The sequence below is a fragment of the Ictalurus punctatus genome, chromosome 15 (genome assembly GCF_001660625.3).
Source record: "Ictalurus punctatus breed USDA103 chromosome 15, Coco_2.0, whole genome shotgun sequence".
NCBI lineage: Eukaryota > Metazoa > Chordata > Actinopteri > Siluriformes > Ictaluridae > Ictalurus > Ictalurus punctatus.
In genome coordinates, this window is record NC_030430.2 from 12,609,816 (window position 1) to 12,681,904 (window position 72,089).

The 72,089-nt window shown below is 40.8% G+C and overlaps 2 protein-coding genes across 2 annotated transcripts; both read left to right on the top strand.

Annotated features, from left to right (window-relative positions):
* The first annotated feature begins 6,523 nt into the window (after nucleotides 1-6,523).
* Nucleotides 6,524-7,946, top strand: LOC128635128 (uncharacterized). Its single transcript, XM_053686304.1, has 2 exons — nucleotides 6,524-7,643; nucleotides 7,740-7,946. The coding sequence occupies exons 1-2, from the start codon at nucleotides 6,556-6,558 to the stop codon at nucleotides 7,918-7,920; spliced, it is 1,269 nt and encodes a 422-aa protein (XP_053542279.1). The 5' UTR covers nucleotides 6,524-6,555; the 3' UTR covers nucleotides 7,921-7,946.
* A 14,489-nt stretch (nucleotides 7,947-22,435) lies between these two features.
* On the top strand, nucleotides 22,436-59,694 carry oprl1 (opiate receptor-like 1). The gene is made up of 4 exons (XM_017486496.3): nucleotides 22,436-22,663; nucleotides 22,950-23,159; nucleotides 52,991-53,343; nucleotides 58,051-59,694. Exons 2-4 carry the CDS (start codon nucleotides 22,960-22,962, stop codon nucleotides 58,578-58,580), a joined length of 1,083 nt encoding a protein of 360 aa, XP_017341985.1. The 5' UTR covers nucleotides 22,436-22,663; nucleotides 22,950-22,959; the 3' UTR covers nucleotides 58,581-59,694.
* Nucleotides 59,695-72,089: the final 12,395 nt, after the last annotated feature.

The following is a 72,089-nucleotide window of genomic DNA, read 5'->3' on the forward strand; positions in this document are numbered from 1 at the left end:
AGCAGCATAATGTGCCATTTCACACTGCAAAAAATGTTCAGGAATGGTTTGAGAAACTTGACAAAGAGTTTAAGGTGTTCACTTGGCCTCCAAATTCCCCAGATCTCAATCCAACTGAGCATCTGTGAGATGTGCTGGACAAGCAAGTCCTATCCATGGATGCCCCACATTGCAACTTACAGGACTTAAAAGATCTGCTACTAATATCTTTGTGCCAGATACCACAGCACACCTTCTGAATCTTGCGGGGTCAATGCTGTTTCGGTGGCGCCTACACAATATTAGGCAGGTGGGTTTTAATGTTATGGCTGATTTGTGTATGTATATGCTTAAAAGCTAACCCCTATGAAATGGGCAGAACATGCACAGAAAGTCCACACAGTCAGTCACCCAAATCAGTTATAGTAACTTTATAAATTAAAGCCAAATAATACAGTTACACTAAATTATAAACAAGTGTCAGATATTTAATTAATAAGATTAACACATGCATTTCACCTTTACATGCTTGGGAGGAGGGAAAGGTTCATATGCATAACACATCAAAGCATTTTCCCTTATCAAATTACAACTGTCAAGCCACTTCTAAATGGTTTATTTGATAGGTAAATCCCTGAGCATGTCACTTAACCTGAGGCAGCTCAGCCTTACAGTTACCCTGTATTAATGCTGGCAATGCTATATTAGACTAACTTTATTACTTTTTGTCTGTATAACAGTCCTGCCGATTTTGGATAAGCTGTGGAAATGTACTGTTTGTACTGTAGGTAGTTTGCCCTGTGGTACCCATAAATGTGTGGAATGAGTGAGGGTGAGTATGTTTAATGGATCATAATTTTGATCTTTCACAGTTTTCTGTCAAGCCCTAAATGTGTTTAATGGCTCATATTTATCTGTGCGCCTCCATTTTACTGCTCAGTGGTGGGTCCAGCAGATGGATAGGTTCTGACCTCTCTACTAGAAGAATGGGGTAGTGCATGGGTTCATGAAAGAGTGCTTTCTGCCTTCTGTAAACTGGCCAGACAAGGTCTTCATTGTCAGTTTGGATTTGTCCAGCTGTTGTTTTTCTTCTGTCAGTCACTCTTTCATCATTCATCAAGATGTCTGCAGTTCACTACTATGTGATACGCATTTGTAATAATGCTAAACATAATTATCATATTGTAGTGTTCTCATATAGATTACTTTGTATTTTTGTATTAAGTCAATGTACTGTTTTAGTTTATTGCACCGGACATATTTAATTTCAGGTAGTTTAATGTAAGAATAAATAAAGTAAGTAAATGCATAAATACATAAATTAATAAATAAATAAACATCACTGAGTCCTCATTTATAGCAGCATTAATTAAAATATGCTACTAAGATGACTTATACTTTCATCATTTCCTGCATAAACATAACTTGTTTAAACAGACTCATTTAAAAAAAAAAGCTGCAGCTAGAGTACTAGCTTGAATTAGACCTGTTTTAGTATTAGTAGTCTTTGCCCATTCTGTTTAAATTTAATATCTCTGAATAACCAAATAGACTTTTAGGTTGATAAAGGAATTCCTTATGGAACAACTTGATGGAAAAACACAGGAGGAGTAGTGTAAGTATACAATATCTTTTAACTTTTATCTCTTCGTTTTCTGTTCCAGACATTTATTTTCTAGAAATGGGCTATGTGCCAAAGCACTGCACTGGATAGTATATTTAAAAAGTACACTACAATAAGTACATTTACATTAAATTTACAGCATTTGGCAGATGCCCTTATCCCAAAGCGACTGACATTTATCTCATTTCATACAACTGAGTGGTTGAGGGTTAAGGGCCATGCTCACAAGCCCAGTAGTGGCAGCTTGGCAGTGCTGGGATTTAAGCAACCTTCTGATCAGTAGTCCAATATCTTAAACACTGCCCTAAATACTAATAATGGTACATCATAGGTGGTATGACATACAATTGACATTGATTAATATATTTAAAGGACTCAGAACCTACCTGTAGCTACAGAATGATGAAACACACATCAAACCAAATCTTAATTTGACATATGGTCAAAGGCCAACATTTGTTACAAGGCCCCTGGGTGGCTGCAAAACCATTTATGTCACATATTAGGTAGCACCAGCTCCATATATGAATGAGGTTGTATAAGTTATACATACAAATGAAAAAGCTCGTAAATTAGAGATGGAAAATGCATACCTTTTTTAAAGTGTTTATAAGTTGGAACTGATTCCAACCACTGTCTTGTTATTTTTTTCTTTCAGTATTTTTCCCCATTTTCTCCCAATTTGGTTACTTGCATTTTTAAGTCATACTTTCTTGAGAGAACTCAAAGAATTCTATTCCTACCCATTAGCTAGCTCTTCCTTATCACAAGACAGCTACAAACAGGGAGGGTCTTGATGTGTTGTCATCTCCTGATGTGCTAAAACTAACAAAAATTAATTGTTTGTAAGTGCAAAATTATGTGCTATTACCCCGCATGGAAAAGAAAAAAGCAATCACTTGGATTTATTAGCATTAGACAAAGTGGTACAAAAATAATTGATGAATATAGTACAAGTAATTGTACTTGCCTAAATACAGCTACATCTGTATAGTTTTGATAATTGAGTAATGTTGATCAAACTGTTATGTTTATCTTTTTTTACACTGGTAGGCTGATCCATCAGTACTAGCCACAAATAAACCAATGAGATTAAAAGTAGAAGGTTATTGCTTCACAGAGATTCTAATCATTTCCCACTTTTTATATTTCCTTTGAGGCTGTTTCTAAATTCATTTTACTTGCAATATAAAAATGTGCCAAGAAGGAAATAAGTTTGTGTACCTTTCAAAAAATGTAAACCTTTGTTGCTGTATTGCTGTATAAAGAAGACAGCTCTGGGTGTCTTGTACAAAGGGCTTCAATTATAATTACAATTACCTTTCTTCTAGCTCTTTCAGTCTTTCCAGGGAGTCCAGGTCCCTTGTGTGCTACTCTCAAACAAAGACCTAGAAATTTACATTATATGTATTGGACAGAAAGCAGTCCATGGCACTGTCCATAATTCCATGAAAGGTCCAGTTGTCAAAGAAGAACTGCTGTGAAGAAACCAGAACCTGCTATGCTATCAAATTTTGCTGTCAAAATCTTCCTTCATGCTCAGTTTTATCTTTGAATATTAAGGGTCTGAGCATACATGAGGTTCAGAGGTTGCAGAGGTTCCTAATGTATTAACTCACTCTCTATGTTCTTCATATACACTAGCAGAAGACAAATCTATCAATATTTTGTAAGTTTTGATATGAGTGAAAAAAAGTCTCACACTTTTTTGACTATTTTTTTTTATCTTTATCTCTTATTTCTTTTTCCTACTCTACAGTATGTTTCAAAACTTTGCTCATCTCCCTTTTGATTTTCATTACTGAAGCATTTATATACTTAAAAGCTAAGCAATTATATACAATCACATGAAAAAATAAGTACACCCTGTGGAAAAAATGGGGAGTGAAAAAAAGTACACCCCATTAAAAAGTGATCTCCAAAGTATTTGAAATACTGTACATAATTCTACAATAAGTAAAATAATCTACAAATGGCACAGATTTGAAATGACTGCCAATTTGTCCAGGACTGGCTGTCCCAGCAAATTCAGCCCAAGAGCAGACTGACTGAAGCAAAAAGAACTCTCAAAGAACCCCAAAATTTCATCACAGGATCTGCTAGTAAGTCTTGCAACTGTTGGTGTCAAAGTGCATGCTTCTACAATCAGAAAGAGATTGCACAAATTTGACCTGCATGGGAGGCATGCCAGGAAAAAGCCTTTGCAAGACAACATTTGCCAATGAGCATACAGACAAAGACCAGGCCTTTTAGAATAATGTCTTCTGGACAAATGAATCAAAGATAGAGTTGTTTGGCCATAGTAACAGCAGACAGGTTTGGCATTGGCGAAAGACAACTTTTCACTGGGGAAATGTTATGGTTTGGGGTTGCTTCCCTGCCTCAACTGGACAGCTTGCATTCATTGCTTCAACTATGAATTCTGCATCATATCAAAGAGTGCTTGTAGATAATGTGAGGCCATCTGTCCAAAAGTTGAAATTGAACTGAAAGTGGACCTTTCAACAGGATAATTATCCTAAGCACACTAGCAAATCCACCAAGGAATGGCTCAAAAAGAAGTGGAGGGTTTTGGAATGGCCTGGTCAAAGCCCGGACTTAAATCCCATTGAAATGTTGTGGGGGGATTTGAAACGGACAGTACATGCAAGAAAATCCAGAAACATCTTGCAACTGAAACAATATTGCATGGAAAATTGCATGGGAAGAATTCCAGTAGGGCAAAAATTCCAGCAGGTCTAGTGGACAATTATGCAAAAGCCCTACAAGAAGTTATTTCTGCTAAAGTGGGCAATACTAGCTTCTGAGGCCAAGGTGTACTCAATTTTTCCACAGAAGAATATGACATCTGTTGATATTTATGTTGAATAAATGGTTGAAATGGCTAATTTTCCTTGTGGCTTTGTTCAAGTATATCAACTTAATGTCACGATTTCTCCTTTAAGCAGCGCGCTGTGGAGCACGTGAGCGTGCGTGCACAAGCTGGTGCGCGAGCACCTGCCTTTCCCTTGTTGACAATCGTGACATTTCGACACGTGCATTTGTTTATGTTTCTGTTATGTCTCCTCCCCGTTCTGTCATTGGTTGTTGTTTCATGTGTGTCTGAATTGCCCTCAGCCGTCAGCTATTACGACGCTGATTATGTTTGTGTATATATACCGCGCGCCTCCCAGCACACAGCGCGGAATATTAGATTCGATTCGATTCAATATAATATAATATAATATAATATGATATGATATGATATGATATGATATTGTAGATTAGTTTAGCTTCCTTACGATAGATAACCATAGTCACAGTCATAGTTCATGTCATGTTTCATGTTTAGATTTGCAAATATGTCAAACAATTTCCATGGGCTGTACTTATTTTTTCACATGACACGTGTGTGTGTATGTGTATGTATGTATATGTATATATATATATATTGTCGCGACCGGCAGAGTGCCGGCGCACATAAGAAGGAAATCGCTCCTTCTCCAACTGCCGCACCGGCACGACGTGGGCAGCTTCCTGCCGAACATTCCGCCAGCCGGAAGGACCGCCGCGGCAGGGCGGCGATTGGCGGATCCAACGGGGAAGTCCCACCACTCAGGCGACGGCGGAGGAGGATAAAAGGGCACGCTTCCGGCCGGGAAGGGGAAGAGAATATCGTGGCGTCAAAACGGACTCCGTGCGTGTTTGCAGCGATTCGCAACCTCCGATCACGACGGTAACCTCACGCCCCACGCTAATTTCTCTCTCTCTCTCTCTCTCTCTCCCTCTCTCCAGGAGGCGTAAGCGCGGACGAGACCGCCGGATAGTGAGAGTCGCACACACGGAGGACGCTGGCCCGGGAAAACCCCTGCCCCGCCTCGGGAATCCCGCCTCCACCACGAGTCGACTCCGCCGGCCGTCACGCCTTCACAAACCCCCGCACTCTTCCATTTATAACACGTTCACCTCACCCTAGCCACAATAAAGCACCGTCTGCAACCATCCTTTGGTCTCCTGTGGGTCTGTACGCCGCCCTTCCCCGGGCTAATTCCTCACAACTGGTGGAGGATGCAGGCGTAGTACAGACCCGCCTACCACACACAAAAAAAAAAAAAAAAAAAAAAAAAAATTTATAAATAAACCCGCGAGAGAGAGAGAAAAAAAAAAAAGGGAAAACCCCCCCCAAAATGGACCGCACCCTGCAATACCTGCTGGAGGCCAGCCTCCAGCAGCACGCTGTGACACAGCAGCTCGCCGAGAGCCTTCAGGTCGCCATACAGACACTGATCGCCATGAGGACTGAGGCCCCCGCCGCCTCCGTGCCTCTCCCCGACGCAAGCAGTGAGATCCGCCGCCTACTACCCCCCCTCGGCCCCGAAGAGGACCTCGAGGCGTACTTCGAAGCCTTCGAGAGTATCGCCCGCCGGGAGCGGTGGGACCGTGAAGATTGGCCACGCGCCCTTGGCCCACTACTCACGGGAGAGGCCCGAACAGCCTACTATGCCCTCGAGCCGGAGGAGGCCGCAGACTACCTGGCGATGAAGGAGGGAGTCCTGGCATGGTGTGGCCAAACCCCTGGCCAGGCAGCTACTGAATTCCATCGCTGGGTTTATCGACCAGGTGCCCGACCACGGTGCCAGATGAGCGCCCTCATCCGGATCACCAAACGATGGCTCCGGCCGGATCGGCATACCGCCTCGGAGGTGGCAGAGAAAGTGGCGGTCGACCGTTTCCTGAGGGCGCTACCACGGGCAGAGAGACAGGCTGTGGGGGCACACGCCACAACTACGCCCCAGGAACTCCTGACTGTCCTGGAGCGAACCTTGGCCACCCTGGAGCTCGACCCCGGGGAGCAGCAGCACCTCGATTGGCCCCTCGGTGCCCAGGGCCCCCGGTCCGACCGCCAGACCCGGCCCTGCATCTGGAGGAACCCCCAGGGGGCGCCCACTTGGGAACACCCCCGAGATGAGTCCATGCCTACAGAGCCGGAGAGGGAAGCCGCCCGGCTGCTGACAAAACCATGGCTCGCAGGCTGCGCCCTCCATCAGCAGCAACCGCCGGAGGCGCCCTCCTTGACGGTGTGGGTCGAAGGGAGACCAGTAACCGCCCTACTGGACACCGGGAGCACGGTGACCCTCGCCCAGCCGTCCATCCTGCCTGACGGGCGCCGCCCAAGCGGGACGCTCACCATGACCTGTGTCCATGGGGACACCCGGGAAGTCCCCGCAGCCGAGGTCCAGATCCGGGGCGAAGCCGGCACCTGGCCCCTTCAGGTCGGAATCATCCCCAAACTCCCCGTGCCCCTCCTCCTGGGACGAGACTGGCCCGGATTCCGGGTGGTACCGAGAGCCGAGCCCCGGAGATCGCGGCGACGTGTGAAGGGGCAAGCAAGGATTGACAGGGTGGGCCCCATCGTCCGGGAGGCTGGCCTGACAGCGAACCCAAAGAAATGCCACCCAGGGCTGACGGAAGCCCAGTACCTGGGATACCGCATCGGACGGGGAATGCTGAAGCCCCAACTAAAGAAGATCGAGGCTGTGAAGGACTATCTGCGTCCGACATCGAAAAACCAGGTACGTGCCTTCTTGGGATTGGCGGGCTACTACCGCAGGTTCGTGCCTAACTTTTCTGCTGTAGCCTCTCCCCTCTCAGACCTTACAAAGAAGGGCCAGCCAGACCAGGTGAGGTGGACAGCCGATGCAGAAAGGGCCTTCCAGGCCCTAAAAGGAGCCCTCACCGACACCCTCTGGGCCCACCACCGAGCGGCAGTAGGCTCGGAGCTGAGGGGGGGGTACTGTCGCGACCGGCAGAGTGCCGGCGCACATAAGAAGGAAATCGCTCCTTCTCCAACTGCCGCACCGGCACGACGTGGGCAGCTTCCTGCCGAACATTCCGCCAGCCGGAAGGACCGCCGCGGCAGGGCGGGGCTGATGCGACTCCGGCCAGCGATTGGCGGATCCAACGGGGAAGTCCCACCACTCAGGCGACGGCGGAGGAGGATAAAAGGGCACGCTTCCGGCCGGGAAGGGGAAGAGAATATCGTGGCGTCAAAACGGACTCCGTGCGTGTTTGCAGCGATTCGCAACCTCCGATCACGACGGTAACCTCACGCCCCACGCTAATTTCTCTCTCTCTCTCTCTCTCTCCCTCTCTCCAGGAGGCGTAAGCGCGGACGAGACCGCCGGATAGTGAGAGTCGCACACACGGAGGACGCCGGCCCGGGAAAACCCCCGCCCCGCCTCGGGAATCCCGCCTCCGCCACGAGTCGACTCCGCCGGCCGTCACGCCTTCACAAACCCCCGCACTCTTCCATTTATAACACGTTCACCTCACCCTAGCCACAATAAAGCACCGTCTGCAACCATCCTTTGGTCTCCTGTGGGTCTGTACGCCGCCCTTCCCCGGGCTAATTCCTCACAATATATATATATATATATATATATATATATATATATATATATATATATATATATATATATATATATAGGGTAAATGGCGCACTTATATAGCACTTTTATCCAAAGCGCTTTACACTGTGTCTCATTCACCCATTCTCACACGCCAATGGTAGCAGGGCTGCCATGCAAGGCGCTAGCTTACCATCGGGAGCAACTTGGGGTACAGTGTCTTGCCCAAGGACACTTCGACATGTGGAGTCACGTGGGCCAGGAATCGAACCACCAACCCTACGATTAGTGGACAACCTGCTCTACCACCTGAGCCTGTGTGTGTGTGTGTGTGTGCGGCAAACAGGCATATACAGGGTTAGGCAGGAATCAAAATCGCGGTCACAGAAAACAGGGTCGAAACATGAAACTATGACTGGGAACTGGGAGCCGAAAACACCAGCATGGTCAAAGAGAACTAATCTACCGTTAAACTAAATTAATCTATCGAGGTACGTAACATCCACTATCTAACTATATTAACTATAATACTCCATGAGGTGTATAGTGAAGCGAGCGGTATACATCCTGAACATAATCAGCGTTAAGTGCTTCTAGCTGAAAACAATGACGGCACACCCTTGAACAACAACCAATGACAGAACAGGGAGGAGACAGAACAGAAACAAAACAAATGCACGTGTCCGTGGTAAACAATATCACATTTATCAACATTCGTTGAGCGGGCGCTTGCTGAGCACTCGCACACCTTGCCCGTGCACGTGCATGCCCTCCGGCTCTCCAAGCGCGCTGCCTAAAGGGGAGATCGTGACATAACACCCCCCCCAAGAGTGCTCCTCCTGGAGCACCACAAAACACTCCTCTCCATTGGCGGTCCGTGGTCGTCCGTGTCATCGGAACTTGGTCATCCGTGTCAGCAGACTCGGACATCAGAGGAACTTGGTCGTCTGTGTCAGCAGAGTCAGACGTGAGCGGAACTTGGTTGTCCGTGTCGTCGGTGTCCACCATGAGCAGAACCTGGTTGTCTGTATCAGCAGACTCTGGTGTGATCAGACCTTGGCTGTTCGTGACCTCAGCTTCAGGCATGGGCAGAACCTGGTTGTTACTGACTTTGGCACCGACCTGGGACAGGAATTTGACGTGAGCAGGGCCTGGGTTGGCCGTCTCTTCGACCTGGGTCAGGAACTTGGCATGAGCAGAGCTTGGGTTGGCAGTCTCTTCGACCTGGGTCAGGAACTTGGCGTGAGCAGAGTTTGGGTTGGCCGACTCTTCAACCTGGGTCAGGAATGTGTCTTGGGAGGCCATCTCTTCAACCTGGGACAGGAACTTGGCATGAGCAGAGCTTGGGTTGGCCGTCTCTTCGACCTGGAACAGGAACTTGGTGTGAGCATAGCTTGGGTTGGCCAGTTCATTCTCCAAGCAAGCGTGCTGTCTAAAGGGGAGATAGATAGATAGATAGATAGATAGATAGATAGATAGATAGATTCAGTTGATCTCACTGACCATGGCAAGGTTGCTGGCTTCAGTATTTCAGAAACTGTTTATCCTTGGATTTTCTGTGTAAACCCTGTTGAATGGTGTGAAAATCAAGAAAAAATGAGTGCAAATAATAAAACGTGCTGTATATACCTAATCTTTATGTTACACTAAAAGGAGATTATTTAGAGAAGGCAAAACATTAAAATTGTTCTTGTTGCTCTCAAAATCTACGGAAGCCCTAAACGGCCATGCATTTTTTCTTTTTTGTGATCTCAACATAACAAAAGTTGTTTTCTCGTGATCCCGACATTTTTTCTGCATACTTGACATCCATCGTCCCGAAGTCAATGTGTGTTTTGAATGGGTTTTTGGTGAAATGCCTGAAATAAGGTCTGTGGTTAACACGATCTCAAGATATATTCACATTTTATTCTACGACATAAAATACATCAGTAATACTCCATTCATGATTTTGTTAAGCTTTTATGGGTCTTGAAAAAGCTGGTTGCTAACAAGTGGCTAAATGGGACTACAGAGATTATAGGGGACATTAAACATGATCATGCCAAACAGGAAAACTACTACAGACTTGTGTTGATTCTTGCTCTCTTGAAAACTATTTCATCTCAAATTTTCCAACTTGTAGATTTATCAGTTTATAGGATTTTCCAATTGTAGTGTTTTTTAAAATAAAGATTGAAAGAGTTTTAAGAAGTGTAGCCATAGTATAGTTTGTTTATAGCCTAACATAAGCTTTTTACTTGTGACAATTGTATTTAGACTTCAAAATTCATAAAAGTGATGTTCATTTGTGAAGATTATCTTGATGAACAAAACATGTAAGAATCATAAACTTTTGTTGGTAACAGAGCTTATTTTCTGCAAAAATCCAGGGAACCAGAGTGATGCTAACTTCCAGGTTGGCCCACAAAAATGTCATCCCTGCAGGATTGACGACTTCCACATTACTGTCTGACATTTGAGAAGGGGACACCCCTCTCTCTTAGCAACTTTTGATATGTCGAGACCACGATAAAACAACTTTGCCTTTCAAAGGGAACTTCGACGTTGCGTTTGACATAACACTATGGGGAGCGCCTCTCGCACGTGACGGGCATCTGAAGCTTGTGTAAAATCATGCCTATTTATAGGCCTGCCTTGATCAGGTGATCTGGCAATTGAGCGCGTCGTGTGATATAAATATGGCACCTGGGAACCGCGCCATCAGCCTCTATTTTCTGAAGCAAAGACGCAATTCACAGGCATGCGCCAGTATGACAAAGCTACGCAACGTCTCGTTCCCTTCTCAGGGAACAGGGTTACATGCGTAACCCAGACGTTCCCTTTCAAAGGAAACTTCGACGTTACGTTTGGCATAACACTATGGGAACAAGAATACCCACTCCTGAGGGTATGGCCTGTTCAAAAAGACCCAAGCCCGAGGGTCACTGCAAGACACTCGAGCCCGGGATGGAATGAATATCCGGGCTGTAATAATGAATGAATGCGTGTGGCATAGACCACCCTGCAGCAGCACACACATCCTGTAAGGATACCCCTTTGGACAAAGCCTTTGCGGAGGCAACCGCCCTAGTGGAATGAACCCTTCTCCCCAGAGGCGTAGCGAGACCGCGTGCCTCATAAGCAATAGAGATTGCTTCAGCTATCCAATTAGAGATGCGCTGCTTTGACAAAGCATCATCTCTACTGTCGCCACCAATGCAGTCCAGCAGCCGCTGGCTGGAGCGGTGGACATAAGTACAGAGAGCCCTTACTGGACACAGCAGGTGCATTCGCTCTTGTTTCAGTGTGGGGAATGGAGGAGGGCAGAAAGACTGCAACGCCATAGGGTGGGCAGCCGATGTAGGCACATTAGGAATATAAACTGGCATAGGATACAGGAAGGCCTTGGCTAATCCAGGGGCAAAGTCAAGGCAGGAAGGGGCAACAGAGAGAGCTTGTAGATCTCCTACTCGCTTGAGAGATGTCAGGGCCAGCAGTAGAGCTAAATTCAGAGCCAGAAGCTTCTCAGAGGCTGACTCTAAGGGCTCAAATGCAGCACCTGACAGACCTTCCAGGACCTCAGAAAGGTCCCAGGAAAGTATGCATGGCCTGCAGATGGGCCTCAGCCACCTGACACCACACATAAACCTTGAAGTTAGAGGATGTTGCCCCACAGAGGCTCCATCAACAGGGGCGTGGCTGGCCGAAATGGTGGCCACGTATACCCTGATTGTAGAAGGAGCCCACCCCGCTGAGAAATGTTCTTGTAAGAACTCCAGGACTGTAGCTATTGCACAGTTCACTAGGTCTACAGTGGATCCCTGCGGATGGGAATCTCCCAAGGAGTGCCATCTAACAGGGATATTATCTCTGAGAACCATATTCAAGCTGGCCAATAAGGTGCTACTAGCAGCAGACGTAGACTGTCTTGGCGAACTCTCGCTAGAACTTGTGGGAGCAGAGCGATCAGGGGAAAAGCGTACAGATGTGACTTTGGCCACATGTGTACCATGGAATCCAGCCCTAATTGTGCGGGAGGAGTGAGGGTGAACCACAGCGGGCTGTGTGTTGTCTCCTTCGAGGCGAACACATGCAGCCCTTCTTGGCCAAACCTAGCCATATGGACTCCACCACTTGTGGATGGAGCCACCAGTTCCTGGGACTCAGCCCCTGCCTCAACAGGATGTCTGCCCCCATATTCCCAGAATGTACATTGCACTCACTGACAAACTTTCCTTCTTCCCAGAAAAGAATTAGTTGTGCCTGCCTGAACAGGGGGCACAGACATAATCCTCCCAGTTGGTCAATATATGATACCACCGGTGTGTTGTCTGCAAACACATGGTGACCTGAATTGATGAAGAAGAAATTTCAGTGCTAGAAATATGGCCCACATTTCTAGGCAATTTATATGCCGCTCCAGACGAGGGCTGCACCAGAGACTGTGAGCTGTACAGCTGTCTAAAACCGCACTCCAGCCCATGAGGGAGGTGTCTGTCATTACTGTCTTGTGCTAAGGAGACACCCCTAGAATGTGACCAAAGGCAAGAAACTGGGGACACTCAAATTCTCAGAGCACTTAGGCATTGCCGCGTGACACTAATTATTCTCCAAGGTTTCATCCTTGGACGAAACCCCCAACTTCTCAGCCACCACTGAATGGTCTCCTGTGCAATAGGCCCATAAGCGCTAACAGTCTCCCAAGATCCAGCTTTATCTTGCTCAGTGTTGATGGGATTGACCCTACGCATGTTGGGGATAGAAACGCCCTCATCGTAGTAGAATCCTTATAACCCCTAGAAAAGTTGTCCACTGCACTGAGGAAAGTATACTTTTCTGAGGTTCAACCTGAGCCCCAAGCTCTTCATGTGGGCGAGAACAACATCTCAATGTTGAACTGCCAGTTCCCTGGATCGTGCTAGAATTAACCAGTCGTCCAGGTAGTTTAGTACACGGATGCCCTGGAGTCACAGTGGAGCCAGAGTGACATCCATGCACTTTGTGAAGGTGTGAGAGGATAAAGCTAGCTGTATTTCTATGTGGAAATATGCACCTTTTAGATCTATCATCACAAACCAGATCTCAAACTGAATCTGTGGAATTATAAGTTTGGACATCAGCATCTTGAACCTGTATATCCGAAGAGTACAGTTCAGGTGACGCAGATCTAAAATTGACTGCATACTCCTATTTTTTGCGAACCAGGAAATAACGGCTGTAAAAACCTCCCTCCGTAAGGGAACAGGGTACATGTTCTATGGCCCCTTTGTCCAAGAGGTATCATACTTCCTACGCTAATGTCGGGCTCTGGTCTGTGTTGACTACTGTGATGAGCACACCTCTGAACTGGGGGGGGTCGAGCTATAAACTGGACTTGGTAACCCTTTTCTACGGTAGACAGAACTCCTGGAGACACTTTTGGCAGTAGTTTCCATGCTGCCAGATGGTCCATTAGTGACGTTAACTATTCCACATTCTATTGGAGGGAAAGCATCGGATTTTCATCGCCCTGTGACAGCTCGCTGACCTTACAGTAGCACTGGGGGCTAACTGCCCCAACAACCTCTTGTCCCCTGATATGTCCCTCCACGGCCCCTCAGGACCGCTCTTCTTTGCCTGCTTGGCCTTTATGACCATTCTCAGATTAGGCCTAGTAGCAGGCCGCGACTGTGGCCGCCCAGTTCCCCTGGCTGTCTGCGGGGGTTGGCGGGCCGCCATACTCGCCTTCTGGGTCTCCCTCACTCTAGTGCTGGCCTGGGCTCCACTCGTGGATGCCCGAGTGAACTCGAGACAACAGGGAAGGAACTGGCTGAATGCCACCATATGTCGAACTCACTCAGTAGGTCTGCTTAGTAGATTAGTGGGTCTGCAGTGACTCACAAGCAAGACTACGACCACATAGGCCTTGCCCACCAATGCCACGATGGCCTTACACGGGGGCTTGGATGGCAAAGCCGGCCCCCCTAATTACCTGCTGTAGATGGAGAGAGGTAGCTCGCAAGTGCCTCCTCCTCCTTCAGCATAGCTAAATAGCCATGCCATTCATTCCCCACAATGGCCGAATAATCCAACATCATGGGGTTATAAATACGGCTTATGCATGGTCTTCCCCCAGAAGCCTGATATTTTGTCATGCACTTCTGGAAGAAAGGGGAGTTTCTGCAGTGTGAGGGATTTACTTTCACTGGGAAGAAAAAGGTTCATCCAGCCTTAGTAATCACTTCAAGCAGCTCTTTATATGCTGCTCTCAGTTTTTAGCACATCCTTCTGGCTGCTCAGAGTCAGGGAGGAATTATTACTATTATTTTTGTGTGTGTGTGGTTTTTTTTCCTCGCTTTTGGCTTTCCATAGCGGAAGGAGGAGTCGTGACGCAAGCTCCAAAATCCAGCGGAGAGCCGAACCCGGAAGACAGAGCAAGAGATAGAGCAGCTCCGGCTCCTCTTCTGGATCCATAAGTGATTCCCTGAACCTGAGACGGCTAGCTGCCTCGGCAGTGGCCGGTCCAGATCCGCGAGGCTCTGAAACCCAACTCGCTTTGGCTTCCGAGAAAAGCGCGAGTCGCAAGCCAAGCTGCTTAATGTAGCTGCTTAATTACCATGCGCAGCCTCTCGAGGCTGCCATCGCATCCTACTTCCCTAGACACTTCACCCAGAAAGTGTGCATTATTCCCCATGATGAAACAGGAGCAAGCCGTAACACACTTCCTGAATTCTCTCACTCATATTTTTCTCTCTCGCTCATTCCTTTTTTTCTTCTCTTTTTTTTTTAATGTATAGAAAAGTTTTGAGATTTTGAGAAAAGATAGCAAGGAAATGAAGCATTTTTTTGTTTCTTAACACAAACAACTAACATGCAGTCTTTCGCTGAAAAAAGATAAAGGCTGATGGTGCGGTACACAGGTGCCATATTTATATCACACGACGCGCTTAATTGCCACGTCACCTGATCATGGCAGGCCTATAAATAGGCATGATTTTACACAAGCTTCAGATGCCAGTCACACACAAGAGGCGCTCCCCATAGTGTTCAGCTAAACGCAACGTCGAAATTCCCCTTGAAAGGGAATACAAGTTGTGTGTAAAACGTGATGTTATATGGCTGCTGCAAGAACTTAATCCACAGGAGACAGATCCAACAGATCAGAGCACATGCTGTAGATTTGTTGTTTTTATTTTTATTTTAAACGGAGTACAGACAAAACATATTAACACATGCACACACGAATTGACTTTCCAGTACTACCGCAGCCTGCTGTACTTCCTGTATATCTTGATTGATGGATGTGTCGTCCAATCAGCGGTATGTAATTCATTCACAAAATTTACCTACCTTTTCCGTTTTGTCTGATTTGTTAATTTGTTTATTTTCGGAATTGTCTTTTGTTTTTCACTTCTTGGTCACCGTACCAACCATCTATAATAACTTTTCTCTTTCTTTAAAGCCACAGGAAGAAGGCAGAGGCCCATACAATGGGTGGGGGACCATCAGCACCTTCACTCACTCTGGCCGAAGAGCTGGCACTGTCCCTTAATCAAGGGGGCATTTCCGGGGCCAGTTAATCAGTCAGCTGTGTGTGTGTGGGTGTGTGTGTGTGTGTGTGTGTGTGTGTGTGTGTGTGTGTGTATCACAGTCTAAAACTTGGCAGTGTTTCACTTGTGTATAATACACGATGCATATAGTGTGTACTGTAATCTTAATTGTAGTACTCCTACTAGATGTTCCTTATGTATTTGTATTAGTTGTATTTGTTTGAGAATGTATATTGAGCATTCTGATTTCATTTTCTTATAGTTGTTGATGGACACATTAATTAATTGATATAATTGTATTATTTGACCCTTCTGTAACAGCACATCCTGCCAAAGTTGTAATTGATTATTGTCTTCAGACATTGTTTGTTTGCTAGACATCATTAGTAATTATAGAAAATATTTATGAAGTGTAATTAATATGTGTAAATAACATTTGTTTATGTTAATGAAGTGTATTCAATATCTATAACCAACATTTAGAATTATTACTTAAGCATAATCGAATCATCAGTATTGGCTAACCAGCATAATCAATATTTAGAAGCATAATCTAAATCCATAGAACAATGTTTGATCAAGTTATTTTCTAAGTGCGTATTGAGTTAAATGAATTCTGTTTTTTCTGTACCAGCCTGTATCTTCCTCCACAGAAGCAAATAACTTTGAGGCCAGATACCAATTTTTTTATTTTTTTTTAAAACTTTTTATCAAGTGCAGTCGTACAGTACAATTAGTAATTCCGCGATATAGCACAGGTATAAATGTCTTACAGGGCAGTCCATGGTTTCCAATATCTTCTCAGTGTCCACACATACTTACCCCTCATGGGACAAAATGGTAAGTAAGGGGTTACAACCACCAATACAGTAAATAGATAAAAATATATAAACAAATAAATAAAAACAAAAATACAGGCACAGTATTAATGAATAAATAATAGGAATGTGTGAATAACATCAAGATGGCATTCAGATTTAGGTAACAAAGAAAATCTACTCTGACTCCTACAACAAATCACATGAGAAAATATGAGCTGATCTGGGACCATTTAATTGAAAATATTTCTGTTTTTAGTTATAATTTTGCAGTTATATATTCCGTGTAATAAACATCCTTCACCCTTTCCCTCCATTGTGATATCGTGGGGGGCTGCGGCTTCAGCCAGGTGACCGTAATCATCTTCTTAGCTATTAATTGTAAGACTCTCAGTAAGAATGTCATAGTATTGTTCTCCACCTCCTCCGGAAGTAATCCCAATAAATAACAAGATGGTTCTAAAGGCAGTTCTATATGTAAACATTTTTTAATTTCACTTTGTATACTTTGCCAATATTCTGTTAAATTTGGACAGTCCCAGAATATGTGTGTATAGTCTCCCACCAGGCCACAGCCTGATCCAGATCAACATTGATCTGATCTGTGTCCAAATTTTGAGGTAATAAGGGGAGTTCTGAAAAATCTCATCTTGACTTTCCATTCAAATTCCCTCCAAATTGGGCTGTTTATTTTGTGTCCCTCTCTGCAAGATAGTGCCCATTTTTCATCTGAACTGATGTATTCATCTCCAGTTGCCATTTTTCCTTAATGTCCAAACTGTCATCCTTTAGTTCTTCTTGTAAGATCTTATATATGTGTGATATGATCTTGTTTTTAATGGTTCTTTTGATTATTAACATTAGAAAAAATTAAAAATTGTATATTGGATGGCAAAGTGCATAGTTTATCCCATTCTTTGTGTGTCTGTAAGTAATGCCTTAGCTGCAGGTATCTAAAAAAAAAAAAAAAATGTGCTGGCAAATTATATTTATGTTGGAGCTGTTCAAATGACAATAGGATTCCTCCCTCAAATAACTGATCTAACATAATTAGACCATTTTCTTCCCATTTTTTGACCCCTGCATCTAATTTGGATGGACGAAAGTCAGTATTGTGTATCTTCATTGTTCTAGAAATGAATATGGGGAGTCTTAGCTTCTTTCTCACACTTGCCCATATCTTTAAAATGGTTTTAACCCATTGATTGCTTAATCTTTTTACTCTCCAAATATCTTGGTGCATAAATGGGACTGTGTCTAGAGGGACATTAGAGCATTCACTCTGTTTCATCCCAACCCAAATTACATCTTTATCTTGAGAAATCCAGGAGACCATTGATCTAAGCTGGGCTACCCAGTAGTAGTTTTTCAAGTTAGGCAAATCTAGGCCTCGGTTTTCTTTGGAACATAACATTCTTTTAAATTTTATTCTAGGTTTTCTATTTTGCCACATTAATTTGGATAGCCATTTATTAATTATTTTAAATGTAGTAACGGGAACCTCTATGGGGAGGGATTGGAACAGAAAGAGCAGCCTTGGCAATACGTTCATTCGTATTATTTCCACTCGTCTCATTAGAGATAAAGGGAGTAATTCCCATCTTGTCAAGTCAGTTTTTATTTCACCAAGTAATTTCCCGTAGTTAGCCTTAAATAGCTGTGATGTATCCGGGGTTATGAATATTCCCAGGTATTTAAAACCTTGTTTAGACCAACGGAAGTTAAATCGTCCTGTTAGTTGTGCTGGCCAGTGCCCCACCAGCATCATTGCTTCAGATTTCGATTGGTTGATTTCGTATCCCGAGAGTTCTCCGTATTCCTTTAAATTTCTTATTAGGGAAGGGATAGAGGAGGCTGGATCATTAATATATGTCAGTATGTTGTCCACGTAGAGTGAAATCTTGTGTTCTGTTTGACCCTCATCTTTTATACCCTTGATAGTCTCATTTTGTCTTATTGGTGCTGCTAAGGGTTAACTATTTATGGCAAACAGCAAAGGGCTGAGGCAATCGCCCTGGCGGACCCCCCTCTCAAGGTGGAAAAAGTCAGAGCAGCATCCATTCACCCTTACTCGTGACTTATATAACCTTTACCCAATCCACAAATTTTGGGTAGAAACACATTGCAGCCAATGTTTTATACAGGAATTGCCAATTTACAGTGTCGAATGCTTTCTGTGCATCAAAACTAATTAACATGGAATTTTGCTTTCTTTTCTTGGAACATGTTATAATATTTAATGTTCTCCTTATGTTCGTGGCTCCTTGTCTACCAGGGATAAAGCCTGTCTGATCCGCCGTAATCAACTTTGCTATAATTTTTTGCAACTTTTTTGCCAGGATACTTGTTAGTATTTTTTGATCGTTACATAACAGGCTAATTGGTCTATATCCCTCGCAAAATAATAGGTCTTTGCTTTCTTTGTGGAACACTGAGACAATGGCCTCAGACCATGTAGCTGGTGGGTCTTCATTGGAAAGGGCATAATTAAAAACTTTAGTTAGTACTGGTACTAAATCATCAATGAAGCATTTATAGAATTCACCAGGGAGACTGTCCCTCCCTGGAGATTGGTCCAGATACCAATTAACGAGTTAGGATAAGGCCTTCGCACGGGAGGTAGGTTACAGGTAGGACAGCAGGCATAAACCGACAAACTCATTGAGGCCTAAGAAGGGAGTGTTGGTCAAGGTCAGAGGGAAACAAAACAAAGACTCTGACTGAAACCTTTTTTTTTTTTTTTAAAGAAACCTTGTCCTCATAAAGCCATTTCAAGAAAAACAACTAACTGTGCATGCTCCACAAATTTAAGATAACATGTAGACATGAATAATTAATTGTGGCAAAGAAGATTGGTGTGTTTTTAATGAGGAAAGACAAAACAACACCTAAGATGAGTATGCATGGAGAAAGGTATAAAAAAGGACTGTGTGTTTGCATAACTTAGACTTTCTGCAGACTGTCACACTTCATTGTTTCATTAAAGTTTATCTACTTTTGACATCCAATAACCCTGTTTCTCTGAAATTTTTTGACTTAGGCTGGAAAGATTGTTTACCACGACATAATCTGCACTATAGGATGAAGAGACGACCTTTTTTGTGACAGAGGTACAAAATGAAGATGCTGGGAGGCCCACAGATGTATAACATATAATGCATTCCCTTTTTTTTTTTTTTTTTTTTTAAAGATTTGTGTTTATTAAAACTGTCATTGTCCCCTTAATGATTGTGGCTGGGGATTCCTGTACAGAGGAGGGTCCACCTACTTCCAGACAGAATCTTGGCAGTGTGTTAAAAAAAAAAAAAGTTTGCAGTTGTCCTGATTAAAACTATTTGGTCTGTGTATGTATTACAGACATTTATCAGTTGTATTGAATTATCATTCTGCCTGCAAAGGAGCTGTATAAGGCCCATCTTCAAATGCAAATTAGAAAGTGACATGGAGATGGACCTTCTACAACTTCAAATGGAGGGGAAGATGATAAAAAAAAAGACTTGAAAATGAATTTGCTGGAGCACTGGCTAATGTTGGGTAAAGTATTTGCCTAGTGATGTTAGTCATTTATTGCTGGATGGTAAAGCAATAAACACAAATGTCTTTTTTTTTTTTATTACAGGAAATAAACAATGAACCACACTTGACTGTTTACTTTGTGCAGTAGTCTTTTAATTAAAAGTGATTTTGGCAGATCACATCATGTAACACCCTGCAATCTCTTTAGTTCACTGGGTTAACTGGGGATTCCTCTTGATCATCTTCCTAAAGAGTAGGGGACCTCGAAATATTCTGGTATGGTGTACAGACCCTGGCCATTTTGCTTCCATGTTGGTCACGAGATGGGATGCGTCACATATTAACTAGTTAGTGGGGACCAGTAATGAGTGGCATTTAATTCCTTAAGCCTTGATTCAGTACCCAGTACTCTACTGTTACCTGCACGTTGATGCTATGGGATGACTTCCTATTAACATGGTCTCCTTCATTGACTGAAGGAACTTTAATAGTAATATCAGTTCCATTAATGCATCTAATCACATTTGGGAAACCTGAAATTGCCAGGGAACTGCACAAAAGTATGGAGGAACCGTTTGAGTGCAAGGCATACTGTACGAATGGCCCTACACACAGTTGCCTTTTCCACATGCTCTGCATCGCCCACGTTATACGGAAAACTCCCTCTGGCAAAAAAGAAAGAAAGAAGGGCAATGCATAAAATGTGCTCTGTGTTAAGTGCCGATCCACAATGTGTCACGTTGGTGATGTGAGATTTCAAGTTTTGTTAAATACATTAACGGTTCACATGAAAAATGGTAACACTCCTGAAATATTCATCTGGATATGAGCACACATCTTTACGTGTTCTTATCAGCCTCTCATGGCGAAAAAGATTTGTATAATCTGTGTTTTCTCGTCCACAGGATATTCTTCAAAAGGGCACGCCATGCTCCGTCAGCTCTCTGAAACAAACTAAACCTGGAACCTGCTTCAGAGTGGGTTATGTTCAGAGGGTAAGTTGCTATGGCTACTTGGATACCCTGAAAGTTCCCTCCATTTTTGGAACCGAAAGTTTACTTTCGTAAGTTTACTCTGAGTATACTTACCCAGGTAAGTTGCATAACCTGCTCTCTGGAATAGCACCTTGAATGTTTTTTGTTTGTTTTTGTTTTACTCCTTGAGCCCATCCATGAACATAAAGCTCCTTTCCAGAACCTGGCTCGTAGAGTTCAACTAGGGTTAGCATCGTAATTAGAATTATCATTAGCAAGGCCTGTCATGACATCACTTTCAAGCACACTTGGCCATTCGACTGCTGGAAAGCCAGGTTGTAACACTATAAACACATGCAATTCAGCTCATAGTGATATGTGAGAATAGTTAAGAGTGAAGGTAATAGTGAATTCATCATACCCTTGCTGTCTCTATCAAGCAGATGGCAACCCTGCAATGCCAAAAGTCCATGTGATAGGTAGGCTGTAGGTTTTAACACAAATACTTTTTTCTCAGACACATGGTAGGTTAAAAGGAAGATGAAGTGCAACTTCCTTTCTGTTATTTAAGTGTCAAGGCACTTAACATAAAGTGCCTTGATAATGCATTTATATATATATATATATATATATATATATATATATATATATATATATATATATATATAGTCCAAAGTGTCCGTAGTGTATGAATGGATGTGTGAATGTGTATGTGAGTGTGCCCTGTGATGGATTGGCACCCTGTCCAGGGTGTACCCAGCCTTGTGCCCGATGCTCCCTGGGATAGGCTCCAGGTTTCCCCTTGACCCTGAAGGAAGCATAATCGGTATAGAAGATGTATGTATGTATGTATATATATATATATATATATATATATATATATATATATATATATATATATATATATATATATATATATATATATATAGTCCAAAGTGTCCGTAGTGTATGAATGGATGTGTGAATGTGTATGTGAGTGTGCCCTGTGATGGATTGGCACCCTGTCCAGGGTGTACCCAGCCTTGTGCCCGATGCTCCCTGGGATAGGCTCCAGGTTTCCCCTTGACCCTGAAGGAAGCATAATCGGTATAGAAGATGTATGTATGTATGTATATATATATATATATATATATATATATATATATATATATATATATATATATATATATATATATATATAGTCCAAAGTGTCCGTAGTGTATGAATGGATGTGTGAATGTGTATGTGAGTGTGCCCTGTGATGGATTGGCACCCTGTCCAGGGTGTACCCAGCCTTGTGCCCGATGCTCCCTGGGATAGGCTCCAGGTTTCCCCTTGACCCTGAAGGAAGCATAATCGGTATAGAAGATGTATGTATGTATGTATATATGTATATATATATATATATATATATATATATATATATATATATATATATATAATATAATATAAAGGCATAACCCTTATTCTAAACAAACAAATAAACAAGCAGCCTTTGCAATTCATTTCGTTTGTATGAATGTCTGTCGAGAGAGAGAGAGAGAGAGAGAGATGCTGACTGCAGATCCAAGGCGCGACTAGAGATTCGCAAGAAGAAGCAAAAACCCATTACCGCACCTCCCCTTCGCGCGAGAGAGGGTGAAAAAAAACCCACACCGCTGCTCTCATCCTTGAGATGTATGCAGTGCTCTCAGTATTGCTTTCCGCTAAATTTCTCTTCGGAAAACAAACTGCTGAAAACCGCATGAGGTTCAGTGAATGATATCAACTACATTTAACCATTCTTCATTGGATTCAGATGCATCCGTATGAACCTACGTATTTGTAGTCGTCTTCAAGAGACCCTACGGATTTAGAAATTTCTTCTTGATTTACGGTATGTAACCTGCTATTAGAATGTCTCACTGTAGCGACATTCCTCTGGAAAGCGATCTCAGAAATGATTACTTGGAATGGTGTATTGTGAGCGTTTGGTTCCAGTCATATTAGTTACAATGCATGTTAATGTATTGCAGTACTGTTTTCCTACTGACGCCTTTTATAAATCGACTACAGCGAAATGCCTGAGCCTGCTGAACGAATGGTTTTATTCGGCTAAAATCAAACGTTATATACGGTAAAGGTGTATATCAGAGCCCTCTTGTTTCACTCTTAACCCACAGGCGTCACCAAATGCAGTCCATAAATGAGTCGTTGGGCTTTGGGCATATTCTCCTTTATAACGAGTCGCGATCCCAAAACAACTCCACTGAGTTCAGCGACGAAGGCGACCTGTTTCCTCGCAGCGTGAGGATCACCATTGCACTGGTCTACATGATCGTGTGCATGGTGGGACTCGTAGGAAACTGCTTGGTGATGTATGTCATTATCAGGTAAACCCATCTGTGTATCCACATGGCTAATGAATAATTGTTTGAAATGGTTGGCAGAAAACAATTGTTGACACGATCCAACGTAAACTTATTGGGAATTCGTGTAAGGAATTCATTTTGTTGGATTTGGTATGTAAGCCACAAATACTATCACTGCTGAGAAAAAACAACAACAAAAAAAAAACAACAACAGCTTGGTCTGTCCAGTTACCAGCTTTCAAAACACATAACGAGCTTGTGAAGCTGGTATCTTTGCCAGCTGGTAATTTTTTTTTTAAAATTATTATTACTCAAATACATTAATGAATACATTTTTTTGAGTTTTTCTTATCTTACTGATGTTTTCTAAAAATGTACTTGGCTACGATGTTGCATTAGGAGTGGTAATTCAGGAACTGCTTCCTTTCTATTTAGGCCTTGTCTGATCTTTTTGTTTACCATTGGTTCAGTTTATTTATATACTGATTTTTAGCAGGAACATAGACTGTGGTTTGTGATTAACCTGTCCTCATTTTAGTTATTTACCCCCTCTCTCTGTCTCTTCCTCTTAATAATATATTTTTTTTTCAGTTGTCACAAGCAGTACAATGCTACACACCCTATTACTTCTTATCTGACCATTTGTGCTGTTGCTGTGTAGTGCAAGAGTAACAATTAGTTGTTTGTGTGGTTATCAATGAGGTATGAATGATTCATCAATAAACAGCCAAGTCCCAGCAACCCCCCCCCCCCCCCCCCCCCGCCCTCTTCACCCACTCAACATTTGTCTGTTTGGTTGAAGGCTGATACTCCTTTAACCTGCCTTGAAGTTTTTGCTTATACAGGCATTGGTCCTTTTGTATACATTTAGTAAACTTGTCTTGAGTGGTTCTGTGCTACCTTTCCCTCTCCATAGCTGCGTTTACATGGACAACAATAATCCACTCTTAATCCGATTAAGACCATACTCTAATTAAGAAACTACCATGTAAACAGCAATTTTTACTTACCTTAATCTAATTAAGGTCATAATCGAAGTAAGCAATAATCTAATTAAGACAGGTGGAGTACTCCTGTTTTAGTCGCATTATGGACGTGTAGTAGTGACATGTAAACACCTTAATCACATTATGAGCGTCATGTGAGAGTTTTCACCGCATTTTGCGACAGGACACGATCACACACGGCATTTTTACGTTTTACGTTGAACAAGAGAGTTCGGCTGTGTCCCAAATCGCATACTTTCGTATTATAGGCCTGTAGTGGGGAAAAATACATGTATCTCGGCTACTATATAGACGGTAACTACGCGATTTGGGACACACCCACCGCTTCAAGCAGTTGTCTATTAGCACGTATAGCATGACAAATAATTAACTGCACTTAAAGCGTTTGTAAAAAAAATAAATAAAAACCCCCAAAACTGTATACGGTACCATAATGAAGACGAACTGTATGTTGATACGTGAAATTCTGGAGGGACGTCGTACGGCGTGGCGCGGTGACATAATGACGCGGGCTGTTAATCTAATTATGTTCTAAAACATGTAAAACGGGAACATGACAGGAGTATTCTAAAAGCGACTCATGTAAACACCTTAATTACATTATTATCTTACTCAGAGTAAGGTCAATAATTAGATTACTGCTGTCCATGTAAACGTAGTCCATGATAATTTTTTGCATACCTTTGTTGTCTGATGAAAAACGTGTATCTCCAAAAAATGTATTGGTATTATCATGCAAAATAAATGAGAATTTAGACACTTAGAAACTTAGTAACTGCATTTTCTAATTCAAAATGCACTCGTGTATTGTACCCAGCAAACATGGACATATGCAGTTTTCTTATGATGGATTTCAACAAATCATATTTAAGTCTTTTTATAGTTCTAAAACAGGGCTGCTACAAGTTCTTACACAGTCATAATATTTGACATATGTAAATGCACGAGTTGACAGTTTATTGGAAGTTTTTGGTTAAACAATAAATCAAAAACTCGCTAGTATACGAAATCTACAGTTGTGCTCATCTGCCAAATGTTAATAATTAAAAAAAAGAAGGATCATTAAAATTGCATTTTTTTATTTATTTTGTACTGCCCTAAATGAACTATTTCACATAACAGATGTTTACATATAGACACAATAATAACTGAATTTACACAAATGTATCAGTTCAAAAGTTTACATATACTTCATTCTTAATACTGTGTTTTGTTACCTGGATGATCAATGACTGCTTTTATGTTTTGTGATTGTTGTTCATGAGGCCACTGTTTGTCCTGAACAGTTAAACTGCTCACTGTTCTTCAAAAAAATCCACCAGGTCCTGCACATTATTTGCTTTTCCAGCATCTTCAGCATATTTGAGCCCTTTCCAACAGTGGCTATATGATGTTCAGATCCATCTTTTCACAATTCGGATAATTGAGGGATTCATACAAAGCTATTACAAAAGGTGCAAACATTAACTGATGCTAGAAGGTAACACACTACATTAAGATCCAGGGTGATGTAAACCTTAGAACAGGATGATTGGTGTAATTTGTTATAATTTTGTTTAATGATCTTATTTTTTCATGTAGTACTGCCCTTCAGAAGCTACATAAGATATTTACGTTTCCCAGAATGCAAAATAATAACAATTTACACCAAACAACCTGTTCAAAGGTTTATAACTCCCTGGCTCTTAATGTATTGAGCATCAGTGAATCAGGGAACACTTCTTGCAGCTAGTGGACTAGTTAAATGAAAGCCTTCATTTATCAACTTTCCACTTGTCATTTAGATGTCAACTGCTATCGGTAAACAGAATAGTGTGCATATAGTAGTAGCATGTACATAGTATAGGTTCAGGATTGACTACTATCTTGATCAGGATAATGCAGTTACTGAAGCTAATGATGATGATGATGATAAATCAGCATTTTGCTTATTATTCAGGAATACATTATTTAAAACTAAGTCAAGCATTGGTGTGAGCAAATTTGCGTACATTTAAAATATACTTAAAATAAGTACCATTTGCTTCATTTTTAAATTATGCTATATTCACTCATTCATCTTTAGTAACTGCTATATTTAATTCAGATGCTAATGCAAATGTTTATAGATTCCTAACAGTTGTTGACCTATCATGGTTTGTTATAATTATTTATATTATTTATATAATATAATTTTATTGCAATATATTCCATTTCCATATTGGTGGTTTCTGTCCAGAGCAGAATGGCACATATGCTGCATGATGCATTCCTCATTCCTGAAAGGTGTATCCAGTATCACCAGAACTTTCTGATTAAAATGCCACTGGAATCTTGTCACTGTTTTTTGTTTTTTCCTAAATTTGAGTTGAGAATCCTAAACAATCATATCAGAGAGGTGCAGATGATTTTGTATGATCCAAGGTGCATTCTTTGTGGGTGGAAGGTGAAGTGAGATTTCTAGGGATTGAGTAAGATATTTTTCTTACTAATGGACTATTGTGTCGTCTCCATGATCCAATGTCTTTTAATGTAAACAGTTTCAGCATGAGTTACTTTTGGTAGTGTGGATTGTAGGCTCAAACTAACATAATCATAACTCTAATGGCCATTTTTAATAATTATTTGCACATCCTTTGCAGTCAATGACTGCCTGAAGTCTGAAAGCCATAAACAATACCAGATGCTGGGTTTCTTACCTGGTGATGCTCTGCCTTTACTACAGTATCTTCAGTTCCTGCATGTTCTTGCCTTCAAGGACATTTTGTCTTCAGGATTGCCTTCAGCAAATGAAATGCATGTTCAATTGGATTCTGTTCAGGTGAATTACTTGCACAACATTCCACTTGTTTGCCATATATAAGTATTGGGTTGCTTTTAAAAGTATGCTTCGGGTCATCTGTATGCATTTGTGAAGCACCGACCAATGGATTTGAAGCATTTGGCTGAATCTGAGCACATAATGTTGCCCTATATTCTTCAGAATTCATCTTGCTGCTTTTGTCACATCATCAGTAAATACAAGGGAGCCAGTTCCATTGGCAGCCATACATGGCCACGCCATAAAATCAAGTGATTTACTTCAGTAGTTCGTACCCTTCTCCATACTCTTCTCTTACAAAGTTGATCTTTTTGTCTTATCTGTCTATAGGAAGTTATTCCACAATGGAAAAGCTTTTTTCTTTTTTTTAATGAAATGTTTTTGGCTAATATGGTCTTCCTGTTTTTGAGGCTTATCAGTGGTTTACATCTTGTGGAAAACTCTGGTGAAGACATCTCTTGATTGTTCACACAGATACGCCTGCCTCCTGGAGGGTGTTATTGATCTGGCCAAGTGATTTCACAGTGATTTTCTTCACCAGAGAAAGCGCATGGTTGCATAAGCAGAGAGTGTGGGTGCAAGTATGGCCTGTCTGTTGTCCTGACCTGTCTCCAATTGAGAATGTTTGGTGCATTGTGAAGTGCAAATAAGGCAACAAAGGCCCTGTACAGTTGCGCAGCTGAAGAAATGCATAAAATTCCACTTGCTATACTTAACCAGCTGGTGTCTTCAGTTAACAAATGCTTAATAAGTGTTATTAAAAGAAAAGGTGATGTTACATAGTGGTAAACAGTCGACTGTCCCAACTTTTTTTGGAGTGTGTTGCTGTCATCAAATTTAAAATGAGTGTATATTTTCAAAAATAAATTAAAATCACAAAGTAAAACATCAAATGATGTGTTGACAATGTGTTCCCTTTCAAAGTGAACTTCGACGTTGCGTTTAGCATAACACTTTGGGGAGTGCCTCTCGCGTGTGACTGGCATCTGAAGTTTGTGTAAAATCATGCCTATTTATAGACCTGCCATGATCAGGTGACGTGGCAATTAAGCGTGTCGCGTGATATAAATATGGCACCTGTGAACCGCGCCATCAGCCTTTATTATCTTCAGCAAAAGACTGCATGTCAGTTGTTTGTGTAAAGAAACAAAAAGACGCTTCATTTCCTTGCTATCTTTTCTCAAAATCTCAGAACTTTTTTATCCCTTTAAAAAAAGAGCAAAAAAAAAAGAAGGAATGAGCACGAGAGAAAAATATGAGTGAGAGAATTGAGGAAGTGGACGGAGAATAGTGCACACTTTCTGGGTGAAGTGTCTAGGGATGTAGCATGCGATGGAAGCCTCGAGAGGCTGCGCATGGTAATGCCTACATTAAGCAGCTCGGCTGGCGACTCGCGCTCTTCTCGGAAGCCAAAGTGAGTTGGGTTTCAGAGCCTCGTGGATCTGGGCTGGCTGCTGCCGAGGCAGCTAGCCATGTCAGGTTCGGGGGATCTCTTATGGATCCAGAAGGGGAGCCAGACACGCGCGCTGCTCTATCTCTTGCTCTGTCTTCCGGATTCGGCTCTCCGCTGGATTTTGGAACTCGCGTCATGACTCCTCCTTCTGCTATGGAAATGGAAAGGGACACACACACACACACACACACACACACACACACACAAAAATAATAGTAATGATTCCTCTCTGACTCCAAGCAGCCAGAAGGATGTGCTAAAAACTGAGAGCAGCATATAAAGAGCTGTTGAAGTGATTACTAAGGCTGGATGAGCCTTTTTCTCCCCAGTGAAAGTAAATCCCTTACACTGCAGAAACTCCCCTTTCTTCCAGAACTGCATGAGAAAATATCAGGCTTCTGGGGGAAAACCATGCATAAGCCGTATTTATAGCCCTACGATGTTGGATAATACGGCCATTGTGGGGAATGAATGGCATGGCTATTTAGCTATGCTGAAGGTGGAGGAGGCGCACGCGAACTACCTCTCCCCATTGATGGCAGGTAATTAGGGGGGCTGGCTTTGCCATCCAAGCCACCGTGTAAGGCCACTGTGGCATTGGTGGGCAAGGCCTATGCGGTAGTACTCTTTCTTGTTTGAGGTTGCTTGAGGTTTTTACAACCTTTATTTCCTGGTCCGCAAAAAATAGGAGTATGCAGCCAATTTTAGATCTGTGTCATCTGAACTTTACTCTTCGGACATACAGGTTTAAGATGCTGAAGCCCAAACTTGTCGTTCCACAGATTCAGTTTGAGGACTGGTTTGTTACGATAGATCTAAAAGGTGCATATTTCCACATAGAAATATCGCTAGCTTGGATGTCACTAGCGTGCATGGAGGTCACTCTGGCTCCATTGTGACTCCATGGCTTCCATGTACTAAACTACCTGGATGACTGGTTAATTCTAGCGTGATCCAGGGAACTGGCGGTTCAACATCGAGATGTTGTTCTCGACCAAATGAAGAGCTTGGGGCTCAGGTTGAACCTTTGAAAAGTATACTTTCCCCAGTGCAGTGGACAACTTTTTCTAGTTGTTATAAGGATTTTACTACGATGAGGGCGTTTCTATCCCCAACATGCGTAGGGTCAATTCCATCAACACTGAGCAAGATAAAGCAGGATCTTGGGAGACTATTGGCGCTTATGGGCCTATTGCACAGGAGACCATTCAGTGGTGGCTGAGATGTTTGGGGTTTCGTCCAAGGACGAAAACTCTGAGAATAATCAGTGACACGCGGTGATGCCTACGTGCTCTGAGAATTTGAGTGGCCCCGGTTTCTAGCCTAAGGTCACACTCTAAGGGTGTCTCATTAGAACAAGACGATAATGACAGACACGGCTGGGAAACGGCTTATATTTCTGATTAGTAAAAAACGCTAGTGTTCCATTTGAGATAATACTATCCTTCTAAAATGCATACACTAGATGGTAGAGTATGTAGTGCATAGTGTAAGTGTATAATAAGTCATTTGGGACACAACTTTGATCTGTACACTCCGATGCATCTTTTTGGGAACAGAACTAACACGATGAGTAAACATGCCATGCGTAGACCTATTAATCGATAAAGAGATTCGTTGACAACAATTTTCATAATCGATTACTATTGATTTTATCGATTAGTTGTTGCAGCTCTAGTAGATCTCTGTCTACTTTGATTATGTTGTAGGTCATATTTACGCAGATATATAGAAAATTCTGAAGGGTTCACAAACTTTCAAGCACTGCTGTATGTGTATTATGATAATTAAAACATAATTTACATTATTTACATATCTTTACTGTGTTCTGTTTATCAGTCTAAAATCTGCCCTGATTTGATTGAACCTGGTGAAGAGGTTTGCTTTCATGTATTTGTGACTTAGCTTCTGAAAGAAGAACAAAAGAAATTATTTCTGTTGTAACATGAGTGATGATATCACTTGCTTATTGTGACCTAGCTATGATCACAGTCTTGCCTTCTGTATAGATGATGATGATGATGATCTGTTCTGCTCATCTGGTGATCCCTTCATTATCAGACGCCTGCTGCCAATTAAGTGGTAGGCACGGGTGGGGTTGGGGTGGTGTCTGTAGGATGAGTGTGGGGCAGACTTGGTGTCAATGGTTACATAAGATTATTGATGGAGTATGCCACATAAGCAGTATGGACTGTGGGAGCAGTTAATAATGCTTCTGCTACATTAACAAGCTTTAATAGGTACATTTAATTGCTGGTTTCTAAAAGAAATCCTCATTGCATGAAACTGGAGGGTGAGCCAGAGATCATTAAGCCTGTTCTGTGTTTTCACTGTCTTTACACTTCTTCCGTTAAAGGAGGACATTTTGTCAAACCCATTAAAACCTGGTAAAAAGGGATTGTATGTTTTTATTAGAAACAATACTATTTATTTGAGTAGTTTGTTTAACAAATTCAATAAGAACTTAATATCAACTTCATCAATAAAGTGATATTTATCTATCCCTGTATTTGATTAAAACAACATGCAGCTAAATCTGATAACTTTTGGATTAATTCTGGTTTTATACTTAGGTTTTTATTGGATTATTTTTCTTATCAGTTGTTTTAAACAAACCAAAATATTTGCAATTTTAACCATTTTATGGGCCTCCTTCTGTAAGCGCTGTTCATGCCTCAAGGTCATAAAGAATGTAATTAGCCAAATTCTTTTTGGAGGGATATCTGGTTTTGTATTACACTGCTGACTGGACACAGCAGAGAACTGTGCCTGTATTAAAATATGTGCCTGAGCCAGACAGCTGTTCTTGCAGTACAAAGAAAGTAGAAAGAGTGAAAACATGTCCATTATATGCAGTTGAAGTGGAAAATGACAGTGGCGACAGAACCAGCTTTAGCTCATTTTAATGTGGCTAATTACGTAGTTCATGCAGGATAATGCATTTATTTCACTTTAATTGACAGCTTCATGAAATAACTTTAATTGGACTTCAGAGCCAGGTTTGTTTATGGTTTTATGTCTGAAATGAAATTTGTGTATATATGAAGGTTTCTGCCAGAGATGATAATGGTGCATCTGTTGCATCTATAAATGTCTGCTGTACAAGAGCTCACAATGCTGCTGCTCTGACCAGGGTATCACAACCAATTGCACTAATGAACCCTCACATGGCATTTTATGGGGGGTACAGATTTATGTCTGCAAGGATAATTTCTCCAAACCATTCACTGGATCCAGTGCGCAGACCTGTAATGTTCAGCTCTTGCTCTCAGATGGCTGTTAGTGTCTGAGCGTGAGTGTGTGTGTGTCCATGCATAAATTGTCTGGCATTCAAGCATTGTATTTAGTGTTCACAGCTGTTTATGTGCAGATACCAAATGACATCAGTAACAGTAAATTCAGATCAACTTAACTGTCACTGTGTTATCCAAATCTCAAGCTCTTTGAGGCCTTTATAAAAATTACATTAACCCAAGGTTAGGTAGACCCTATTCATGTTTCAAAATAGAAAATGCATTAGACTATACTAACAAGATTATGTTGGGTATCTGTTTAGAATATCATGTGTATTTGTACTTATATTACAGTCATGGGAAAATGAAAGTATACCCTTCAACAAAAAACACAAAAGATTTCAATATGTAGTCATTTTCCCCCAAAAGGTAACCCAACATTCAGAAACCAGGTGAGAAAAAAAAGTACACCCTTCTTATTTCCACAATCATTAAGAGAGGAATTAGCAGCCAGAGGTTACTAATGATGCACAAGACTAGTTAAATCATCAAGAAGTGTGACTATATCTATAGAAGCAGAGCTTTTGGCACTTTGGTGTTCTGGAGCACTCAGGTATGTTACACCATCATACCAAGAAGAAAGGACATCATTGTTCTCACTGAGAACAACTGTTGCTGCTCATCAATCTGGGAAAGGTTATAAGGCTATCTCCAAATAATTTTAAATTCCCCCCAATTATTTATATATTTAAGCATTGGAACTGAACCATGGAGTAATGGAGGAAGGTGGCCTAGTCTGATGAATCATGTTTTCTTTTACATCATGTGGATGGCCGGGTGCATGTGCGTTGCTTACCCTAGGAAGATATGGTATCAGGATTAACTATGGGAAGAATGCAAGCCAGATTTGACAGTGTGATGCTCTGGGAATGTTATGCTGGGAAAGCTTGGGTCCTGGCTTTCATCTGAATATTACTTTGACATGTTCCACCTACATTATTTGGGCCTATGATTGAGTCTCATGATTTCTCATATCACTACTATGCTGATGACACTCAGCTCTATTTTTCCTTCAAGCCTGAAGATCCATTGATCTCAGCACACATCTATGCCTGCCTGTCTGACATCTTGGACTAGATAAAGGAATGCCACCTTAAGCTCATCTTGGTAAAAAATGGAGCACCTTGTCATCTCTCCCTGCCCCTCAGTCAACAACAACCTCACCCTACAGCTAGGCTCAACCACACTCAAGCCAACCAGGACAGCCAACCTTGGGATGACCACTTGAACTTTACAGACTACATTTCAACAACTGCAGGGTCCAGTAGATGCATTTTGAATAACATCAAGAAAATCAAACCATATCTTACTGATCATGTAACACAACTACTAGTCCAGACTCTTGTTATCCCAAAACTGGTCTACTGCAACACACTACTCCTGGGCCTCCCAACCAGCTCCAATTCAGTCAAATCCCTTCAGATCATACAGAATTAAGCAGTGTGCCTTATTTTCAAACAACCCCAAAAGACCCATACCACACCCGTCTTTGTCTCCTTCCACTGGCTTCCTGTAGCCACCTGCATCAAAATCAAGGCATTGACACTTACAAGACATTGTCTAGAACAGCACCTTGTCTCAGCTCATCCCTTTCCAATGTGTACTCGTTTACCAACCCTCACTATTCCCGTCAGATACCAGCCCCACAGATCTTCCTACAGAGGATGAGTGTCCAGGTGGAACGAACAAGTGCGGGACGCAATTCTTGAGCACACCGAACAGGTAACTCATAGCAACAAGGAGTTTGCTGATTGAGGCAGAACTGACACATTAGTGTATCAACCCTGAGTATGGCTCTCTACCAAGGACATCCCCTTCAGCCTTGGTTGTCATAAAGTCAACCATCGGTATATTGGACTATACAAATTATTGCCACGTATCAACGATTTCACTTATCTCCCAGATTTACCATGTCACTGATGCCTTGCTTTATCTTTTCATGTATCCTGCTTCAAATCAGCAATTGAAGGCCCCCTGACCTCAGCGCTGAGATCAGCACTCTGTAATGATCAGTTTTTCATCACTGAAGAGTCTTCACTACAGTGGACTTTTGATTTCTGCTTTTTGAGTAAGCTGCATTTTTTGTTATGCACTTTGTGTTATCTGTAACAAAAAATATGAAAGGACAGTGAGGGGAATGACTGTTTATTGCTGCTATAATACAAGTGATGACTGTAACTACCATGTGCTGGGGATGTTCCACAACAATAAATTATAATTATAAACTATATTAACTATACATTGTTAAATGGTATGTTTTTTTAAATAAATAAAAAATGCAATGCAGTCCCCTCAAACTATTGGAATGGCAAGACCTATTTATTTATTTATTTATTTATTTATTTATTTATTTATTTAGCTGCAGACTGAAGACATTTGGGTTTAAGAGCAAAAGATGAATGTGAGAAGATAATTTAGAATTTCAGCTTTTATTTCCTGGTATTTATATATAGATGTGTTAAACTACATAGAATAGATTGTTTAAATGACAATACAACAATTTGGAATGTCTTGAAAAGGAAAGAAACCAATGGAATACTGAGCAACAGACTTCTAATGGGTCAGCCAAGGAAAACAACAATGCCTGATGACAGAAACATTGTGAGAGCTGTGAAGAAAGCCTCAAAAACAACAGTCAGTGACGTCACCAACAACCTCCACAGGGTACAGGTGAAGGTATCACAATCCACTATTCAAGAAGACCTCAAAAGCAGAAATATAGAGGCCTTACCACAAGATGCAAACCACTAATCAGCAGTAAGAATCAGAAAGTCAGATTGGAATTCAAAAAGAAATACAGAGATGAGCCACAAAAGTTCTGGAACCAAGATTAACCTCTGCCAAAGTGATGGAAATGTTAAAATGGGAAGAAAGGTCTGTAATCCAAAACACACAAGCACATCTGTGAAACCTGGTGGAGGTAGTGTCATGCCTTGGGCTTGCATGGCTTCTTCTGGAACAGGCTCACCAATCTTTACTGATCAAGTAACTCATGATGGTTGCAGCAAAATTAAGTCAGACGTCTACAGGAATATTTTGTCTGCCAATTTACTGAGAAATGCATCCAAATTATTGAGAGGAACTTTATCAGGCAGCAAGACAATGATCCAAAACACACTGCCAACTCAAGAAAGGACTTTATCAGGGAGAAAAAGTGTAAGGTTTTATACTGGTAAAGTCAGTCAGCAGACCTTAACCCAATTGAGCATGCATTTCACATTCTGTAAAGGAGGCTGAAGTGAGAAACCCCCCAAAACAAACAACAACTGATAAAGTTTGCAGTAAAAGCCTAGAAAAGCACCACAATAGAAGAAACCAATAAGGCTTCATGCAGTTATTGCAAGGGAAATGCAACCAAATATTAAGCATTATTTACTTTAATTTATTTCATGACCTATAATTTTGCTCACCTAAAATTGGGTGGTCTAATACAAAAGGTTATATGTTTTATGTTGTTTAACACATCTAGATGTAAATACTCGGAAATCCTAAACTCTTGTCTTATATCCATCTTTTAATCTCAAACCCAAATGTCTTTGGTGCATAGCGCAAACAAATGAATTGTCCTTGCCATTCCAGTTATTTCAGAGGGGACTATAGATGTGTTAAAGAAGAATAAAACACTTTTTTAAATTTAAAATAATGAAACCACCTTTGTCCACCTTTAGCATGATACAACAACCAACAAAATCCAAGCAAAAAAAAAAAAAATCTATCTTATCTATCTACCTATCCATCTATCTATCTATCTATCTATCTATCTATCTATCTATATATCTATATATATATATATATATATATATATATATATATATATATATATATATATATGATATACAGTGAGGGGAAAAAAGTATTTGATCCCCTGCTGATTTTGTACGTTTGCCCGCTGACAAAGAAATGATCAGTCCATAATTTTAATGGTAAATTTATTTGAACAGTGAGAGACAGAATAACAACAAGAACATCCAGAAAAACGCGTGTCAAAAATGTTATAAATTGATTTGTATTTTAATGAGGGAAATAAGTATTTGACCCCCTCTCAATCAGAAAGATTTCTGGCTCCCAGGTGTCTTTCATACAGGTAATGAGCTGAGATTAGGAGCACACTCTTAAAGGGAGTGCTCCTAATCTCAGCTTGTTACCTGTATAAAAGACACCTGTCCACAGAAGCAATCAATCAGTCAGATTCCAAACTCTCCACCATGGCCAAGACCAAAGAGCTGTCCAAGGATGTCAGGGACAAGATTGTAGACCTACACAAGTCTGGAATGGGCTTGGACCATTGGCAAGCAGCTTGGTGAGAAGGTGACAACAGTTGGTGCGATTATTCGTAAATGGAAGAAACACAAAAGAACTGTCAATCTCCCTAGGCCTGGGGCTCCATGCAAGATCTCACCTCGTGGAGTTGCAACGATCATGAGAACAGTGAGGAATCAGCCCAGAACTACACGGGAGGATCTTGTCAATGATCTCAAGACAGCTGGGACCATAGTCACCAAGAAAACAATTGGGAACACACTACGCCGTGAAGGACTGAAATCCTGCAGCGCCCGCAAGGTCCGCTGCTCAAGAAAGCACATATACATGCCCGTCTGAAGTTTGCCAATGAACATCTGAATGATTCAGAGGACAACTGGGTGAAAGTGTTGTGGTCAGATGAGACCAAAATGGAGCTCTTTGGCATCAACTCAACTCGCCGTGTTTGGAGGAGGAGGAATGCTGCCTATGACCCCAAGAACACCATCCCCACCGTCAAACATGGAGGTGGAAACATTATGCTTTGGGAGTGTTTTTCTGCTAAGGTGACAGGACAACTTCACCGCATCAAAGGGACGATGGACGGGGCCATGTACCCTCAAATCTTGGGTGAGAACCTCCTTCCCTCAGCCAGGGCATTGAAAATGGGTCGTGGATGGGTATTCCAGCATGACGATGACCCAAAACACACGGCCAAGGCAACAAAGGAGTGGCTCAAGAAGAAGCACATTAAGGTCCTGGAGTGGCCTAGACAGTCTCCAGACCTTAATCCCATAGGAAATCTGTGGAGGGAGCTGAAGGTTCGAGTTGCCAAACGTCAGCCTCGAAACCTTAATGACTTGGAGAAGATCTGCAAAGAGGAGTGGGACAAAATCCCACCTGAGATGTGTGCAAACCTGGTGGCCAACTACAAGAAACGTCTGAACTCTGTGATTGCCAACAAGGGTTTTGCCACCAAGTACTAAGTCATGTTTTGCAGACGGGTCAAATACTTATTTCCCTCATTAAAATGCAAATAAATTTTTGACATGCATTTTTCTGGATTTTCTTGTTGTTATTCTGTCTCTCACTGTTCAAGTAAATCTACCATTAAAATTATAGACTGATCATTTCTTTGTCAGTGGGCAAATGTACAAAATCAGCAGGGGATCAAATTTTTCCCTCACTGTATATATATATATAAAGATATTTTTTTAAACCTGTTTTATAATGGGGCAGGTGACTGTGCTGAGAATTAACCAATCACATTGAAACTCATGTTCAAAATTAATTACCATAACCTTCAGCTTAGATGTGCTAAGCTGGTAGACTCTTACCCAAAAAGACAGAGTGCTATATTACAAGCAAAGGGTGCTTAAGTATTAGCTAAGAGGTGTACAGACTTATAACCAGATTATTGTTTGTTCTTTTTTCTATTTGTTTATCACTTGAATTTTGTTGGTTGCTATATTACATTAAATGTGGAAATAGATCTGACATGATTTATCTTAGCTTAATTTTTAACATCAGAAAAATCTGAAATTTGAACAGGGATGTGTACACTTTTTTATCCACTGTGTTTTGCTTGGGCACAAGCCATTTTTATTCTGTTTCCCATTGCATATTGCTTTATGCTGAAAGGAGGTATAATATTTAAAATTTGCTGATGCAGTGGCCTCTTCTAGCCTATTTTGGTTAATAAAAGTATGTGTAGTATTGCCTTCTGAGATCTCTGAGAAAGCCCTTCTGAGAATATTCGAACTTTGAATATTCAAACTTCAAATATTTGTTAAATTTAAGAGAAAAATACACATTCAAATGCGTAATTTATAAATTTAAGATGTGAAGTAAGCATTAGCACTGATTTTAATTAAAACATACCATTGAACAAGGACATGCAATATATTAACAATGCGCTAACAATGTTTTATGAAGAAGAAAAATCTAAAAAGATTAGTTCTAGTGTTTCATATAATCCAGTCATAGTCAATAATGTCAGGGATTGAGCCGCTTAAGCTAGGTGATCTGAAGCTGAGCAGTGAATGATTTAACAGCTGTAAACTGAAACGCTTTACTGGCAGGTTAATTAACTCATCCAAAAGCATCCTATACACATATGAGATTAATCAGAGATATACACAACATAAACCTAATATTACAACTTGCTTCTGCACAAAATTACAAGTGAACAAAATGCACAAGTGAAGTTGAACTTAAGTAAAGCATTAGGTAGAATGGTACAGTGATGTGAAAAACATTTTTTGACAAGACTGATTTCTTCTATTTTTGTGCATATCTCATACTAAATAGTTTTAGATCTTCAAACAAAATATTACATAAAACAAAGGAAACCTGAGTAAACACAATACAGTGTTTTTTTATCAAAGAAAAAATCACCAATGTGAAATCTGGTTGTGCCACCATTAGCAGCAATAAACACAACCAAATACTTCCGATAACTGAAGATCAGTCTTTCACTTACTTCTAGGACTTACTCCTATGCGTTGGATCATTCAGTATGTTTACATGGACAATAATAATCCGATATTAACCCGATTAAGACAATACTTAAGAAACCATGTTTCTTAAGTATTGTCTTATTGATTATTGATTACCTTAATCCGACTAGTCATACTCGAAGTAAACACAAATCGAATTAGGACGTGGAGTATTCCTGTTTTAGTCGCATTATTGAAGTGCATTATAGATATGTACATTTTTGGGGACACTATTTATATTCATTGAGGGTGAAGTTAAGTTTAAATATCTATCTCTAAGGAACCAAAAGTCCAGTTGAGTTGAAAGTTGGTCTGCTAATCTGTAACTGGATTTTTAATCATCACTGAACTACATCAAAAACATGGTCACTTTCAGCTTTCAACAGGCATTTTAAACAAATAGCATTAAGCTATCATAAAAACCTGATAAGTATGTTCATGTCAGTAAAACCAAGGAGCTGGTTGTGGACTTCAGTAAAAGGCAGCAGCGGAACTACACCCCACTGGAGATCGGAGGGACCCCCATGGAGAGAGTGAGCAGCTTCAGGTACCTTGGAGTACATATCTCTGAGGACCTGACCTGGCTCATCACATTCAAGCTCAGGTGAACAATGGCAGACAATGGTTGTACTATCTCAGACTGATGAGGAAATTCAGGGTCTCCCCAGTGATCCTGAAAATTTTCTGTACTGGGGCTATAGAAAGTTTACTGACTCTCAGTGCATCTCAGCGTGGTACAGAAACTGCTCAAATCAGGACCTCAAAGGCCTGCAGAGAGTGGTGCGCTTAGCTGAGCACATCTCCAGGTCTGCTCTCCACTCTCTGCACAACTACTACACCACATCTATCTACACCAGGCGCTGCAGTACAAGAGCTGCTAAAATTATCAAAGACTCCACCCACCCTGGTAACTGTCTGTTACCCTGAAACTGCACACACCGCAGTTTGAACTTTGTACATACAACATATTTTGTACATCCATTTTCGTCACATTCCATGCTAATTTTTGAACATCCATTTTTGCACAATCCTGTACACAAATTTATATTTAATATTTCTTATGTTATTTCTTATTGTTTCTTCTTATTAATTTCTGATTTTTATTATTTGATTTAGTATTTAATGCACAGTCTAAAGAGGAGTAGGCCAGGTTTTCATTTTACTGCAAGTTGTATACTGTATAATAGTTCATCCATCCATCCATCCTCAACCGCTTATCCGTTATCGGGTTGCGGGGGCAGCAGCTCCAGCAGGGGACCCCAAACTTCCCTTTCCCAAGCCACATTAACCAGCTCTGACTGGGGGATCCCGAGGCATTCCGAGATATAATCTCTCCACCTGGTCCTGGGTCTTCCCCGAGGTCTCCTCCCAGCCAGATAGCTAAGGACTCAATGGCAAACAGCAGAGGTGAGAAAGGCCAACCCTGTCTGGTGCAACTCTGATGCAGAAACGAAGACGAAGCCATGCCATTAGTTAACACAGATTCCCATGGGGAGACAAAGTCATTTGCTCCATGTAATAAGGCTGTCACCGAAGCCAAAGCTTTCCATTGCCCAGAAAAGGTATTCCATTCGACTCTATCGAACACCTTTTCCATATCACTTCCAGTATATCTGAACTAGGCGTGTTGAGAATATAGATTTAAGCGACTGTGCCTCAGCCTTGTTTGTGGTCAGAAGATCAAATTCTGCTTGCAGACGAAGGCACTCTTTGTACAGGTCTTTATTTGGATCAATTGCGTATTGATGATCTAAACTTTGTAGGTCCCTATTCATACTAGAATAATAAGAAATGATCGTGCCTCATAAGTATGCCTTGAACGTTTCCCAGAGAGTTCCTCTACTAATATTTGGCATATCATTGACCCGTTTTAAAGTCATCTCTAGCCAATAAGAGAGAGGGAAAGTGTCACTGCATAGGAAATAGTGTGTACTAGGAAAGATTAATGTCAACACAGGCTCGAACGTGATCTGAAATAACAATGCTGTAAATCTTACAACTCGATATTTTTGAAAGTAGCCTGCTATCTAATATTAAAAAAATATATTCGTGAATACGAATGATGAACATGGGTGAAAAATGAGTAGGCCCTATTTGTAGGAAATTTTGATCTCTAAGGATTGGACAGCCCCAATAGTCTAGCAAAGGTATCCAGAGTTCTGGCCAAAGTAATTAGTACACAAGGTTTGCTCGAAGGACCTATCTAGAACAGTGTCCTAAACAAAGTTATATGCCCCCCCCCCCCATGATAATATGTCTTCTGTCAACATCAGGAATGGATGAAAAAAAGTTTATATAAACTAGGGCTGCAACTAACGATTATTTTCAGAATCGATTAGTTGGCCAATTATTTTTTCGATTAATCATGTTGGGGTTGGGGGCAAACTTTCAGTAAATAAAATTTAAAATAAAATAAACTTCAGACCTAAACATTACACAACTGTTTGTCCTATTATATACACCCATATATGCCCATTACACACAGTGGAGCATTTTGGATACAAACATAAGTTTTTGCTCGTGCATCATTGCTGTGTTTCTGTACTTCACAAACTCCACTTTATAAAGTTTTATCTTCTCCGTGGTGTTTAATATAAAATGCCCCCCTGCTTTAGAGGACTTGGAGGTTGCACACATTCTTCCTTAGTCACTTGATGATTTCGCCTCCATTTGATGGTGACTGGGGTCATGTTTAAAACATCTCATTTGAATATGTTTTCATCCATTTAACAATAAAATACCTATAATATTATATAAACATTTTAAAAAATTTTCCCACTGACCCCCTGCAATTACTCCACTGACCACTAGGGGTCCGTGCACCCCGGGATGAGAAACAATGCACTAAACTATAGAGTGCGCAGTATATAGTGTAAGAGTATAGTGCGTCATTTGGGACACAACTTTAGTGTTTACTCTCCAATGCATGTTTTCGGAACAGAAGTAATGTAATGAGTAAATGTACCACGTGCAGACCAACTAATCGATAATGAGATTCGTTGACAACAATTTTCATGATCGATTATTAGCGATTTTATCTATTAGTTGTTGCAGCTCTAATATAAACTTGTCATAATCCCAGTTAGGGGCATAAATACTTGCCAAACAATAGGCACATCTCTGAGTTTGCTAGTAATTATGACATAATATCCATTAGAATTCGACAGGACATGTACCAGTTCAAAAGGGATACTTCTGTGAATAAGAATAGCAGCACCTCTTGCTAGTACACTAAACTAGAGTGATACAGGTGGCCCACCCATGCCCTTTTAAGCCATTGGGTGTCACCTTTTAAGCTGTTAAGTGTCTTAAGATGAGTTTAATGGAGGAAAAAATTATCACCCCTAAGATGAGACAGAATGCTGCCAATTTTAACATTATATTTACCCCTTTAACATTCCATGATATGAAACGAGTACTGGAACTCTCTTTAGTCTTAGCCATTATCAATCTGCCACAAGACTTTGTAACTGAGCAAAGTGAAAAAGAAAACTCCAAGGAAATTAAGTTAAAGAACAATAGAGCAAGATAAAAAACCTTGGCAAGCATTAAAGAAAAGAAAAGAAAAAAACAGAAATCCAATTCAAGACCCTGAATCCCATCCCTAACTTATCAACACACAATCACACAGTGATCCTGCAGAACATCAACATCTCAGTGTTATTTCTCAAAATAATCTAATTTATTATCAGATTACACAAAGGACTCCAGCCACACGAAAGTATGTAGTAGTTTAGCCCTTAAATGAAAAACAAAAGCCAATCTAAAATAAAAAGTGAAGGTCAGCAAAAGCAACAGTACATATCCCAGATATCGTTCCACATAGAAGTTTTCCTTGGCAGTATATGACCAAAATTACAGTCTTGCCAGTCTTCTGATGGTCTTCATGTCTTCATGCTGTAGGCCATCTTCGGTCTTGCCTCTGGGGCCAGGGCCACTTGCCAGTATCCTTTGGTTAGGTCCAGGGTGGATATGAATCGGACTCTCCCCAGTCGCTCTACTAGGTCATCCACCTGGGGGAGGGGATAGCTGTCGAATTCTTTGACCTGGTTCAGCTTCTGGAAGTCATTGCATAGCCGGATACTTCCATTTCAGTACGACTACGATGGGGCTGGACCAGGGGCTATTGGATTCCTCGACGATATTGTCTCGCAGCATTCGGCTGATCTCCTCCTCGATAGCCTAGCGGCAGGCCTGTGGGACACAATAGGGCCGCTGTCGCACCACCACTCCCGACTGGGTCTTGATTTCATGGTGGACCAAGTCCGTCATCCCTGGGGAGGTAGAGAACACATCCGTGAATTGACCCACCAACAATGATAACGCCTGTCTTTGCCCGGAAGTGAGGTCTTCACCTAGCTGGACCAAGGTACCCTCATCATGACCTGTGTCTCGGGTCGCGAATGCAGACATAACTGGTGTTGGCTCTACCCACTTGTTTAGCAGGTTTACGTGGTATGTTTGTGTCTCCGCTTGCTTACCGGGCTGTTGCAGGTGATAATTTACGGCCCCCTTCCGCTCAAGACCTCTCGGGGTTGTGTTGGGCAGTCGTACACTTATTTCTGTTCCGGCAGGGCGGGTCTCATTTGCTCCTGGACGATCGGGGCCACTTGGTCAGTCTTCTCCTGCATCTCCTGCACGTACTCAATGACCGAGCGGAATGGGGAGGGCTGTTCCTCCCAGGCTTCCCGGGCCACTTCCACAACCCTTGGGGTCCTTGGCTTTTGAGCTACTCTTCTGACTATTGTTCTGACTCCCTGGTCAGAAATCTTGTGAGGAGCTTCTGTGCATGGCCGGTCGATGAAGGAGTGATGTTGCTTCCACTTGCGGATAATGGACCCAGTGGTGCTTATTGGAAGATTCAGAAGTTTTTAAATATGTCTGTATTTGATTCCATCCATATGTAATGCAACAATAAGTTTGCAAAGGTCTTGGGAGAGCTCTTTTCTTTTACCCATCATGAAATGTTTCTTGTGTGACACATTGGTAAAGAAAAACCTTTTTATAGACCATCAATTTACTAACCCAGCAGATGTTAATTTGCATAGATAGAAAAAAATGTAATTACTTAATATTTTCCAACTACTTTCAGCTGATTCCTTGCCTGATTTCAGGTGGTTCCTTGCCTTACCTTGCCTTAGAGAACTGCTTTTTCTTAGCACGTTCAATACTTTTTTTCCTGTGTCATTCCACATCATTACATTTAACTTTGTGTGGTAGTTTCTGTTGTCTCACGTCGGTGAGCTCTCAATAAACTTAATTTATCCTATAAATTCCCATTAGCAATTTCAACCAAACCCTGCTACAAAAACAATTCCTAACACCTTATATTAAAACCTTCATTAGGGAGTCATGCACAGTGTAGCCCCAGCAACATTCACTTTCAAAACAATCTCTGCTTAGAAATCTTATTGAACAGCTAGAATAGATTGCGTATTTTGCTTAAAATCTACAAGAATCTGCATTATCCCAGACTTAATTGATCCTCATGGGGTATCAATCAATATGCACTCACAGGTCACTTTAACAGGAACACCTTCACATTTATGCAGTTATCCAACCAGCCAGTCATGTGGCAGCAGCATCATTTCCTGGGCACAGACTCACCAACTGGACAGCTGAAGACTGGAAAAAGACCAAGTGATTTTTTTTCTTGAAAAGCCTGTGCCCATGATAGCCTCTGATTCCTGTTCTAGCTGACAGGAGTGGAACCTGATATCTTCTGCTGGTGTAGTCCATCCACCTCAAGGTCACTGTTTGGTGCATAGTGAGATGCATTTCTGCTCACCATGATAGTAAAGCATGATTGTATGAGCTACGTCATCCTTCCTGGCAGTTAGAAACAATCTGGTCATTTTCCTCTGACCTCTCTTATCAACACTCACTGTTTTTTTGTTTTTTTTCATGTCATTCTGTGTAAAATCTAGAGACTGTTATGTGTGACATTCTCTACGGAATAGCAGTTTTTGGCTTTTGACCTATATCTACATGTTTGTTTCTTTTTTTGCATTGCGCTGCTGCCACGTGATTGGCTAATTAGATAAATGCATGAATGTACAGGTGTTTCTAATAAAGTGGATGGTGAGTGTATGTAGGCTGTTTAGTTTGAAGTTGAAGATTTATTTATTTATTTATTTCAAAAGGATATGAACTGGCTTAAAGAGCTTTATCCAGATTGGTTCATTGTGCTTTTGTTTATTTTGCTGATTAGGTTTCTCTGGGCACATCTAGGCTCATTATTGTAACTCTGGTAGCTCATTCAGATCTCATATCCTCTTTCATCAACTTCCCCCCTCTTGTTACCTCTGTAGCAGCAGCTAATGATCTGAGACCAGCCCACACACTCAGAACATGTTTATAGATACCCAAGAAGCATGGTTGGAATAAATGTTACATACAGAGAAAGAGAGATGTTTTGCAAAGGTGTGTTTCCCTATTTTGTTTACATTTACCAACATTAAATAACATAAACAGGTTGCTGTGAAGTAGTAGCATGATAATCAGATATTTGCTGTGTCCCGCTATATTTTTATAGAGCTGTTGAGATTTTATATTGTTTGATGGATGAATCATCAATCTTATTGAAAATTTTCTGTTATATTTTAGGCATTGTGTGTAGGCTTATCTATATCCCTTTTCCATATGCCTATACACAGAAAAACCAGAAAATTCTAAATTCAGTATTATAGATGATCACTAATTATTGTGATATTATATACTCTATACTTTATATTATTATATCTAAATAAAAATAATAAGTAGTTTGTGTTTTGCTAATTTTATCCATCCATCCATCCATCCATCCATCTTCTACCGCTTATTCCTTCTTCAGGGTCACGGGGGAACCTGGAGCCAATCCCAGGGAGCATTGGGCACAAGGCAGGGTACACCCTGGACAGGGTGCCAGTCCATCACAGGGCATAATCACATATACACTCACACACCCATTCATACACTATGGACACTTTAGACACGCCAATCAGCCTACCATGCATGTCTTTGGACTGGGGGAGGAAACCGGAGTACCCGGAGGAAACCCCCGCAGCACGGGGAGAACATGCAAACTCTGCACACACGGCCTGGAGGTGTGAGGCGAACGTGCTAACCACTAAGCCACCGTGTGCCCCTTGCTAATTTTAATAGAGTAAATATTAAATTATAAATATTATTTTATATTATTGGCACAACCAGTGGTATGGGGGATGTGTACAGTATACACATACACAAATTCCCTTTCCACTTTTCTTTCTCCTAGTCTTTCAGATGTTTCATAAAGATGTTTTATGGTTGGCAGTTATTGATATGCTTATCTATGACTAATGATGTCCTTTGAAATACACTCTCACACTCCCCCAAGAAGCAAAGAGTGAGAAAGGGATGAGCAAAGAGAAGAGAGGATGAGAACTACAAAACATGTATGAGAATGTAGTAATTAAAAAAAATAATAAAGTTCCTCATTATAATAATTATATTCCTCAGCTTTCATATGCCTTAGAATAGAACTCCCCTAAACATACAAATCCCATGAATAGTGATGCAAAATAGAGTCAGTCCAGGAAATTACATGGAAATCAAAGCAGACTTTCCAGTCAACTGGTTTATGAAATAAGTTAACTTGTTAAATATCAGTCGACTGTAATAAAATCTTGATCCTCAAAATCTTTTCCAATTACTCCTACTTGAATTTTGCCATCCTTTGCTTGAATTCAGAATGATTTAAAAGTTTTAGGCAAATGGTAATGTATATTTAACTAAGCCTTATGCTGTTGCATGGGATATATTAGGAATGGGAACTTATTACTAAGTTCTATGTGGCCACACAATACAATTTTATCCATCCATCCATCTTCTACCGCTTACTCCTTTTCAGGGTCACGGGGAACCTGGAGCCTATCCCAGGGAGCATCAGGCACAAGGCGGGGTACACCCTGGACAGGGTGCCTGTCAATACAATTTTATACAGATTGAAAATAAATTATAACTCAAGTATTTAACAGTGCAATACAGTGGATATAAAAAGTCTACACACCCCTGTTAAAATGGCATTTCCCCTACAAAGGGAACTTCGACGTTGCATTTAGCATAATAATATGGGGAGCACCGTGCGCGCGTGACCGGTAACTGAAGCTTGTGTAAAATCATGCCTCTACTTATAGGCCTGCCATGATCAGGTGACGTGGCAATTAAGCGCGTCGCATGATATATATATGGCACCTGGCCGCCAGCCTTATTATCTTCAGCGAGACTGCATGTCTGTTGTTTGTGTGATAAAAAACGCTTAATTTCTACTGTATATTTTCTCAAAATCTCAAACTTTTCTATCCCTTTTTTAGAAAAAAGAAAAGAAGAGAGGGAAGTAATGAGCAAGAAAGATTTCAGAAAGTGTGTTACACCTTGCTCCCGTTTCATCATGGGAGGAGACGGACACGCTTTCTGTGTGAAGTGTTTGGGCATAGAGCATGCTACAACAGCCCTCGAGGGGTCTGACTGTCAGCATTGTGAACATTTCACGATTAGGCAACTACGCTCTCGGCTTGCTCTGTTGGGCCTTATGGCAGCAACAGCCAACGTCATACCGTTGGGCCTGTTGCACATGAGACCGTTTCAGTGGTGGCTGAAAAGTCGGGGGTTTCATCCGGATGAGGATGAAACCTCTGAGAGTAATCAGTGTCACGCGGCAATGCCTACATGCTCTGAGTATTTGGAGGTGCCCGCAGTTTCTAGCCTCGGATCATAATCTAGGGGCGTCTCCTTACCGCAAGACGGTAATGACAGACGCGTCCCTCACAGGCTGGGGTGCAGTCTTAAATGGCTGTCCAGCTCACTGTCTTTGGAGCGGCCCTGATCTGGAGTGGCATATACATCGCCTAGAGACGCAGGCCATATTCCTAGCACTGAAATTCTTTCTTCCTCAGTTGAGAGGTCACCGTGTGCTAGTTGTGTCAGACAACACAGCGGTGGTCTCATATATCAACCATCAGGGAGGGTTACGTTCACGCCCCCTGTTCAGGCAGGTGCAACTAATCCTTCTGTGGGCAGAGGGAAAGTTCTTGTCAGTGAGTGCAATGTACATTCCGGGCAGCCAGAATGTAGGGGCAGACATCCTGTCGAGGCAGGGGCTGAGGCCCAGGGGATGGAGGCTCCATCCACAAGTGGTACAGTCCATATGGCGGAGTTTGGACAAGCGGAAGTGGATGTGTTCACCTCCGAGGAGACAACACACTGCCCACTGTGGTTCGCCCTCACTCCTCCCGCACCATTGGGGCTGGACGCCATGGTGCACACGTGGCCGAGGTCACGGCTATATGCTTTCCCCGATTGCTCTGCTCCCACAGGTTCTAGCGAGAGTTCGCCAAGACCGTCTACGTCTGCTGCTAGTAGCACCTTATTGGCCAGCTTCAATATGGTTCTCGGAGATAATTTCCCTGCTCGACGGCACTCCTTGGGAGATTGCCATCCGCAGGGATCTACTGTCTCAAGCCAGAGGGCTGATTTATCACCCTCAGCCAGAACTATGGAAACTGTGGGTCTGGCCCCCGAGGGACACCAGCTCATAAATTCTGGTCTCACAACTGAGGTTGTAGAGACCATGTTAAACACTAGAACACCATCCAAAAGGAAATTGAATGCGCTCAAGTGGCGGCTTTTTGTCTTGTGGTGTGAGAAACGTCAGCTAGACCTAGTGAACTGTGCAATAGCTACAGTCCTGGAGTTCTTACAAGAACGTTTCTCAGCAGGGTTTGCTCCTTCTACAATCAGGGTTTACGTGGCCACCGTTTCGGCCAGCCATGCCCCTGTTGATGGAGCCTCCGTGGGGCAACATCCTCTAACTTCAAGGTTCATGCGTGGTGTCAGACGGCTGAGGCCCATCTGCAGGCCACGCATACCTTCCTGGGACCTTTCTGTGGTCTTGGAAGGTCTGTCAGGGGCCCCATTTGAGCCCTTAGAGTCAGCCTCTGAGAAGCTTCAGACTCTAAAGGTAGCTCTCCTACTGGCCATGACATGTCTCAAGTGAGTGGGAGATCTACAAGCTCTCTCTGTTGCTCCTTCTTGCCTTCCTGTATCCTAGGCCGGATTATATTCCTAAAGTGCCTACTTTGGCCACCCACCCTGTGGTGTTGCAGGCTTTCTGCCCTCCTCCGTTCCTCACACCGGAACAAGAGAGGATGCACCTGCTGTGTCCAGTAAGGGCTCTCTGTACTTACGTCCACCACTCCGGCCAGTGGCGTAAGTTGGAGCAGCTGCTGGTCTGCTTTGGCGGCGACAGTAAAGGTGATGCTGTGTCAAAGCAGTGGATCTCGAATTGGATAGTGGAAGCAATCTTTATGGTTTACGAGGTGCGCAGTCTCGCCACGCCTCTGGGCATAAGAGCTCATTCCACTAGGGCGGTCACCTCCTCGAAGGCTTTGTCCAAAGGGGTATCCTTGCAGGATGTGTGTGTGGCTGCAGGGTGGTCTACACCACACACATTCATTCGTTATTACAGCCTGGATATTCATTACACCCCGGGCTCGAGTGTCTTGCAGTGACCCCCGGGCTTGGGTATTTTTGAACAGGCCGTACCCTCGGTATGACAGAGTGGGTATTCCCGTTCCCGTATTGTTATACTAAATGCAACGTCGAAGTTCCCCTTGAAAGGGAACGTCGGGGTTACGCATGTAACCCTGTTCTTTGAGAAGGGAATGAGACGTTGCATAGCACTGTCATACCAGGGCAGGCCTGTGAATTGCGTCTTCACTTCAGATAATAGAGGCTGGCGGCGTGGTTCACAGGTGTCATATATATATATATATATATATATATATATATATATATATATCATGCGACGCACTTAATTGCCACGTCACCTGATCATGGCAGGCCTATAACTAGAGGCATGATTTTACACAAGCTTCAGATACCCGTCACGCGCGCAAGGCGCTCCACATACTGTTATGCTAAATGCAATGTCTCGCTCCCTTCTCAGGGAACAGGGTTACCCCCAATGTTTTTTGTGATGGAAAAAAATGAAACCAACATAACTCATGTCAGAACATTTTCCACCCTAAATATGAACGTACAATGTATAAAAATTAAGTGAAAAACAATCAAATAATTAAAGGAAAATATGAAAAATATAAAAAGTTACAATAACCTGGTTGCATAAGTGCACATACCCCTAAACTAATACTCTGTTGCAGCACCTTATTATTTTGTTACACCACTCAGTATTTTTGGGTAAGCATCTATCAGCATGGCACAACTTGACCTGGCAATATTTTCCCACTCTTTCTTGAAAAAACATTCAAGATTTCTCACATCTTGTCATGATTGGAGGCAGAGACGGATGCAAATACAGACTGGATTTAATATAACTACAAACCAAACACAAAACAGTAGCTATAGAATTTGTGGCAAAACACTAAGGCAAAGAATAACTGTGAAAGAAAAACCATAAACACAGCAACAGAGACAATGGCATAGAAAGACAAAAACAAGACAAGGAATGCAGTGCAAACTGTGGCCAATATACACATAAGTGCTCGTTAACATGGACATGATTCAGGTGCAGGTGGTCATGTGACTGTGATGCAGTGAGGTGCAGTGGCTGCTGGGAACTGTAGTCCAGAGTTCCTTCTCTGATATTACATGACCCGTCTCCTGTGCACAGCCCGCTTCGGGTCACCCCACAGATTTCTGGTTGGATTCGGGTCTGGGTTCTGGCTAGGTCAGTCAAAAACTTTTATCTTCTTTTGATTAAGCTATTCTTTTGTTGAGTTGGATGTATACTTTGGGTCATTGTCCTGCTGAAAGGTGAAATTCCTTTTCATCTTCAGCTTACTAGCAGACACCTGAAGGTTTTGCACTAAAATTGACTGGTATTTTTAGCTATTCATGATTCCCTCCACCTTGATAAAAGCCCCAGTTCTGGCTGAAGAAAATGCTGGCCCAAATTTAGCCTATCACCCAAAGACACTTAAAATTCAATATAGAAGCAAATACTCACATCTGTAAACCCAGTTGGAGATAGAAAAAAAGACACCAGCCGTGAGTGAGAAGAAGCAAGGGTCCAGATTTATTGGTTCCGTTCCACCACACGAGATCCACACCGATGAGAATTCTCAGAAGTGATCTCACAGTATTTATACTATATTTACACAGTAAATAACCAATATATCTTAGAAAGACTATGATATCAATACCAATTGGGCTAAAAAAGAGCTAATCTACATTACCATGATGTTTAAAAAGAGGCTTATCAAATTTACCATTATGTTTTGAACGAGGATTTTCTGACTACCATTAGGATTGAAAGTGGGAGAGAGACAAAACAATTTAGAGAGACCTTGGTCTCACTATTATCTCGTGGGGGGGGCAGGTTGACTCAGCTACCCTTATAAATGGCTCCTCATGGTTTTCTCTTAAAATTAAGGCCCCCGTCTACACCACGCCTGACCCTTCCTTGCGAGACAAGAATCTTCACCATCTGAATTATGAGTAAGTTTCTTTTTCCATTTTTCTGTATTTCTGGTTTATAATTTACTTTCATATTTGCTCTATATCTCTATTTTATATATGGTTATACTGCTTGCAAATGGTTTACTGTACTCCCTACTTCATAATATCATTATATTATCCTTCTAATATCCTACATATCCTACTACTCTTTATATTACCCTTATAATATCTTAATACTCCTTTTTATTATTCTTATAAAGTTATAATGTTATGTGTGTGTGAGAGAGTGTGTGTGTGTGTGGGTGTTATGTCTGCACACCTGCCCTTGACTGTACAAGAGTGTGTGTGTTTCTCAACCTGCACTCCTCAGCTCTTATATTTCTCTGTGACTAATAAACCATAGTGTGTTACTCTTAAAAGATCTTAAAGTGTGAATCCAATTCGTCAATATCCGCCTAATACCGCTTCTGTGTGTCTAGGTGCCCGTCGTCATTTTTCCTTCTCCCCTTTACTGGAGGGGCTGGATTTGGGTCTGAACACTCACTTTCAGCTCGCGCATCTCACTGCTGACATCATGGTGCTACTTAACGTTCTTCGCAGCACTCCCTCTGGAAATGGAAATGCGAGGTTCCCCCCATCTCAGATACAGAATCCACCCCGTGAATGTGTGTATTGATGCCTCTACACAGACAGACCCTCCGCCTGACCCTCCCTCCAGCTTTCAGTCTGAGGATGATGTCACCTTCTCTGATCTGGGCTCTGACCATTCTTCCCTCTTCTCACCTCTCAGTCCACCATACTCTCAGTGTTCTCCTTATTTCACCCTTGCTGACTATCCCATGTCCCCAGGACGCACCCCATTTTCTTCCCCCTACCGCTCTCCTCAAGATTACGCACCCACCAGTCCTGTGAATTTTCAATAAAATTACATATTACTTATACTTGATCTCCCTCATGTTTATTTCATGTCATTTTTATCCACAACAAAAAGCAGCCCTAAAGCATGATGCTACTACCATGTTTCACCGTGGGTATGGTGTTCTTTTGGTTCTTTTTTTGCACCAAACATACCTTTTGGAATTATTAGCAAACTTAGCAAAGCATTTTAAACATGAAGGTTACCTTGCCAGCTTATTAACACATTTTTATCTAAAATAAAATTTTTCTGTTTGACAAAATTAGTTTAATGTATAGTTTATAAGCCATAATTATAACATAAAATTGCAAATAATAATAATAATAATAATAATTTCAGTGAATTTCAGTAATTTCAAATATTGTTTCTCCAAAAGCACATGTATTCATTCAAAATCAAATATTATAATTTTTGTATTCCAGCCACTTGCAGTTTTCATGTCAGATCCTCTTTATTGTACTTTTTAGTCCTTTTTAAAATAGATGCTTTTAAAAATTAGTCACATGTCAAACTACAAAACTAGATATCCTTATAAATGAAAACCAGTAGAGGACTTTTTGTTAATTGCACTCTGAGTATATGAAAGCGGTAGGGCAGTAATTTGCTCTCAATTGGTCTCATTTATCAAGCTGGATACAAACAGATTTATTTGTAAATTGTTTGTAGAAGCATCCCACAATTTGAGTGTAAATTTATGCATTTAAACCTTTTGGTAGAACGACTTGTGTGCTTAAGATCATTGTCTTGGTGCATGACTCACTTTCTCTTGAGATTCAGTTCACAGACAGATGCCCTGACTTTTTCCCTTTACAATTCGCTGGTATACTTCAGAATTCATTGTTCCATCTGTATGCTTATGAAATTTTGTGGGCATCACTAAAATCAAATTAGCTGTGTCACGAACACGCATTGCACTTTACGGGTGATCAACATATGAGTATGAAGAAAATTTGTGGTTTTGAAACTTAAATCTTGAAGAAATTTTTGTTTGGATTGACTCATTTACAAATTGAATCAAACATTTACACACAACTCCACCTAAAGGTTGATAAATAAGACCCAATATACTTCAGAAAGAAAAAAAAATCAAGTTTAATTAAACATGGAGTCACAATATATGTTTATATTTTTGTGTGCTTCACTATTTTGAATGAATGGAACCTGTCTACTTCTTGTCCTTACTCCCTTTCTCTGTCTCTGGCTATCAGGTACACCAAGATGAAGACAGCCACCAATATCTACATCTTTAACCTGGCTTTGGCTGACGCACTGGTCCTGGCCACACTTCCTTTCCAGGGCACAGATGTGTTCCTAGGATTCTGGCCTTTTGGCAATACCTTGTGCAAGGCAGTGGTTTCCATTGACTACTACAACATGTTCACTAGTGTCTTCACCCTTACTGTGATGAGCATGGACCGCTATGTGGCTGTGTGTCATCCTGTTAAAGCTCTGGATATGAGGACACCCCACAAGGCCAAGGTGGTTAACATATGTGTGTGGCTACTAGCCTCTGCCATTGGTGTGCCGGCCATGGTGCTTGGAGATGTTGAGGATGACCATGGTAAGTGTGTGTGCTTCTGTATGTATCCACCTATATGTATTGTGTTTTTGAAATACATTTACCGTATTTGGCAGCAAAGTGACTTACAGCCAAAGTGCTTTGTTGTCTCCATCAAAAACGTGTTCTAACACAAGTAGGTCATGGTACTGTCAATCTAAGAGCCTGTTACAGTGCAGTTAGTACAGCAACAAAACTCAGATAGTTCATTGAAGCATGTCTTGAATCATGTGTGCTTTGTACAATGGTGCTTGAAAGTTTGTGAACCCTTTAGAATGTTCTATATTTCAGCATAAATATAAAATGAAATACATCAACAGATTTTCATACAAGTCCTACATGTAGATAAATTACAGAACAGCTTCGACTCTGGGAGATGGTGGGTTTCGTCAAATGAACTGCTTTCTTCAGGTTCTTCCACAGCATTTCTATTGGATTAAGGTCAGGACTTTGACTTGGCCATTCCAAAACAGACAGATGTTTTCCTTTAGAATTTGCTGGTATACTTCAGAATTCATTGCTCCATCAATGATGGCAAGCCATCCAGGTCCAGATGCAGCAAAACAGGCCCATACCACGATACTATAACCACCATGTGTCACAGCTGGGATATCGTTTTTATGCTGGAATGCATTGTTTTCATGTCTCCAAACATAACACCTCATTTACACACACAAAAAATGTATTTTAGTCTCATCCATCCACAAAACATTTTTCCAATAGCATTCTAGCTTGTCCACATGATCTTTAGCAAATTGCAGAGCAGCAGCAATATTCTTTTTGGCAAGCACTGGTTTTCTCCTTGCAACCCTGCCATGCACACTATTGTTGTTCAGTATTCTCCCAATGTTGGACTCATGAAAATTCATATTAGCCAATGTGTGAGTGGCCTTTAGTTGCTTAGAAGTTCCCCTTGGTTCCTTTCTGATGTCACAGACTATTACATATCTTGCTCTTGTACCACTCCTGGGGAGGGTAACATCCATCCATCCATCCATCCATCCATCTTCTATACCGCTTATCCTTCCTTCAGGGTCATGGGGAGACCTGGAGCCTATCCCAGGGAGCATCGGGCACAAGGCAGGGTACACCCTGGACAGGGTGCCAATCCATCACAGGGCACACTCACACACGCATTCACACACCCATTCATACACTACGGACACGCCAATCAGCCTACAATGCATGTCTTTGGACTGGGGGAGGAAACAGGAGTACATATATATAATTAATATAATATTTTGTCTTATTTGTTTAACTGAATTCTTTTTGTCTACCTACAGGACTTGTGTGAAAATCTGTTGATACTTAAGGTCATATTTATGCATATTTAGGGTTCACAAACTTTCAAGCACCACTGTATCTTGAGAAATGGTAGGTCAATGGTAGCCTCTAGGCCTTGCTAGAGGCTCAAAGGGACCATAGTGTCTAGTGCTGTTTTATTGCATAAGCACATTAACTGTAAAGTTTCCCATGTTTGAGCAATTATATGTAATGTAGCAACAGCTCAAATAGAGGCATTACATATAAGGCATGAGAACAGCAATGAACTATTCCTGTGACAACTTCAGACACAAGTCCTTCTGACGAAACTGTTAGTGAAATTTCTTTTCTTTTTGATTTTCTTCCTCCTGGTCAATTATTGGCGTTTGTAGCCTTCTGAACGCTTTCCTACAACAGTGTTCTAGGGCCATTGTATAAAAAGTTCAATACTCTGTCCACTAGTATATTTAGTCACTCATCACCTGGATTTTTTTGGGGGAATAATGGATGGAAAACCGCTCATTCCTTTTTAGTCTTTTCTGATCCCTTTATCTCAGCTTCATTGCTAGCGGACTAAGTCAAATTCTAAACAATTCTCATATATACAAAACACTTATGGAATTCTGAAAATTGGAGGTATGGAATGAAAACAGAATTGAAACCTGAACCTGAAAATGCTTGTAATGGTTTTGAAAAAATTTGTAAATTTTTAATGCTTGAAAAATATAACATATTTATATATATATATATAAAAAAACAAATTCCCAAGTCTCCCAAGTGGTGCAACAGAAAAGTGTCATATTGCCCAGAGATCACAAATTTGAATACCAACAGTGCACAACCATCTGTGGCCAGGAGTCAAAATTGGCTGTGCTCTGGGTGCAAGAGATGGCATACTCTCGCTCCATCTCTGGTTTGGTCTTTCTGAGTACCTCAGATGTTTGCTCTTAATTGGTTGACCCACAGTTGAGTCTTTGAATATTTTTAACTTGATTTTTTTAAGCCTGAATATCTGTCAACTTGATTTTTATATGCATTTTATTACCTGAAATTAATACCTTTTTTTTTTTTTTTTAAATGTACACTTTCCCCCTCAATGCATTACAACTTCATGCTCAGGTTCTGCTGATTTAATTCCTTATAGATGCTTTCTTAATTTATTATGATGGTTTCCTGATGCATTTATTTATGTGGCTATGTAGGATTCAAGTTACACAGGATGGTACAGGCATTAAATAATTAAATTCCCTCACCAGTTACAAGTAGTAAAATGCAACCCTGACTTAGTAGATGCACAACATACAAACAGATTGCACACACAGGTGATAAATCAAAGGAAAAACTGGGGATTCTTTAATGCTTTGGGGAGAATTCTAACATTTTGTTAGCATGTTTTGGGTCCACTTGTGTTCCCTTAGATGAAAGAGTCTCTGTAAATCAATAAAAAAAAAAATTCTGACTGATAAACTTTATCTTATAATGAAATATTTATATTCTGGTGGGAGTGGTCTCTTCCAGGATGACAGTGCTCCCATGTAAATCATATGATATGTCATTTGGTGCTAGCAGATCCCAATATCTATGGGAGATTTCCATTGAATGTTCCAGAGACTTGTGCTGTGTTGGTTTGTGATGGCCCAATATTCTACTAAGACACTTTATGTTGGTTTTTCCTTTAATTTGTCATCTGTTTGTAGATTATTGTAATTAACCACTTATTCTGAATTATGAAGGGTGATGGTGATTATTGATTTTCAGGTTGTTTAAAACTGTTGCAGCAAAATAGTGATTATTGATTTTCATTTGTATAACATATAAAAAATACTCTGAATCTCTCCTTTTGCTGACAGTATGATATGCACAAAAAGGGTTTTATTGCATTAGCTGTATGTTAACTGTGTAGGGTTAAGTTAATTTACATGCACAGTCTTAAATGGCCATGCCATACAACACAATTGATTGCTGTAATCATCTGTAATTAGTGCTTGTCTTGGTAAATACAGCCCACTGTTTTCATTAAATGGTAAATGGTCTGCACTTATATAGTGCTTTTATCCAAAGCCCATTCACACACACACACACACACACACACACACACACACACACACACTCACACACTCATACACCAATTGTAGCAGAGCTGCTATGTAAGGCGCTAACTTGCCATCGGGAGCAACTTGGGGTTCAGTGTCTTTCCCAAAGACACTTTATCATGTGGAGTCATGTCAACCCTACGATTAGTGGACAGCCTGCTCTATCACCTGAGCCACAGCTGCCCTATTTAAGCCACCCCCATTAAGCTGTTGTGATGATATGTATTGCCCAGTGTGCGCTCCCTCCAATCCATACATCATTAAAGCTCTCCCAAACAGTAAATCTTTCATTCTCTGAATTCCTGTAATCAGAGCTTTTTTAAATCTCTGAATAAAAAATTGTGTGATTGTGCACTTAAGCTCTTTTACAAAAGGTGCTCCATCAATAAATGGGTGACAATAGACAATAAGTGAATTGCTTATGCTTCTAACAAAATGACAACTGTTTGTGTTGTTGATATTGTTTTGTCCCTAAAGCTAGACAACAAGCACTTCTGGAATTACCAATTGAATATAACAAATAATAAAACTAAAAAAACGAAAAGTATATTTGTTAATATACGTATTTGTTAACAAATGTATTGTCTATGCTAAAATATTAATATATATTTTTAAGTCCAGATATTACATGAGACATAAGGTCCCTGGTAGAGATTTAGTTCTTCTCAAGAGAATTCTATCTTAAATATTGGGAAACCTCAAACTTTAACAGCAGTTTCACAGTATGTTCCTTCACTGCCGGGTTCAGTGTGTGTATGTGTGTGTGTTTTTTTATAATTATCATCTAGCAATTGTTACAATATGGGCCCTTTTCCCATTAGGAATTTTCCGAGGGAAAAGGATCACAAAGATTCTGTTGGTGTTGGTAGGAGGGTAAGAAAAGAAGTAGATTAAGGATGAAGACTATCCCAGACAGCCCTCTGAGGAACCCATTATTTGTACCTGCCAAATGAGGTCACCACAGATATGGACATATTCTGTGTTGCAAAATTGTGGCAGTAATCTTTTCAGTTTGTAAGAGTTAGTATTCCACTGGACTATTGGAAGCACATGGTAATCCTATTGCCATTAAAAAAAAAACAATAATGTAGTAGCTAAACATTTTCCCCTCAGTTCTGAATATTCTGTCTCAGCAGTGAGTTAAATTTTGACTACTCTCAGTCTCACAGTCTGCACATGGGATGTCTGCTGTATATTATATTTTCTGACTGATAATGTAAGTTAGTTAGTCGTAGAAACAAGAAACACTTCATTATCACTCAACCTTTTTTAAGACTGCTTACATTTTATTTACCTGTTTATCAGGAATGTACTGATTAAAAAATTGTTTAATTTTTTGCCATGTGGCCTACAGGCATCGAGTGCATCTTGGTCCTGCCGGACCCTCGCAGCTATTGGGACCCAGTATTTGGCACATGTGTGTTCCTGCTCTCCTTCCTAATCCCGGTGGCCATTATTAGTGTGTGCTATAGCCTGATGGTGAAGCGTCTGCGCAATGTGCGTATTTTGTCTGGTTCCAAGGAGAAAGATCGCAACCTGCGACGCATCACGGGCATGGTGTTGGTGGTGGTGGCAGCATTTGTGGTGTGTTGGACACCCATCCAGATTATGGCACTTGCACAGTCACTGGGTGTCAACCTGGGCAGTGTGCACACTGTGGTGCTTATGCACTTCTGCATTGCACTTGGCTATGTTAACAGCAGCCTAAACCCAGTACTCTATGCTTTTCTGGATGAGAACTTTAAGCGCTGTTTCCGTGAGTTCTGCCAACCACCATCGCCTTTCAGCCTGGATGCGCAGCAGCAGTCAGGCCGCATGCACAGTGTGGCACGAGATGTTGCCTACAACTGCAAAACTACAGAGGGAAACAGTAATGCTGCATGACTAGGCGTGGAGCTGCCCCTGGTCAGCCCGGAAGAGCCACCAAATCCAGGGACAGGACACTCTAACTCAGAGCTCACTCAGATCACTGTTCTCTAGCATTGTCTAGGGGTGGAGGAATGGGGAGGACAAGGGTGGGGTCAAAATCAATGACACACCTAATCTTAGGGACAAAGGGGCTCACTTTTTATTCTTGTGCAGATTAGGTATTGATGTCTTCACATGTTGCTTGATTTTCTTTAAACATCATCTCTTTGCTATTTGTTGGTGACACTAAAGAGATGCTTTTGAGTATGTCCAGAATTTGGTATTTTATTCTGATGGGCCTATATTGCCTTAAATAGATTATAAACTCTGGGAAAGTTAACTTGAAAACTGAGTGTCCTGGATGGAGCTTAACTCACATGCTTTTGAAATGATTACCTTCCAGTTAACCACATTCCATTTAAAACATACAAAACAGAGACTAAACTGTTAAATCCAGATGTTTGTTTATTTTAAAATGCTATGTTTCCTGTTTGATCTTTAACAAAAAGAGAAAAAAAATATTGCATTGTTTCATGGCAGTTTTATGCTCTAGCATAATTTGTACAGAATGTAAAAATATAATTTGTTCAGTGTTATATTAATCAGTGCATACAAAGAAGTTAATTAGCATGAGTCTTAGTATTCTTACAGTAATCTGTCAACCATACCTCTGATATTCTTGAATGTTTTGAGTGTACCCAGCATCGTGGTTTGCTACCTCGTGTTATGGTGAGTCAGAAACAAGGAGTCAGCTTTCTCATCAGTTTACATCACTGACCGCTGAATGTCAAATGACTTTTTAAAGAAGCCAAAAAAAGTTATAAATAGGTAGAAAGGTTCTCTTTTTAGTAGTCTGGAAAAGACATTGTAAACTTAAAAGCTTCTTCATGTATGCTGTATTTAATGTTGTAATGATCTGTTTACTTGCTGAAATGTAATGGTTTACTTGTTTATTTATGGAATTATTTATTAATTAAGAGATTTGTTAGACAAACAGATGCTGAAGCTGTCATGTCTGTTATCACTTTGGAGTCTAAACAATTACTATATTCTGACGCTAATATTGGAACTTCTATATATTCTTTTTCTGTATGTGTGCATTAAATGATATTGCAAAACTCTGTTCCACACCTTTTTTCATACAGGACCCCCCTTAATAGCATCTACACAACCGCATTTAAACTATTGGTTGCACTTTTCACAACATCAATAAGATTGTCTCAGTATGCATTAGGCCAGTTTACATAATTTATTTATTTTATTTTTTTTTATTATTTCTTGTTGCATACTGTCTCATTTTTGCATTAAAATTTTTAAACTTTATTTAAAATCAATTTCATAGCAAAGTGAGGACTACCTGTAGTGGCATAGCAAATTGTATTATCAGGAAGAGGCAATCGAGACAGATACAACTGCAGACAAGGTAGTTTAAGAAGAGAAGCAAACAATCCAAAAAAAAAAACACTGAGCAAAAATGTGGTCAAAAAACAGGCAATGAGTCAGGCGATCAGCAAACAGGATAAACTGGAACAGGCAGTGGACACAGCTCTAAGGACGGAAACAAGAGCAAAACCAATGGAAACAACAACAAAGAACAGCTTGGCACCATCAGAACAGAAGGTAAACTGATTGTATACTTCGCAATGAATGAATGCATGACAGGCTCTATTTAAAGGGTATAGTATGTGTGGCTGAGTGTGAACAGGTGTTTTCAATTAGTAGCTGGGCGATTCGGAATGGTAAAGTATGTATGTGTGTGTTATGGGTCGTGAAGTCCGAGGTGTCTGTGTTTGTAGGCTGTGGTGCTTGCTGGAATGTAGAGTCAGTGGGTTGCTGCTCTTTTCATCAATATTTATCTGAACTTTTGGCCATTTTTATTTGGTTTACACATTCTGAGTTTTCTTCATTTGTTTCTTTCAAAGCAAAAATGTTCATACTTGTATACATTTATGGCATTTTGCAGATGCCCTTATATAGAGCAACTTACCTTTTTTCCTCATTTTTACACAACTGAACATTTTAGGGTTGATAGCCTTGGTCACAGGCCCAGCAGTGATAACACTGGGATTTGAGCTCACAACCTTCTGATCAGTAGTCCAACATCCTAACCACTGAGTTTTCACATCAGCTACTGCACCGAGCTTCATAAACAACCTCCCAGAGACATAAATTAGATTTGGATAGATTCGATAGAACTTGATCAGGCGACTGAATGCTTAGAGTCAACACTCCGCTACATGCTACATAGGTGTCTCCACTCAAAAGAAAATTAATTAGAGCGAAAAAACTAGAACCCTGCTATAACAATAAAACACGTACCTTAAAACAGACCACTCGACAATTAGTACGTAAATGGTGTCAAACCAAATTGGTAATATTTCAAACAGCATGGAAAGAGAGCCTACTGAACTATAGAAAATCTTTCAGCAATGCTAGAAAAGTCTATCTCTCAACCTTAATAGGAGATAACAAAAACAATTCGAGATTTCCATTCAACACAATAGCAAAATTAACTAGGAATAAAACCACTACAGAAAGAAGCACTCAATCATTACATAGCAGCGAACATTTCATGAAATTTTTCATTGGTATGATTGAAAATATTAGATGTGAAATTCAGGCTATTAAATTAAAACCAGACAGTATTATAACTAACCATGTAGATGATAATATAGCAATATCAGATCAATGTTTAGAATGTTTTACTCCCCTTAGAGAGACCGAACTAGCTACATTAATCTCTTCAGCGAATTCATCAACTTGCATACTAGATCCTGTACCAACATGTTTCTTTAAACAGATTTGTCCTGGAGTAATTGAACCGTTTTTAAATATAATAAATTCTTCCCTTAGCACTGGCTATGTACCTAAATCACTTAAATTAGCAGTTATTAAACCCCTGATTAAAAAACCTGACCTTGACCCCTCTCAACTGTCCAGCTATAGACCTATATCAAATCTCCCCTTCATCTCCAAGATCTTAGAAAAGGTTGTAGCACAGCAGTTATGCTCATACTTGCATAGGAATAACATTCATGAAATGTATCAGTCAGGATTTAGACCTCATCATAGCACAGAGACAGCGTTAGTTAAGGTAGTAAATGACCTACTACTGGCCTCTGATCAGGGTTGTGTCTCACTGCTTGTGTTACTTGACCTTAGTGCAGTTTTTGATACTCCAGATCATACTATTATTCTCCTTGATAGATTAGAAAATGTTGTTGGTATTAAGGGAACAGTCCTCTAGAAAATGTTGTTGGTATTAAGGGAACAGTCCTCTCCTGGCTCAGGTCTTATTTGTATCTAAGCGACCTTTTGGTTTTCTATGATCCGCCATGCCTACTTAGATCAAAAGATGCAGGCTATTTGATGGTACCTCGAATAGCGAAGGCTACAGCAGGGGGAAGAGCTTTCTCTTATAGAGCCCCACAGTTATGGAACAGTCTTCCAATTAGTGTTGGGGACTCAGAGACAGTCTCAGTTTTTAAGTCTAGGCTTAAAACATATTTGTTTACTCAAGCCTACCCTGACTAGACTTTCTGTTACGCTAAGCACAGTCCTAATAATCTTATCTCTCCTTCTCTCCTTCTGTCGAGCCACACACGATTTTATGGAGATACTAGAGATCCTGATCCTTTCTGCTCTCCAGACCTGCCTGATCCGTCTCGGATGTCCTACCTCTGGATGGAACTCTCATCTACTCCAATTCCAGATTGTTGGGACTACGGCTGCTTCTAAGGCCAAACAGACTTCATGTAAAACCATAATGAACTTTTTCACACTATCTGTTGTTACCCAGAGGATGGGTTCCCTTCTGAGTCTGGTTCCTCTCAAGGTTTCTTCCTCTTAACATCTTAAGATGTTAAGCCACTGGCTTGCTCAATTGGGATAAATTTGCACTTTTAATATCTGTATACCGTGTTTATATATTTCTGTAAAGCTGCTTTGAGACAATGTCTATTGTAAAAAGCGCTGTACAAATAAAATTGACTTGAATTGAATTGAATTGAAAGTGAATACCACTGACCCCCAGGTCAGCTACCAGCATACATGTCTCTGACACTAATATTAAAAAATCTTTGACAGAAAAGATAAACTTATTTATTGAAGTTTGCGTCAGCTGGATATTTCTACAACTAAAATATATGATTAAATGTTTTGTTTATTTTTTAAGAAAGACAGCATTTCTGTATTGAATATTACAGTAGGGTACCCTTAATGATGTATTAATTCCAAGCCAACCACTTTTTTTTTTTTTTTTTTTTTTTTTTTTTTACAGCTGTGCTACTTTTTTATTATAATATATTAGTACTCTAATGTAATAGTATAATATATAACTCAGTACTCTAATGACTTGTTTTTGAGCTTGTGCCATGATCACAAAAATAGGGGCTTAATGAAAAAGTTTTAACTTTTTTGAGATCCACTAGCTTTACAAATTCATACATATTCCTGCATCTATGAATCTGTTAAACCAGTGGATCTCTATAAATGTCAAAGTCCTGTATGGTCTATAAATTTTTAACAGGCCTCCTTGTTGTGGAATATTTTTAGATTCGGGTGAATGTATCATATTTAATTTATGATATCTTTCATGTTATTTTACATAGCATTAAGCAGGTCACAAACATTCTTTTCTGTAACACTATAAAAGTGCAAAGGCTATTGTTTATAATGATAAAATGCTTTGGTTTTATCAGTGTTGTTCCTTTTTTGTTTTCTTTAATTTTATGTTTTCTTCTTTGTCACTAGTGACATATCAAATTGTGGAAAACATTATTCTAATTTTAGATCACACAGATTTGGTAAGATCTACTTGCGAAAAATGAGAAAGAAGGGGCTGTGGAACGAGGTTCCCATAGCAACAAAGATGAAAACATAAAATATTGATAGGTTAATGCAGCAGAGCCAGATGCTGCCTAGTATTCAGTATATGCCTCTTTTTTTTTTATTTTTTTTTATTTATTTATTTTTTTACTGTTGTGCTTCCCCACATGTGTGTTTATTTGGAGGATTCCTGTTAGAAACACTAAGATTCACATTCTGACAATATAAGAATTCTCATCTCTGAGCTCTCTTTGCAGTCACATTTTGTAATAATCATTTTGTAGCAAAACATTAATAGTTTGACCAGATTTGGGGGAAAAAACAAGCAAACAAACAAACAAACAAACAAAAACAGAGCTTAATATACAGGGTGTCCCAAAATTATCCATACATACATATGTATGCCAGCACCACATTAGTTGTGCCCTCATGGGGCTGTAAGGCATATGAGCATCATGGAGCAATGGAAGAAGGTAACCTGGATTGATGAATCAGGTTTTCTTTAACATCACATGAATTTACCTGGGGAGGAGATGGCATCAAGATGCACTAAGGGAAAAAGACTGGCACGATCTCCCTATGCATCTGTTTTACATTTTGGATTTGTCTGCCTGCCTCCATTAAATAAACGTTTTTACCTGCACCTGCTTCCGAATTCAGCTCCCTTACGTCTCACGCTGTGAGAAAGACAAGCTGGTGGAGGAAGTTTGATGCTCTGAGCAATATTCTACTGGGAAACCTTGGGTCCTGGCATTCATGTGGATGTTACTTTGACACATACTACCTACCTAAACACTGTTGAAGACGAAGTACACCACTTTATGACAGCAGTATTCCCTAATGGCAGTGGCCTCATTCAGAAGAATAATGCGCCCTGCCACACTGCAAAAATTGTTCAGGAACTGTTTGAAGAAGATGACAAAAAACTAAAGGGTGGCCTCCACATTCCCCAGACCTCAATCTGTTCGAGCATGTGGGATGTGCTGGACAAACAGGTCCAATCCATGAAGGCCCCACCACAACGGGGACCAATACAATAATAGGCAGTTGGTTTTAATGTTATGAATGATTTATTTTTATATATACAGTATCTCACAAAAGTGAGTATACCCCTCACATTTTTGTAAATATTTGATTATATCTTTTCATGTGACAACACTGAAGAAATAACATTTTGCTACAATGTAAAGTAGTGAGTGTACAGCTTGTATAACAGTGCAAATTTGCTGCCCCCTCAAAATAACTCAACACATAGCCATTAATGTCTTAACCACTGGCAACAAAAGTGAGTACACCCCTAAGTGAAAATGTCCATAGTGGGCCCAAAGTGTCAGTATTTTGTGTGGCTACCATTATTTTCCAGCACTGCCTTAACCTTCTTCGGCAAGGAGTTCACCAGAGCTTCACAGGTTGCCACTGGAGTCCTCTTCCACTCCTCCATGACGACATCATGGAGCTGGTGCAGGTTAAAGACCTTGTGCTCCTCCACCTTCCATTTGAGGATGTCCCACAGATGCTCAATAGGGTTTAGTCCATCACCTTCACCTTCAGATTCTTTAGCAAGGCAGTGGTTGTCTTGGAGGTGTGTTTGGGGTCGTTATCATGCTGGAATACTGCCCTGTGGCCCAGTCTCCGAAGGGAGGGGATCATGCTCTGCTTCAGTATGTCACAGTACATGTTAGCATTCATGGTAAATGAACTGTAGCTCCCCAGTGCCGGCAGCACTCATGCAGCCCCAGACCATGACACTCCCATCACCATGCTTGACTGTAGGCAAGACACACTTGTCTTTGTACTCCTCACCTGGTTGCCGCCACACACGCTTGACGCCATCTCAACCAAATAAGTTTATCTTGGTCTCATCAGACTACAGGACATGGTTCCAGTAATCCATGTCCTTAGTCTGCTTGTCTTCAGCAAACTGTTTGGGGGCTTTCTTGTGCATCATCTTTAGAACAGGCTTCCTTCTCGGACAACAGCCATGCAGACCAATTTGATGCAGTGTGCGGCATATGGTCTGAGCACTGACAGACTAACCCCCCACCCCTTCAACCTCTGCAGCAATGCTGGCAGCACTCATACGTCTATTTCCCAAAGACAACCTCTGGATATGACGCTGAGCATGTGCACTCAACTTCTTTGGTCGACTATGGCGAGACCTGTTCTGAGTGGAACCTGTCCTGTTAAACCACTGTATGGTCTTGGCCACCGTGCTGCAGCTCAGTGTCAGGGTCTTGGCAATCTTCTTATAGCCTAGGCCATCTTTATGTAGAGCAACAATTCTTTGTCTCTGGTCTGAATGGGGAGCAGGTGTGTTAAATTTGGTGTCATCGCTCTCACACTCCCTCATACTGGTCACTGTAAGTTCAACATGGCACCTCATGGCAGAGAACTCTCTGAGGATCTGAAAAAAAGATCCCTCTGGAGTATACTTTGGGCTTTGTCACTGTGCAGACCGTTTACATGCACAAGATCTATAACACACTAAAGGTAAGGGAAAAAGATGGAAAAGCATACGATGAGCCCTTTAAAGTATTAAAAAATCCCAGATATGTGCCAGAATCGTCAAATATCAGTGATCAAACCATCACTGGAAAAACCCAACCTCGATCCTTATAACCTGGCAAATTACAGGCCTATATCCAACCCCCTTTTTGTATGGATCATACCATCTTTTATGTTTCATGGATTCATGCATGTCATCTATATATGAGAAGCTCTAATGTACAGCGAATGTCAATATAAACCCAATTTTAACATGGTCTGCATGTATGACAATATGTTTTATCCTGATACCTCTATCTCTCTACCAAGCTGGCCACAAGCATATGGGTTTCCCAATCCAATTCACAAAGTGTCATTTTGGCTTAAACTCACACCAGTCACTTACCACTAAATAGTGTCCATGACCCACATGTTTACATCAAGAACATTAATGAACTTCAGCCAACTCTGGGTATGAGGCATAGTTGTTTGGGACTTCCTATACACAGCCGCATATGTAGGCCTGGGGTGTTCTAGTAAACATACTCTCTGGCTCCATGAATCGGACCTGGATATTATGGGCAACTAGGAGGTCTGCGCCTGTTGAAGACATGACAAAAATAATGTGACTATTTAAATGGTAGGGATTTAGTCACTTTTTTTTACTGAAGGTCTCAGTCAGCTAAGACTTTTTAGTTTAAATTTATTAATCATACCAGTGCCAACCTCAGTTCACATGGAACCCAGACAGAACTCCGACCAGGGGACTTGTTAAGCAAAGTAACTCTCATGCATCAACTACATTACTGGCATTACTACATCATCAACTATATTACTGGTATTTCTTACCACTTAAATGTACAAAAATCCCAACTATCCCTTTAAAAGGACAATAATATAACAAATTTGGATTGGTTTGATTAAAAACATCATTGATTAATCAACAAAATTCTGTACTAGTGAAGAGTATTTCTTTAGCTCTAAACTATGTTTCTATGTTAAGCCATATGATCAAATATTTGCAATCAATTAAAACGATTACCAGTACAAAACCTGAGAAATTTCCTCAGCTGAAGTTCACCACAATTCCTTATAAACGTCTTGAGAAAATCAAGAATCTGATTTTCTCTCTTGTTGAGGATCTCATGTTGTAGCATGGTAACAACCTTCCTGGTTGTAGGAGTGAAGCTGGCTTGGGCTTGGCCAGCACAATAGGAAAGTACTTCACCATGTTGTAGCCTAGGACCATGAGTTTAGCTCATCAATTAAAGCGGGCTTTGGGAAACGCAAATAATCAGCGCCTTATCGTAATGGAGTCAGTAAGGGAGAATCTAAAAAGTGCATAACTTGGGCAACTGTATAAGATTTTTATATGGCACAATAAGTTTATATGTGTAATATAAAGGTATATCATTAATAATATATATGCTATAAAAAAAATATTTATCCATACTGTATCCTAACACAATAAGTTAGATATCCTGTTAAGTAGATGACTATAAACTTAGTAGAATCTTATACAGTTGCCCAGGTCATGCACTTTTTAGACGGTCCCTTACTGACTCCATTACTATAAAGCGCTGATGACTTGCGTTTCCCAAAGCCCGCTTCTGCGGGTTTTAACGGGAGAAAATTTAAACATATATTCAGTTGTATTGATTCTCTCATGGTACAAGGCAGCCTGCAAAACAAAAGTGAAAGAAAAGTCAGGTGAATGCAACAGCAGGCCTCCATGCAAAACTGCTTTTGCCCAGCAGAAAGCAAGCTCACGTGTTACCATCTACTGGACCGGATCTGCTGCCCCTTTTTAATGAGGTCATTCGGTGGGCTGGTGACATCCAAAAAATTAGGTACAAAACTTCTATAGTAGCCAGCCAACCCTAGGAACTGCCTCACCATCGCTTTGGTCTTGGTCATGCCACTATTGCTGTCTTATCTATTTGGGGATGCACCTGCCCATAATCCAAGTGGAAGCTGAGATACCATACTTTGACCTGCCCAATTGCTTCTTTGGGTTGATTGTGAGTTTTGCCAGTCTCAAGGGTCTGTTGCCAATCATTACTAAAAATGATTATATTGCCCAAATAAGCAGTGGTAAACATTGTATGGGCGGAGGATTCTATCCATGAGACGTTGAAATGTCAGTGGGGCTCCAACCAACCCAGAGTTATGTTGGCTCAAATTTAGCCTATTACCCAAAAACATTTAAAATTCAACTTAGAAGCCAATACTCACATCTACCTCTGAGACCAGTTGGAGATAGAAAAAATACACCAGCCGTGAGTGAGAAGAAGCAAGGGTCCAGCTTTATTGTTCCATTCCACCACACGAGATCCACACCGATGAGAATTCTCAGAAGTGATCCCAATAGCTTAAGCTCCAGTATTTATACTGTATTTACACACTAAATAACCCATATGTTTCAAGAAAACTATGATCTCACTACCAATAGGGTTAAAAAAGAGCTCATTTATCTTACTCTTATGTTCCAAAAAAGGCCTATTTCACTTACACATAGAATTGAACCCAGGCATTTCTAATAACCCAGAAAATAAATACCCTGAGTTTCTAGTTACTCAGAGGATCAGAAACCATAATTTTCAGTTACCTTAGGGCATCAGAAACCATAATTCTCAGTTACCTTAGGGCCTCAGAAACCATAATTCTCAGTTACCTTAGGGCCTCAGAAACTTCACTTTTCAATTACCCAGAGGATAGAACATGACGTGGACAAGACTAAACAACCTAGAGGGACCTTGGTCTTATCGTTATCTCGAGGGGGGGCAGTTTGACCAGCCACCCTTATAACTGGCTCTCTTCATGGTTCTCTTAAAATTAAGGCCTTCCTTGCGAGACGAGAATCTTCACCATCTGAATCATGAGTAAGTTATATTTTTCCTGTATTTCTAGTTTATAATTTATTTTCATATTTGCACTATATTTCTTATTTTATATATATTTATACTACTTGAAAAGCGGTTTACTGTACTTCCAACTTCTTAATATCATTACAGTTCTACTGTCCTGCATATCCTACTATTCTGTTTTTTATAGAGTTTCTCTATTACTATAAGATATTATTAAAGTTATTTATGTGTGTGTATGAGAAAGAGAGAGTGTGTGTGTATGTTGTGTCTACTTGCCCGCCCTTGACTGTACGAGTGTGTGTGTGTGTGTGTGTGTGTGTGTGTGTGTGTGTGTATTAGCCCTCCTCAGCTCAGCTCGTATACCTCTTTTTGACTTTTTTGACTATTACTGCTCTTAAAGATCTTTAAAGTGTAATTCCAATCTGTCAATGTCCGCCTAATCCCGCTTCTATGTGTCTAGGTGCCCGTTTTTTCTTCTTCTCCCTTTTTCTGGATGCTAGGTCTCCCTTATGTTTATTTTATGACATTTTTTATCCACAACAGTTAACCCAAACAGAGTTAAAGTTTAAGTTTAAGTTAAGGTAAATTTCAGAGTTTAAGTTTTTTCCCAAGTTACTAGAGTCAGTGGAATCTGCCAAAACCCCTTATTTAAATCCAGCTAATAAAAGCGAACTGTGCCTAATCGATTGAGCAGTTCATCAATGCAAGTCATTGGATATATGTCAAATTTAGACATCACATTGACTTTTCTAAAGTCCACGTAAAAATGGACTGACCTATTGGTTTTTGCCACCACAACCACTGGGCTGCTCCAATTATTGTGGAACTCCTCGAATTACTCCCATGTTGAGCAAAGCTTTGAGTTCATCCCAAACCACATTTTTTTGTGTTCAGGCAACTTCCTCCTGCAACCTTACAACCTGTGCCCTCTGGGATGGTTAGAAGTAGTCTCCAAAGGGCTGCACTTTTTAGACTCGCCTCCAGTTCCAGCTCCTCCTTCTTGGGAACCACCATTGCCAGAGCAAATGCATCTCTCCATGGTTTCAAGAGACTGAGGTGGTACATTTGAAGTGCATCGCCTCAATCTGTTTGTTTGACCTCATAATTGACTTCTCCAACTGACTGTGTGACCTTGCCACTTTGCGAGTAATTTCGAGCTTGATGTGGGTAGAAAAACAAGCACTTTTTCTCCTGGTGCGAATTCCAGTAGCCGGGATTGGCGTTCTTGTGCCTCTAGCAAATTCTCCTGTTAATTGCACCAATGTGTGGAGTTTGCTCTCAGGTAAAGAATGTATTGAATTTCATTTTTGCTATTAGATGGTACCCCAAAGTTTTCTCTAATAATGTTTCTAATAAAGTTTTCTCTAATAATGTTTTCAAGTATAAGCTTGCACCAATACTATAATTAGAATGGGGAAAACCCCGGTGAGGCTAGTGGGACCTCTCATACTGCAAATAACAGGGGTTTGAGCCACTTACAGTGGGGGAAATAAGTATTGAACATGTCAATATTTCTTTCAGTAAATATATTTCCAATGAGGTTATTCACATGAAATTTTCACCAGACTTTGGTTTTATCTCAAGAAATCCACACATATAAAGATATCCATACATTAATGTCCATAAATGAAGTTATGTGTAATAAAGAGGAATGGCACAGGAAAAAAGTATTGAACACGGTAACTGAAATTTATTTAATACTTAGTGGAGAAAGAAGCCTTTGTTTTTAATGACAGCTTCAAGACGTTTCCTGTGAGGAAATTAATCGGTCACAGTATTCAGGTGTGATTTTGGCCCATCCTTCTAAACATATTGTCTTTAAATCTTGTTCAATTATTCAAGTCAAGTGATTGAATGGGCCATTCTAAAGCCATGACTTCATTTCTCTGAAACCAATTCAGAGTTTTCTTTGCTGTATGCTTTGGATCATTGTCCTGCTGGAAGGTCCAATCACATCTCATCTTCATCATCCTTGTGGATGGCAGCAGATTCTTCTCAAGAATCTCCCGGTAAAGGGCTCCATTCATCATTCCTTTAATTATATGAAGTCTGCCAGTACCATGCAATAAAAAACAACCCCACATCATCGTGCTTCCATCTCCAAACTTCACTGATAGTATAGTGTTTTAGGTTGATGTGCAGTGCCATTTCCTCTCCAAACATGGTGTGTCGTATGACAGCCAAAAAGTAAAATTTTGCTCCCACCTGACCAGATTGCACTCTCCCAGTATCTCTTAGGCTTGTCCAAGTGAGTTGTAGCAAACTTTAAATGAGCATTGACATGCCTTTTCTTTAGTAATGGAGTCTTGAGTGGTGAGCATGAGCATTGGAGTGCATTGCCTATTGTTTTCTCTGTGATGACGGTACCTGCTTCCTCCAAGTGTTTCTGGAGCTTTTTCCAAGTGGTCCTTGGCTCTTGGGCTAATCTTCTGACTATTCATCTGACTCCCTGGTCAGACATCTTGAGTGCAGCTTTTGTACATGGCTGGTTGATGAAGGGGTGATGTTGTTTCCACTCGTGGATAATGGACCCAGTGGTGCTTACTGAAGGATTTAGAAGTTTTGAAATATGTCGGTATCCGATTCCATCAATATATTTTGCAACAATAAGGTTGCAATGGTCTTTGGAGCGCTCTTTGCTTTTACCCAGCAGATGTTAACGTGCACAGATAGAAGGTCACAGCTCCTCAGTGACATGCGAGTGTCCTGTCAAAAATGAATAGTGGTGCTAATTACCCTTTTCCATAAGTGATCATACTCAAAAACGTATGCACTTATGAAGATTCTGTCATCACCATGCTTCACCATGGGTATGGTGTTCTTTTGGGTGATAAGCTGTCTTGTTTTTGCACCAAACATATCCTTTAGAATTATGCTTTAAAAAGTTCTACTTTGGTCTCATCAGACCATGAAGCATTTTGCCACATGGTTTGGCAAAAAGTTAGGTGGTGTCACGGATTTCCCATTGCGCTGAGCGCTGGAGTGACCAGCGCGCTCAACAGGTCATAGAGCGACAGCACGCACTTCCAGGTTGTCATTGACATTGACTTTATTTCCCTTCTACACATGTGTTTTGTTCTGGTTTCTGCCCTGTCTCCACCCCTGTCATGCTATTGGCTGTTTCCCTAATGTCTCAACTGTTTTTGTTATCCCCTTGATTTCATTTAATATTTAACCCCTTGTGTATCTTTGTTCAAATGCGAAGTATTGTGTATTTCTATGTTTTATGCCAGACTCGTAGTAAGCTGTTTTTCTAATTTTTATCTAATGCTTTTGAACCTTTTCTTGTGTCTCAATTCTTGTCTAG

Coding starts and splice junctions, on each gene's coding strand:
- LOC128635128 (XM_053686304.1), top strand. CDS start 6,556: ATGCCTACAGAGCCGGAGAGGGAAGCCGCCCGGCTGCTGACAAAACCA. Junction 7,644..7,739: donor GTGGCGTCAAAACGGACTCC/GTGCGTGTTTGC, acceptor CCCTCTCTCCAG/GAGGCGTAAGCGCGGACGAG.
- oprl1 (XM_017486496.3), top strand. CDS start 22,960: ATGCAGTCCATAAATGAGTCGTTGGGCTTTGGGCATATTCTCCTTTAT. Junction 23,160..52,990: donor GTGATGTATGTCATTATCAG/GTAAACCCATCT, acceptor TCTGGCTATCAG/GTACACCAAGATGAAGACAG. Junction 53,344..58,050: donor AGATGTTGAGGATGACCATG/GTAAGTGTGTGT, acceptor TGTGGCCTACAG/GCATCGAGTGCATCTTGGTC.